The 72,089-nt window shown below is 36.1% G+C and overlaps 4 protein-coding genes and 2 pseudogenes across 4 annotated transcripts; all 6 read left to right on the forward strand.

Annotated features, from left to right (window-relative positions):
* The first annotated feature begins 9,335 nt into the window (after nt 1-9,335).
* LOC115967013 lies at nt 9,336-10,781 on the forward strand. Its single transcript, XM_031086126.1, has one exon. It carries the CDS (start codon nt 9,336-9,338, stop codon nt 10,779-10,781), a length of 1,446 nt encoding a protein of 481 aa, XP_030941986.1.
* Nucleotides 10,782-12,026: 1,245 nt separating this feature from the next.
* LOC115967014 lies at nt 12,027-13,427 on the forward strand. Its single transcript, XM_031086127.1, has one exon. It carries the CDS (start codon nt 12,027-12,029, stop codon nt 13,425-13,427), a length of 1,401 nt encoding a protein of 466 aa, XP_030941987.1.
* A 4,633-nt stretch (nt 13,428-18,060) lies between these two features.
* LOC115967015 (probable amidase At4g34880) lies at nt 18,061-22,220 on the forward strand. Its single transcript, XM_031086128.1, has 4 exons — nt 18,061-18,229; nt 20,126-20,369; nt 21,352-21,428; nt 21,871-22,220. Exons 1-4 carry the CDS (start codon nt 18,061-18,063, stop codon nt 22,218-22,220), a joined length of 840 nt encoding a protein of 279 aa, XP_030941988.1.
* A 4,343-nt stretch (nt 22,221-26,563) lies between these two features.
* On the forward strand, nt 26,564-31,629 carry LOC115967016 (annotated as a pseudogene).
* A 20,605-nt stretch (nt 31,630-52,234) lies between these two features.
* On the forward strand, nt 52,235-57,983 carry LOC115967017 (annotated as a pseudogene).
* Nucleotides 57,984-66,425: 8,442 nt separating this feature from the next.
* Nucleotides 66,426-68,056, forward strand: LOC115967018. Its single transcript, XM_031086129.1, has 2 exons — nt 66,426-66,557; nt 67,268-68,056. Exons 1-2 carry the CDS (start codon nt 66,426-66,428, stop codon nt 68,054-68,056), a joined length of 921 nt encoding a protein of 306 aa, XP_030941989.1.
* Nucleotides 68,057-72,089: the final 4,033 nt, after the last annotated feature.

Raw genomic sequence — 72,089 nt, forward strand, 5'->3', positions numbered from 1 at the left:
TTTTGCTGGACTTTTTAATGACCTTTATGCTTGAAATCTGAACATAAATAGGGCCTTAATGTTGATTCTGCTTGCTGCTTGAATTGGGCCTTCTTTACTTTTCATGGAATGGGCTTTCTTGTGAAATTTTGGCCTTCAACATTAGCCCCCCGAGTTCGTGGGTTACCTGTAACCCACGCACGAGAAAATAAATTGTTTTTGGACACTTTTCTGATTTGTAGAATCAATGTGTAGATCAAATAATTCTTGAGGGAAACTCCAAAGGAATTGCTACACTTCCTTCATGGGATGTACTAACATGTTGCGAAAGATTAGAATTCACCTTCATATTAGTATTAGGCTGTAGATTGGTATTCAATAAATCAACTTTGTCAAACTAACAATAATATATGCAGATATATATGTATAACCAAATTATATTGGTATCGCATTTAATGCTAAAAGTATATTTCTAGCACTAAAGTTTTTTGCTAGCAATTCTAGGATATGCTTTTTTGAAAGTAGCATACAAAAATCATGTTGAATGCATATTAAATCTTAATATAAGATAGCATAGCTTCATCAACAAGATTTTGTTTGTTTTACAAAATAGGTTGAATGAGGGGAGCCCCCATGAACTTTGCCAAAGATATTCTATGCATTGTAGTACATGCTTGCTATGGCTAAGGTGAATAACACCAAGATGTTTGCCCCATGAGATTTTTAGTTCATGAATAGTGACTTACCAATGGGACCATGATATCATAAATCATTGAATCATAAAAACATACTGATTTAGATTCTAATCAAGGTTATCTATTCTTCTCAAAATGTATTAAGAGATAGAAACTTCCCTGAGGACATGACTTAGAAGGCTTAAGAACATCTCCACGCCTTGCTTTAGCTAAAGACCTTGCTCTTTTGGTGGATGCTCTTGATCTTTGCCTCATTCTTTTTCCAAATTGTTAGAGATTGTATAATATTTCAGATTGCAGCAAATTATTCACATACCATGCCACCAATTATATTGTTGTTTGATTTGCTATATTCCATATAGTTCATAAGCCAAAGAAAATAACAGTGGCTGAACTTATGTATAGTAAAGTTTGCACTAGACTTCTTAATTTTCATCAAGTGAAAGATATATCTAAGGAAAATTTTTAATCTTGTCTTAGCCCCCAGTGTATGCATTGGAAAAGCCAATTGCCAAATAAGATATGGCAATAAAATTACTTCATGTATATGAAACCATGTGAGGATCTCAACCACACAAGAATTCCAAATTTGATTTTTGATAATTGGTCAAGTAAGAAGACCAAAATTTTTAGAATTTTTTCGTTTTAATCTATATGAATAAAATATTAGTGCATGGGTGATACCTCTTGCACAACATTTTGCAGTGTTTTGATATATTCAAACATGGTATTAATGAGTGGGCTTATCGAAAGGGTACCTTTCTTTTGTTGAGTCGAAATACCTCCAAGCCTTTGGTGAGTTTGCACCTTGTTGGAGGAGGGAAATGTCGCTAGCTGGTTTGCAATGTCATTGACTAATCTCTTTGTATAGAGACTTGCAAAAGTATCCATGCCTGTGCGGCTTCGAGTGATGTACTCTTAGAATTTTTTTTTTTTAAGTTACGCCTTCATTGCTTCTTTAGGCTCTCTTGAACCAATTCCTTTCAAGGAGGTCAATCTTGTGCACTTTACACACCCACTTTTGGGTTTTCATACCCACTTAAGGCTCTTTCTCTTTGTACCCCTCGTTGGGCTTTGCTTACAATTTGCATCCTTTGCTAGGACATGCTACGGCTTGTACCTATTGCTGGTATGTACTACAGTTTGTACTCAGTGCTAGTACATGCTACAAGTTGTAGCCATGACTGGGATATGCTTACAATCTGCACTTTTACCTATTACTGGTATGTGCTACAGCTTGTACCCATAAACTTTTGCTTTTGACCATTTTCTTGGTCGTACTTGGAAACTTTTGCTCTTGGCAAATTTCTGGGCCATGTATTTAGAAAAATTGTTCTAGGCCAAGTCTTTGGCTAGGTACATGGAAAGTTTGCTCTTACCAAGTCCTAGGCCATGTCACTTGGGAAAATCTATTTTGGTCAAGTCCTGGGCTAGGTACATGGAAAGTTTGCTCTTACCAAGTCCTAGGTCATGCCACTCGGAAAAAATTCTATTTTGATTAAGTCCTAGGCTAGGTACATGGAAAATTTTCCCTTTTCCAAGTCCTAGGCCATGTCACTTGGGAAAGTCTATTTTGGTCAAGTCCTGGGCTAGGTACATGGAAAGTTTGCTCTTACCAAGTCCTAGGCCATGCCACTTGGAAAAAATTCTGTTCTGCTCAAGTTCTGGGCTAGGTACATGGAAAATTTGCCTTTTCCCAAGTCCTAGGCTATGCCACTTGGAAAATTTGTGTTTTGCTCAAGTCCTGGGCTAGGTACATGGAAAATTTTCCTTTTCCCAAGTCCTAGGCAATGCCACTTGGAAAATTTCTATTTTGCTCAAGTCCTGGGCTAGGTACATGGAAAATTTGCCTTTTCCCAAGTTCTAGGCCATGCCACTTGGAAAATTTCTGTTTTGATCAAGTCCTGGGCTAGGTACATGGAAAATTTTCCCTTTCCCAAGTCCTAGGCCATGCCGCTTGGAAAATTTGTTCAAGACCATTGAATTTTTCGATCTTCAGAAAAAGTTCCTTCATAGCCCCTCGTTTTCAAGTGAGCTCACTGAACTGATTTCTTTTCTTTTCTTTAAAGGGTTGAGGATTTGTTTTCTTCTCCGAGGATCTTCTAAAATGTCCTCTCTTAGCTGTGAACAAATCCTTTATGGAAATAATCTTCTTTTATGAGTCATCTAAGATTGCTCTCACTGGTGGACTGATGGCCAGGAGCTCCACCAAGATGATTATGTCATGGTGTTTTCTTCAAGTGGGGGATCTTCGTACGGGGATCCTGGAAGAGGATGACTTCCTCTAGGCATGCTCGTTGAAGGCTGTCTTCACAAACCTCATAGTCTGTTTCTTTACAAGGATCTCTACTGCTACTACTTTTTTAGAGATCTTCTCACTTAATAGGTATTTCTCTTCTTCGGGGAACTGGGTCAGTGAGTTTGTTACAGCTTAGCTCTTGATAGCTCTGGGGATCCTTCAGACCTATGTTGTTTTGGGAAATTAATATTAACCACCTGGCTACTCTTCAAGATTGCAAGGGCTGATCGAGGAGGGTTTTTATTGGATGAGAGCTTGTCACCAACAGGATTTGGTGGGATGAAAAGTAATGATTCAGTTGTTGAGATGCATAACTGCCATACACGCCCTTTCTATGTTGAGATACCTCATTTTAGTGTCCTTCAATGCTTTGTATGCTTGGGATCAAGATCCCAGGTACAACAATAGTGATTTTGCCATGGATAGTACCCATATGGTAGGCAAATGACTCATGATCTGTTGAAGTTTTATGAAAGAAATTTGGTTGCTCAACTCCCCATATGAAAATATTCCCCTTTTTCAACAGTTTGGATAGTCCACTAATGACCAAGGTTGGTCTTGGTGTGAACTTCCTAATGTAAGAAACTCTTTCTAAGAAGCTCTTGAGTTCCCTGATCGTGGTATGCCTCTTCATGGTTGATATTGTTGTTGCCTTAGTTGGATCTATGAGGAGATCGATGTTAGGCAAAGGAAATTTATCCTTTGGACGTGCCTTATTTAATTTGAAGGAGTTCACGCCAATAAATCTTCATATTTTTTCAATAGCTCCACCAGTTGCTCTTTTTTCTGTACTGACTGCTGATTAGGATGGGCCCTGGGTTCCTTGCGTCAGCCCCCAAGTTCACCTCTTCTAGTTTTTCCTTTGGTAGGATTTATGTTTTCCTTTCCATATCTGTAAGTTTCTCCAGGATCTTCGTATACAGTATATTAGCCTTCCTCCTTCTTTCTTTTTTTGTCCAAGGGATCCCTCAAACCATGGGCATTGCTTCCTTCTTCTAGGATGGGAACCCCTCGGGATCCTGGAGATGGGAAATTCTGACTCATCGTATCCCCCGGTTCCTCTAGGATCTCTTCTTGGGATATCATGTAAGATGGTGGTCCGAGATCCTCTTGTAGGCTACATTCAGGTCCCGCGTGCCTTCATAAGCAATATTCTGCTTTCCCTCCAGGTTTCTTCTTCTTCTGCGATAGGAGCCCCCGGGATCCCAGATATGGGAGCCCCTCGGGATCCTAACAATGAGATATTCTTCAGCTGGAGCCGATTCATCATAAAGTATATTTTCCATAAAGTTTACTATGTGCTGGATGAAAGGACTAAGATTGGCAGCGACTTTTATGAGCTTCCCATTCAATCCCTCTTTCACGTACTAGTGATACATTGAGAGGATTAAGCAATAGTTGTGATGTCATGGTTGGCCTTTAGAGCTAGTTGTAGGTGTCTTCCAGTGGTCTCTGTATCTCCTCCAAATCTTGTTATTTCCATAGGTGAGTCCAATTATTGAGCTATAAGAAATGATAGATGTATTGTATAGTTGTTGAGCTTTCAATAATGTTGATTTTGTTACTGACTTGCAATATAGTGTTTCTATTGATTTTCTTCAAAATATATTTAAGGCCCACTGCATAATAGGCTTTAGCCCCCAAGACATGAGGCGGTTGTTGAATCATGCTTGATCTACCTTCTCTTAATGCTATTATGGAACTTCTATCCATTTTCCGGATGCCTCCGTTTTTTTTTTCACAACTATTTTACTTTGCTGGATTCGTGGAAATACTTCGCCTTTGTTGGAACTAACGATCTTTTAGGCTTTGCTGAAATTGAGGGTGTACTTAGCCTTGCTGGAATTAAGGATCTCCTCAACTTTGTTGGGATCAAGGATCTCTCAAGCTTTACTTTCCTGGAGTTAAGGATCTCTTAGACTTTGCTGGAATTAAGGATGTACTCAGCCTTGCTGGAATAAAGGATCTCCTCAGCTTTGTTGGGATCAAGGATCTTCTCAGCTTTGTTGGGATCAAGGATCTCCCCGGCTTTGTTGGGATCAAGGATCTCCCCGGCTTTGTTGGGATCAAGGATCTCCCAAGCTTTGCTTTCCTGGAGTCAAGGATCTCCTAGACTTTGCTGGAATTAAGGATGTGCTCAGCCTTGCTGGAATAAAGGATCTCCTCAGATTTGCTGGAATTAAGGATGTGCTCAGCCTTGTTGGAATAAAGGATCTCCTCAGATTTGTTGGAACCAAGGATTTCTTAGGCTTTGCTGGGATCAAGGATCTCCCAGGCTTTACTTTCCTGGAGTCAAGGATCTCTTAGACTTTGCTAGAATTAAGAATGTACTCAGCCTTGCTGAAATAAAGGATCTCCTCAGCTTTGTTGGAACCAAGGATTTCTTAGGCTTTTCTGGGATCAAGGATCTCTTCAGCCTTGTTGGGATCAAGGATCTCCTCAGCTTTGTTGGGATTAAGGATCTCCCAGGCTTTGCTTTCCTGGAGTCAAGGATCCCCTAGACTTTGCTGGAATTAAGGATGTACTCAGCCTTACTGGAATAAAGGATCTCCTCTGCTTTGTTGGGATTAAGGATCTTTTCAGCCTTGTTGTGATCAAGAATCTCCTCAGCTTTGTTGGGATCAAGGATCTCCCAGGCTTTACTTTCCTGGAGTCAAGGATCTCCTAGACTTTGCTGGAATTAAGGATGTACTCAGCCTTGCTGGAATAAAGGATCTCCTCAGATTTGTTGGGATCAAGGATCTCCTCAGTTTTGTTGGGATCAAGGATCTCCCAGGCTTTACTTTCCTGGAGTCAAGGATCTCTTAGACTTTGCTGGAATTAAGGATGTACTCAGCCTTACTGGAATAAAGGATCTTCTCAGCTTTATTGGGATCAAGGATCTCCCAGACTTTAATTTCCTGGAGTCAAGGATCTCCTAGACTTTGATGAAATTAAGGATGTACTCAGCCTTGCTGGAATAAAGGATCTCCTCAGCTTTATTGGGATCAAGGATCTCCCAGGCTTTACTTTCCTGGAGTCAAGGATCTCCTAGACTTTGCTGGAATTAAGGATGTACTCAGCCTTGCTGGAATAAAGGATCTCCTCAGATTTGTTGGGACCAAGGATTTCTTAGGCTTTGCTGGGATTAAGGATCTCCAAGGCTTTACTGGGATCAAGGATCTCCAAGACTTTGCTGGGATCATGGAACTACTCCATTTTTCTAAACCCGTGGGTGGAGCCAAGGAACTTGTCCATTTTGTTAACCTGCGCCATATGATATTATTATTAAGTTGCTACAAAATTATTTAGCCCCACAACGTGAGGAAATTGCTTTGCTATGCAATTACATTTCATCAAATCTCTTTGATTCACTTACTTCTCTTTCTTCTTTTTCTTTTTAAACAAATGAAACAATATCATGAATTTTTTTTAAAAAAAGAAATAATACATTAGCCCCCAAATGTGAGGCCATTTCTCTATTATGTAGCTCATACAATCTTCATTTCATCAAAATATTTTATTTGTTCACTTCTCCATTTTTCTTTAAAGCAACGAGACAATATTATGATTGTTTAAATATTACTACATGACCCCCTGTTTTTCTTTTAAAAAGCAGGGCAATGATCCATTATGTTCAAATTGTAAAGCAGAGAAAATAATAACGCATAAAACTTATCTTGTGTTGGGAAATTCCCCAAAATTCCATATAGAGTCTCTCGGTAGAACGTTCGTTGGAGGAACCCACACTTTTGGGATCTTGATGTTGAATGCACTAAGAGGAACTTTCCTTCCTCTAGGTGTTTCCTAGTTTTGGAGCCATGCTTGCGAAGGGACTACTTTTTCCCTCTCCTTTTTCCCAGTCCCCAGTGAAGTCGCCAAAATGTGAGAGTGCTTTTTTCTTTAGCACACAGGCCCAAGGATCCTGGGCCAAATAGTTGTATTTTGGTGGACTGGGCTTGGTTCACCGCAGCTAAATGGGGGCTGATTACGAACCAAGTTGTGCGCAAGTCACATAAATCTCCTCAAGGAAAAAAATGCGATTCCTCCTAAGCAATAAAATACCATTATAAGTGTTTTAGTATCATAAAATGACCCTTTACTCTTACAAAATAAGTAAAATAGATGTTCATAATATTCACAATGAGAAAGAGATTGAAATAGAATATTTAAGGCTTATCTTTTATCGTATAAACATTTTAAAGAATTCCTTCACTTGGTACCCCGGGCGTACTGTCGTGGGATCAAGGGACGTACTGTCGTGGGATCCTGGGGCGTATTAGGCCTGTAAGAACCCAGAATCTCTGGTTCTCTGCACTATACAATCTTTCTCCATGCTTGTTATGCAATGGAGTTTTGTCCTTTCCTTTTACCTCTATAGGTCCTACACAAGAACAACTATACAATGCACATATCTTCAAATAATTGTTAGTTTCTTAGATTAGGATATATATATATATATATATATATATATATTAATACATATACATATATATAAATGAATTTCATAAGAATGATTCAGCCACGAGGATCCTGGCCCTAATTCTCACAGACTTAATGCTTTTGCACAAGACTTGTGGGATTTGGAACTCAAGTCTGAGTGGCTTTGCTTGGGCAAAAGACTTAGCTTTACAAGTAAGAATATATGTACTGAGCAGCAAGAAGCAGTAAAGGAAGATAATATGATAAATAAATATGCAAAGTAATTGTTAGAAATCCTCAAATCAATATGAGATATTTCATTATTTTTCTTGATTGTGGATTACAAATGTGCTCACTAAGACGTGATACAAGGTTCAAATAAGCTCAAAAATTACAAATTTCGATGGCTATCCAAGCCTCTAAGACTTGCAAAGTTTGAATCCTTTTGAATCCAAGTATGTGCTATAGTGGCTGTTTCTGGGATACCGGGAGACATTCCTCTGTTTTCCTTAAATTTTACAGAGTTCTAATGACTCTGTTATGATATTCTTCCTACAGAAAAATCCCCCCCCCCTCCCAACATGGGTTTTCTCTTCCTTTTATAGTGTGTTTTCTAGGGCTCCATGGTACTAGTGATTTCTCTCTTTTGCCCCTCAGAGCTCGTGCTGTGACAGTTGCTCAAGGGCTAGTCTCTTCCCTTTTTTCTTATGGTTTTTATCTTTTATTGCTGTTTCTCTAAAAGTCACTTGCTGACTTTCCATTCCAGGGCGTTCTAGCCTTCAATCTCTCTTCTTTCAAGATTTCTCACTTTTCAGACTCAGCTGTCGGTTGTATTTCCTTGCTGTCATTATTCCCAAATAGTTGGAATCTTTTACTACTGGGTTGAAAGTTCTCTTCCAGTCGCTTCTACGAATGATTTTCTCATTCTTGGTTCCTTGTGGTACAGCTCCTTTGTTCATGAATGTTTGCTTTATACTTTTTGATTTTTTGCTGCACCAGTGGGTACTTGAGAAGGACATCTCTGTTCTTCATTTCTTGTATTTCGTGGTACCTTTCTTGAGTTGTCTCAATCCTACAGTAGCTGTCCTGCATTACCTGAGGATCCCGGGCCTCTGGCAGCCTCTGGGTATCCCGGCCTAGTTCTTTCACTAAATTTTGCTGGACTTTTTAATGACCTTTATGCTTGAAATCTGAACATAAATAGGGCTTTAATGTTGATTCTGCTTGATGCTTGAATTGGGCCTGATGGGAATAACGATGCTACATCCCACGGACGAAGATAACATTAATGACGAAGGAAGCATCCTTGACGAAGTTATCAGGAACCACAAAGAAAGCTATCATCACTGACGAAGGCAGGGAGTCATTCAATGCAGTCAATCAATGACCTGAGCAGTTACGAAATCAACCCAGCAGACCGTTGGGAACCTCTTAAAAGTCTCATTATTGGAGCAGGAGCGTTACTTGAGAAAGCATTAACCACCCCAACGGCTAGCCCCCAAGGCCGCAGGTATAAAGCTCTCACACAGTCAATAGAAGGTAATATACACACAGACACATACTGACATTTTGAGAGCATATTCTGATTCTTGATTTCTATTTATCATTCTAACTTTGGCATCGGAGACGTTGTGGCAGGCACCACACTGGTGACCATCATTAAGCATACTCTCTCACGCTACGAAGGGTTCCATCTGCTCACTCTTGCTGACGATCTTGTGCTTCATCAGTTTGGCGCCGTCTATGGAAAAACGATATTCTCAAATTCACATTTAGAAACGTAGTTTTCATTAACCCTCTACATTCAGATGGAACCCAACCCAGATTCAGCAGCCTTGGCCCAGCAAGTCCAAGCCCTTGCAGCCACCATTGAAGAACTCACCAAACAGAACCAGGAAATGAAGCTGCGGCTTTAGCAGGTTCAACAAGCTCAACAGGAAGAGAACTGGTCCAAGGGTAACATGGAGGAAGAAGGGGATAGTCAACGGAGGGAAAACCCCCGAAGACCAACTACTCCGGACGAACAGAATTCAGATCTTCTTCGAGAAATGAGGAAAGAGATGGACGAACTAAAGAGCGCTATCAAAGAGAAGACGGACCGAAGTGTAGACAAAATGATAAGGGCTACGGATTTGCCTTTCACTGCAGCGGTACTTGAATGCCCCGTGCCGTCAAAGTTTCGCTTGCCTCAATTAGAGCCATTCGACGGATTCAAGGACCCTCAGGATCATCTTAATACCTTTAAGATGACTCTGGGTCATCAGCAATCACCTGACGAGATATTGTGTTGTTCCTTTGCTACGACTCTCAAAGGAGCTGCAAGAGAATGGTTTACTAAGTTGCCAAACTCGTCCATAGACAACTTCGATCAGCTAAGTAGCGCCTTCTTGCGCCACTTCATTGGGGGGCAACGTCCAAAGAGGCTAGTAGACTACTTGCTCACCGTAAGACAGGGAGAGAAGGAAACTCTGAGGTCATATGTCAAACGATTCACCCAGGAGACTCTGGAGGTGGACGAAGCTGATGACAAGGTGCAGTTGATGACATTCAAGGCAGGATTAAAGTCCAAAGACCTCGTGGCTTCCCTCGCAAAGAATCCCCCAAAGACGATGGCGGAAATGCTCCTAAAGGTACAGAAGTACATGAATGCGGAAGATACTCTAGTTGCCATAAAAGATACTGAGAGGCCAGGAGACAAGGCCAGGAGGGAAGACGACCGTAGGGGGCAAAAGAGAGACAGACCAGATCGTCGGAAAAATGACGAGAATAGGAGGAAGGACGATAAAAATCCCCGGACTGTAAAATTTACTCCCTTGGTTAAGCCTGTTGACAAGATTTTCATGCAGATCAAGGACGAGCACTATCTCAAATGGCCCAAGCCATTACACTCATCCCCCAACGTACGTGACAAGAACAAGTATTGCCGGTTCCATAGAGACCACGGCCACAACACAGAAGATTGCAGAGACCTGAAGGAGCAAATAGAGGAATTAATACGGAAAGGGAAGTTACAGAAGTATGTAAAGAAAGGAGAATATAGCAAGTTCAGAGACGATAACAAGACCCAGCGTGAATCCTTCCCTCAGGATGACGACCATTCGTCCCAGCCTCAACGCAAGGTGATCGGGGAGATAAACACGATCACAGGAGGACCATTCTCAGGAGGATCATTTAGATCACTCAAAAAGGCATACCATAGACAGGTGAACAGTGTCCATACCATGCCTCCGTCCAAGCACCGACGAACATGCCAGGACGTGTCCTTCAGTGAAGGAGACGCCATAGGAGTAAAGAAGCCCCACAACGATCCCCTGGTCATAATGCTGAATATAGAAGGATTCAATACCAAAAGGATCCTTGTTGATAACGGGAGCTCAGCGGACATCATCTACTTCCCAGCCTTCTAGCAGCTGAGATTAGATCCAAAAAGGCTTCGGCCTTTTGATTCTCAAATCGTCAGCTTCAGTGGAGATAGGGTCTACCCCAGGGGTATAGTGACACTAACGGTGACGGCAGGGACCTACCCATTACAGTTGACCAAACAAGTAGACTTCCTGATGGTAGATTGCCCCTCATCCTACAATGTCATCATTGGGAGGCCCACCCTTAACAAGTGGAAAGTGGCAACGTCAACCTACTGTTTAAAGGTGAAATTCCCGACAAACAACGGCGTGGGTGAAGTGAAAGGTGATCAAGTCCTGACAAGGGAATGCTATCAGGCCGTACTGGCAGGAAAGGAGAACCACACGTGGACGATTGAAGAAAAAGAGGAAAACGGGATGGAGACGTTGGAAACAGTGGAATTAGTAGAAGAAAATACGGACAAGACGACCAAGATAGGGACGACGCTAAGCCCCGAGATGAGATCAAGACTCATAAAGTTCCTTAAAGAGAATCTGGATGTCTTTGCATGGAGTCATGAGGACATGCCGGGCATATCTCCAGAAGTCATCCAGCATAGGCTGAATGTCGACCCCAGCAGGAAGCCCGTTTAGCAACGACGAAGAACCTTCGCCCTAGAGCGAGATCAGGCAGTTGTAGAGGAAGTAACCAAACTCTTGACGGCTGGATTCATCCAGGAAGTATATTATCCTGAATGGTTCGCCAACGTCGTCCTGGTAAATAAAGCGAACGGAAAATGGAGAATGTGTGTAGATTTCACCGATCTGAACAAAGCATGCCCAAAGGACAGCTTCCCTCTACCAAGGATAGACCAACTCGTGGACTCCACCGCTTGACACAAGTTACTGACGTTCATGGACGCCTTCTCAGGGTACAACCAGATAAAGATGGCTGAAGAAGACCAGGAGAAGACAGCCTTCATCACAAGCCAATGACTCTACTGTTACAAGGTGATGCCTTTTGGGCTGAAAAATGCTGGAGCTACGTATCAGAGAATGGTAAACAAATTGTTCAGCCAGCAGATTGGCAGGAACATGGAGGTGTACGTGGACGATATGCTCGTCAAGAGTAGGGAAGAGCTCACACATCTGGACGACTTGGAGGAAACTTTTGCAACCCTCAAAAAACACCAGATGAAGTTGAATCCAAGCAAGTGTGTTTTTGGGGTAGCCTCGGGGAAGTTCTTGGGATTCATGGTGTCCTAGAGAGGAATAAAAGAAAATCCAGAGAAAGTACGAGCTATCGTTGACATGGGCTCACCCAAAACCGTCAAGGATGCACAAAAACTCACAGGAAGGATAGCAGCTTTAAACAGGTTCGTCTCTAGGGCCACAGACAAATGCTTGCCCTTCTTTAAAACCCTGAAGCAGGCTTTTGCTTGGACCGACGAGTGTGAAGCGGCGTTCCAAGAGTTGAAGCAATACCTGAGCAGTCCACCTCTCCTAAGCCCGTCCAAGGAAGGAGAAAACCTATACCTGTACCTGGCGGTGTCAGCCTCGGCAGTAAGTGCAGCTTTGATTAGAGAAGAAGGCAAGAAGCAACTCCCGGTTTACTACGTCAGCCAAGCCTTTCAAGGAGCTGAGTTCATATACCCAAGGATCGAAAAAATTGTGTTTCCACTAATAGTAGCCTCGCGCAAGCTCAGGCAATATTTCCAGTCGAATCCTATCCTTGTGATGACGGATCAACCAATCGAGAAATCAATGAACAAACCAGAAGCAGCAGGGAGAATGGTCCAGTGGGCGATTGAACTTAGCCAATTTGACATCGAGTACCATCCAAGAACAACTATCAAGGCGCAAGCTCTGGCCGACTTCATCGCTGAATTCACTCTTCCAGACGAAGATGGAATTACTGACGGAGTTGATAAATGGACAATACAGACAGATGGTTCGTCAGCCCGAAAGAAGGGGGGAGTAGGGGTCGTCATAACCACCCCCGACGGAGAAGTGATGAAATATGGGGTTCAACTAAAATTTCCAGCCATCAATAACGAAGCCGAGTACGAAGGAATATTGACGGGTCTGAGGCTTGGGAAAGCTCTTGGTGCCAGAAACTTGTTGATCCAGAGTGATTCAAAGCTGGTAATCAGACAGATCAGTGGAGAGTACGAGGCAAAGGAAGAAAGGATGCAGAAATACCTAAAACTGACAAGGCAGTTAACTCAAGAGTTCGACATAGTGGAGTTCGTACAGATCCCAAGAAGCCAGAATATTGGGGCCGACGAAGTATCAAAGCTAGCGTCATCAGAAGAAGGAAGGACGAGCATGGACTTGGCAATAGAGGTCCATAAACATCCTAGTATTGAAGAGGTTGCGGTGTTCACCATCCAGAGCACAGACACCTGGATGACGCCCATAATATCCTTCCTCCAGCATGGGCACCTACCTCAGAACACTGACGAAGCTAGAAAGATCAAGAAGAGAGCAACCAGGTTCACAATCCTGAATGACGTCTTGTATAAGAGAGGCTTCTCTATGCCTTATTTAAAGTGCGTCGACGAGGAAGAGGCCAAATACATCCTAGAAGAAGTACACGGAGGAATCTGTGGCGACCATACCGACTCCAGATCCCTGGTCAACAAGGTGATAAGAGTAGGGTATTTTTGGCCAACCATGCAGGTGGACGCTGCTGATATCGTCAAAAGGTGAGACAAATGCCAGCGGTACGGAAATGTGCAACGGCTTCCAGCGGAGAAAATGACGACCATAACTTCCCCATGGCCATTCGCACAATGGGGAATCGATATCGTCGGTCCTCTGCCCCAAGGTAAAGGTCAGGAAAAATTCCTTCTAGTTGCTATTGATTATTTCACAAAATGGGTTGAAGTAGAGGCCCTAGCAACGATCACTGAGGCTCGGATCCGGAGTTTTGTGTGGAAGAACATAATCTGCAGGTTCGGGATTCCCTTGACGATCATATCTGATAATGGGAGGCAGTTCGATAGCCAAGGCTTCAGAGAATTCTGTTCAGACCTTGGAATCAAGAATCAGTTCTCGTCCCCAGGGCATCCCCAGACAAATGGACAGACGGAAGTGATGAACAGGACTCTGCTCAAAATTATCAAAACCAAGTTGGACGAAGCAAAAGGTGCCTGGCCAGAAGAACTGCCCAGTGTCTTGTGGGCTTACAGAACCACAGCCAGAACCCCGACAGGAGAGACACCCTTCAAGCTTACCTATGGCACAGAAGTAGTAATCCCAGTAAAGGTTGGGGTAACGAGCATCAGACGAGGAACTTTTAGAGAAGGACTCAATGACGACGAATTGCGACTTAACCTTGACTGCCTGGACGAAGTAAGAGACAACGTATCTCGTAGGATGACAAAGTATCAAAAAAAGATGGCTGAGTATTATAACAAGAGGGTCAAACTCAGGCGATTGGACATAGGGGACCTCATCCTGCGCAAGATCACTGCAGCAACTAAAGACCCTACTCAAGGAAAATTGGGCCCTACTTGGGAGGGGCCTTACCGTGTCACTCACTACTCAAGACAAGGAAGTTACCATCTGGAAACCATGGACGGACAAAAACTCCCTCGGCTATGGAACATTGAGCATTTAAAGAAGTACCATGAGTAAATGTAATAGACGAATGCATTCGTTCTTGAAATTAATAAAAGAATTATTCTTCTGATGTCTTTGTGCAGGCAGTACTGGTCAACCATAAGTCCCATAAAAAGTTAAAGTAATAGGATTCCGCCTTGACGGATGTAAGTTACTGACGGCCACACTGAAGGGTATGAAAAAGGACTAAGTAACAAGATTCCGCCTTGACGGATGTAAGTTACTGATGATAACCCCATGAGTATAAAAAGTTAAAGTAACAAGATTCCGCTCTGACGGATGTAAGTTACTGACGACCCACCTATTGGGTATGAATCACTAAGTAACAAGATTCCGCCTTGACAGATGTAAGTTACTGACTACCCACGTAATGGGTATAAATAACTAAGTAACAAGATTCCGCCTTGACGGATGTAAGTTACTGACGATGACCCCATGGGTATAAAAAGTTAAGTGACTATGTTCCGCTTGGACGGACATAAATCACTACACACACAACCCATAGCAAGTACAAGTGACAAAAGCCCTTTTGACAAATTCACATAAAGAGGAAAGAAAAAAAAAAGAAAAAAAAAGGAAAAGCCATAGTTCAAATCAAAACAACACTCAAAATACGTTCAAGATCGTCAAGACAATTAACAAATGGTTGACGAATAAACATAGCACAAGATACTAAGATGTGGGCGAGCGTAAATCAACCAAAACAGCTGCTGAAAAAAGGTAAGTATGCTTCATTTTAACCCATAACCACTGGGTGATTAACATCGTTTTCAAAATAAGTGATTGTTCTGGAATTAGATAATAAAAAAAAAAAAGAAAAAAAAAAGGAGGGCCCAAAACGAGACGGGCATCCTTCAAAAATACAACGAAAGGAAAAATTTTCAAAGTGACAAGGTTAGGCATCAGCAGCAGCGTCCTCATCGGCAGGTGCGTCGGTGGCAGGCTCTGGGGCATCACCATCTGGGGCAGAGGACTGAGCAGCTTCGTCCAGAGCCATCTCCTTATCTACCTCCTCCAGATCCAAGCTCTCCATGTTGACTCCAGAAGGATGCTTGACAAGATACCTCCTGAGAAACTCGAAACCTTTAAAATACCAACTGAAGAGGACAGTATTGTACTCGTCAGTGGTCTGGAAAGCCTCCACCGACCTGGCAGCAATAGTTGCAAGCTTATCCTTGGCTGAAAGAAGCTGCTCATCCTTCTCTTGAGTCAACTTGCATTCAACCCTGAGGTCGTCATCCAATACTTTGACCTTCTCCTTCAATGAGGTTGCCTCGTCCATGGAGGTAATCAGGTTCTTCTTCAGATCAGAGTTCTCTTTCTCCAGAGCCTCCATCCTGGTTGTCAGAGATGCCACCTTGGCCTCTTGAGTGAGATACTCAGTGGTAATATGGAGGCTCTCTCCCAACACCTGGAAGAAGTTATAGAGTCGTCAAAAAAAAAAAAAAAAAAAAAAAAAAAAAGAGGAATTTGGAAGAACTCCGTACCTGGACGAGTTTATGAACATGATGAGAGGCGACATCGTTCAAAGACATGTCGGAAAGAGCCCTTAGGTCTGCTGGAGTGACAACCTCGTGAGCCCTATCCACGGCAACCTTTCGTCATCCCATATTGTGGACGAACGAATATCAGCTTTCTCCTTCTCCTTCCTTTTACTAGCCACGCGCTGCCTTTTGGAGCCAGGAGTAGCAATCTCCTCTATTGACGTAGTTGGAGAGGTAGTTCTCGTCGTCTCAGGAGCTACGGGAGGAATGGTACTAAGGGGAGTAGGAGCAGGGCCCTTCCAGGTCACGCGCACAATCTTCTTCCCTAGATTGGACAGCGGTTCGTCCTTCTTCGATCTCATCTTCGCATACATGTCCTTGTTAAATTTTGTAGTCATCTCTGCAAGAAGAAAACGCTTGTCAAGAATGCTTAAGTGCACATAAGAAGAATCAGCACTGACGAGGATAATACTTACCTTTTTTGCCTTCAATACCAAGTTGACGAAGAACGTAAGGAGACAGGTCGAGACCGAGGTTGTAAAATGCAAGAGACCGGGGGTCAACCAGTTCGTCCCAGCTCTCAATCGTCTCAGCGTACCCGATCGCAGTCTCGATGCATTCCTTATACCAGCTCTTAAGCCCAGGTCGTCTCTTAACTATGCCAAACAAAGGAACAAAGAAGTTAGCAAAACCAGAGCCTCAAAGGTGGCAAAATTAAACGACGGGGAGAAATACTATCGCACCTAAGGTTGGGATTCCCCACCGACGAAGCAACCTTGGGATATCACCCCAATCACTGCTGGATTGAGTCTCGAAGTCGTCCCCAGACACAAAGAAAAAGACGACTTCCAATACCTGAAGGACGAGGGCAAGCCCTTGACAATCCTAGTCTTTCTCTCCCAAGGGACTAACTCGTAATACCCCCACTCCTTGGATTCTTTCAAACGGTACAAGTAGGTTATCTCACCCATCCTGATCATATCCCCGTTGGAGGCCAACCATATTTGCATACAGTTGATCACGATCCTCCACGAGTTAGGCATGAGCTGCCCGGGGGCAATACCAAAGTGATCTAGAAGTTCCATCAGGAACGGGTGGACGGGGAGTCTAAGCCCGCAGGTGAAAGTTGACTCGTAAAAACATACTTCAGCTGGTAAAAAGTGGCAGGCCCTATCTTCTTCCCTAGGTAGACGAACACGAACCCTAGATGAAAACTGAAACCTATCCTTGAACCTATTTACGGTTTCAGCGTCCAGACCACAAACCTCCCTGAGGGCGTAAAAAGCCCTAACCTCCCGAGGGCCAGAGATAGCTGTATCCCCTTCAGCCGGGTCGCTACTAGTTGACAACTCAGTCTCAAGGTCACTAGACCTAACCTCAGACATTGACCCTCTCCTTGCTAAACCCTCGAACCAATTAAGCGATTAACGGAGCAAGGGCAACAAGTCGCCCAAAACCATGCTCAGACAATTGCCCTCAAACACAAAATTTTCTAAAAACGGATAAGTACCCAAAGACCCCCCTAGACGCGCAAAAAGGAAGGAGACCGACGGGCAAGCTATCCTAACCTCCAAACTATCAACCATGGAAATGCAGAAATCAAAGGGCAGAGAAATACGGTACAAACTAAATCCCCAAAAGAAGAACAGAGACCAACAACAGAAGAGAAATAAAAGGAAACAGAGAATTAGAAATTATGCTACAGTAAAAGAAAAAAGAAGGAAGTAAAAGGAAAGAGAAACGCACCTCCAATGGCGGAAACAGCAAAAGCACAGCGCAAGGTGATTTGGAGAAGAAAGGAGGTCTCAAGAGAATGCTTAGAGTATCACTAGGGAATTTTTCTGTCTTTGCTCTCTGAAAAGTAAAAGAAAAATTAAAGAGGAGAAGTTTTAAACTTAGGCCAAAAAACGATTGAAAAACCAGCGGGAAACCCAAGGGTCATACCATTAATTCCACAGATCATCACGCGCCACGTGGCCATGATTGCGTGTAGCGCCGCCACTAAGCATTAAAAGCGGAACAGAACCCCAAGAGTCACAAGAAAAACTTTTCATCTTCTGTGATCGTCATGACACATCACCGACGACCCCAGAACCTAGGGGGCAACTGATGGGAATAACGATGCTACATCCCACGGACGAAGATAACATTAATGACGAAGAAAGCATCCTTGACGAAGTTATCAGGAATCACGAAGAAAGCTATCATCACTGACGAAGGCAGGGAGTCATTCAATGCAGTCAATCAATGACCTGAGCAGTTACGAAATCAACCCAGCAGACCGTTGGGAACCTCTTAAAAGTCTCATTATTGGACTAGAGGCGTTACTTGAGAAAGCATTAACCACCCTAACGGCTAGCCCCCAAAGCCACAGGTATAAAGCTCTCACACAGTCAACAGAAGGTAATATACACACAGACACATACTAACATTTTGAGAGCATATTCTGATTATTGATTTCTATTTATCATTCTAACTTTGGCATCGGAGACGTTGTGGCAGGCACCACACCGGTGACCATCATTAAGCATACTCTCTCGCGCTACGAAGGGTTCCATCTGCTCACTCTTGCTGATGATCTTGTACTTCATCAGGGCCTTCTTTACTTTTCATGGAATGGGCTTTCTTGTGAAATTTTGGCCTTCAACAATGTGTATGTGTGTGTGTGTAAATATAAAATATATAAATTGTTTGCAAAATTTTATCCATGTTTGACAAATCAATATCATAATGTTATAATTGAAGTATCATATGAGTTTTTTTATTTCTTGATAAAATCTTGAGAGTAGGAAATTTCAACCAAATTGCATATATTATCAATGTTGAATGATTTGAACGTATTAATTGGAATTGAAATTGAGCTAAAAATTAGGAGTTCCACACTTCCACTATTTACTCACAAAACTTACTACCTAACTATTTCATTCTATTGCAATTGTATATCAACTCTAAACTCTCTCTTTTTAAGGAAAAATTACTAAATTATTTGATCAATGCTTCCAAATTGCATATATTATCAATGTTGAATGATTTGAACGTATTAATTGAAATTGAAATTGAGCTAAAAATTAGGGGTTCCACACTTCCACCATTTACTCACAAAACTTACTACCTAACTATTTCATTCTATAGCAATTGTATATCAACTCTAAATTCTCTCTTTTTTAGGAAAAATTACTAAATTATTTGATCAATACTTTCTTTTGGGGGGCCAACTTCTATGTTTTTTCATATAACCTTTAAATATTTATAAAATATACGTAAATTGTAAAAAAAAAAATTAAAAATTTTAGAGGGGCCGAGGCCCCCCCCAAGGATACATGTGGCTCTGCCACTGAAACCTATTTGACTATCATTGCCTCATTCATGATCTTTGTTTTCCAATTACCTAGCCCACCGTCTTCCCTAGGTTGGCATAGGGTTTGCCTATCCAATGCAATCTTTTTGAGTTGGTATCATGTCCCCAATAGAAAGCATTCACCAAAGAGTCAATTTTCCTGCAAACTGTGTCGGTCAATCTAAAGCAGTTAAAATTGTGGATAGGTAAAGCTTGTAACACTAATTTTATAAGGGTTAATCTCCCAGCTTAAGAGATCAACTTTACTTTCCAACCCTAAAGTTTTTTTGAGCTACCTTCTCAACAATGTCTTGAAAGCCATTAATTCTTCTACCTCTAAGCTTAAATATGATGCCAAGGTATTTCCCAGGCTCATCCACCAGCTTAACTCCTGATTGTTGGCTTAAATACTCTTTGGTTGATCCAAGAAAATTGGGATTGAGGAATAATTCAGATTTGCCAAATTTACTTGCTACCCCAAAAGTTGACAATAAATAAGGAGAGTTTGTATAATTGTATTGACATCTTTGTCATTTGCTTTAAAGAAAAGGATTGAGTCATTAGCAAAAAGTAAATAAGAGAGTGTAACCCTACTTTTCCCACCCTAAAACCAGTTAGAGCTTTTGAAGACTCAGCTTGAATGAGTTAATAAGAGAGAATATTGGCACACAAAATAAAAAGGTAAGATGAGATAGAGTCACCCTGTCTCAATCCCCTGAAAGGTGTAGAGGGATTATGATTGATTAAAAATTTTTAAAAAACATACTGTCTCCTTTATTTTTTTCTCCATATTTTTCTATATACTTTACAATAATATTGTATCTATTTCTTACATTTTCTAAGATAAAATTAGTTATTTTTTTTTTTTTTTTAAATTTTATAATACTTACACCAATCTTTTGTCAACAAGCATCATCATTGTATTTCACAAATTTGGTTGTAAATTTATTTGGATGGAACAGGCCGGCCCATTTGTAGAATAGTAGCAGATGCCGTTTATGTTCTTGATGCCATTGTAGGCATTGACCACTACGACAATGCAACAATTGAAACATCACGGCACATTCGAAAAGGTGGCTATGCACAATTTCTTAAGATCAACGGGCTCCGCGCGAAGAGAGTGGGGATAGTGAGGAAACCCTTCTACAATTTTGGGATTGATATTATTGCCACTCGAACCATTGAGCAACAGCTAAAAACACCAAGGTAATTACTTCAATGCTTAACCAAATGTATTTTAAAAAGTTACTATCAATTTTATTGCAAATGGTATACAAACTAGCTTGGTAATAAATATGTTTAATTACATCAAAAACATAAAAATTAATTTCTTTTCTTTTAAATCACATTTAAAAGTTGATGCATCAATTTACAAGGCTTTTATTATAAAATTTGTACTAACGGTAGTATCACTTTTTAAAAACTTTATGTGAATACTTCAAGCAAATTTAGGAAACAGGGCACCATTTTGGTAGACAATCTGGAAATAACCAATGTTAATGAAATCTATACGTCGTGCAATGAAGATCAAAGAAATAAGGGAATTCCCATTTATTCAACTAGCATCCGAGGAAGCCTTCAGCTTTACTGACTTCTGGTAGGTCCTCTTCAAATTGTACACAGACCTTCACCTCAGGCCTCGTGATGAGTTGGGAAGGGTCAAACCCTCTTTTCGGATTGTGTACCACCATTGATAAACACCAAAATAAGCGATATTTACTACTCCAAGAGCACACCTCAAACCGCCCCCCACCCCACCCCCCCCCCAAAAAAAAAAAGACTAAAAGCTTCCACAGCTGGTTGACTAGAATGAGGATCCCAAATTGCATGAGCAATAGGCCTTACATGTAAAGGGTCCTATACCCTTGTCTCAAAATTTCCTTACCAAGCTACATGAAACAAATTTTCCGAAGTCCACAGAAAAATTAGCAAACAAAATCAATAAAAGAAGATGCATAGAAAAAATTATTAGATACCATACCCTTGACTTTGGTATCTAATAAGATATATCTACTATTGGATTTGAACAAATGACTCCCGCCGTATGAAAGCAATACTCTAACCACTAAGTTAAGTAGGTCATTTATCATCACAAAGAGGGGGGGGGGGGAAATGGGGCCTATGACATCGATAGATTATAAATGAAATATTAGTCATAGGCAATACCATGTTTGTTTGTATTTATTAGATTCTACCTTCAATTAGATGTTAGTGTAATGAGACTATTGTTCTATACCATTATGGAAGAAGATTCTGGCAATATATGTACTTCCTCGGGAATGAAAAATAATCAATCTATTTTCATTTGGTATTTTGGCTTCAATTTTGCATTGGCGGCTGAGTTTAAAAGATATATTAATGCATACCTAAAGGAGCAACTGGTTTCCCCAGTCCATTCCTTAGCTGATTTGATTGCCTTCGACAAGAAAAACTCAAAATTGGTGAGTACAATAAACTTAGGTTCTCTTGATTTATGTAATGTCTTACATTCACATATAAGATCGACACAAATAACTGAGCAACACTAAGGAAATAATTTTTAGTAAGTTGTGATTGGAGCAACATCATTTTCATGCAAACCTACTACTAAGTACCGACATCATTTTTGTTATGTGCAATTATGGTAGACCACGTTAATAGTTATGAAAAAAAGTGAAAATTTTTGTGTCATGAACTTATTGTTACTAAAAATCATACTCAATGATAGCTAATTATGAACAAGACCTGTTTATAAAAGCTAAAGCAACAAATGGAATTGGAAATGCAGAGAAGGTTAGGCTGTCGAATTTAGCAAAACTAACTAGAGAAGGTTTTGTGAAGTTGATGACAAAGAATAAGCTAGATGCAATAGTTACTCCTGGTAAGTCGTTGTCTCGTGTCCTTGCAATTGGGGGTTTCCCAGGAGTAATTGTTCCTGCTGGATATAACTCTGACGGGGAAGCACTTGGGTTATGCTTTGGAGGACTAGAGGGTTCAGAGCCTAAGCTAATTGAGATCACCTATGGCTTTGAGCAAGCGACAAAGATCAAGAAGCCTCCTAATAAATTGAAAACTTAAGGCTCTATTACATCATTACAGCCTCTGTTCTAATTATGTGACTTGTATTAATATCTAAAAATCGTGAAGCAAGATTTATATGTAAGCTAGTAGCAATATCTATGCTGCAAAAATAAAAATTATGTTAGCCTTTATGTTTATTTTAACTTCATTTATGTTTAGTGTCCCCCCCCCCCCCCCACCGCCCCACCCCTCTTTTCTTTTTTCTTTCTTCTTCTTCTTCTTCTTCTTCTTCTTCTTCTTCTTCTTCTTCTTTTTTTATTTTTTATTTTTTTTATATTTTACGAAATTGCTAATTATACCCTCTAAAAATAGCACAATTTTAATTACATCCCTAAGATTTAATTTTTTTTTTCCATCCTTAACATTTGATACCATTTTGAATGTCATTTGTCCGTCTATTTTCATTAATGACATAGTTCTTAAATGTCAACCAATCCTCAAACCAACCAAAACTACATAATTTTTTTTTTAAATTTTTCTTTTATTTTGTTTTTAATATATTTTTGGGTAAACTGCATATTTTGTCCTTATCTTTTATATTATATTCTAATTTGACCTCTAACCTTTCAATTGTGTTAATTTGGTCTTTAACATTTCAGTATCATGTCAATTTAGTTCTTGTCATTACCTCTTAGTTGGAAATTGCTTGACATGGCACTAAAAAGTTATTAATCAAATTGACACAGTTGAAATGTTAGAGATCAAATTAAAATATAGTATAAAAGATATGAACTAAATATGTAGTTTACCATTTTTTTTTTTTGTTTTTCATATTGTATTGTCACGAATCCAAACAATTCAATTATTGATAGATGTTTATTTAATTATTATTGTTTGGACTGAGTTCCATTTTATGAATCTATATAATCAACATGGACATTTAAATCAATTTATTATTTCATCTTTCAAGAGCTCTACCAAATCAATAGAAAGGCATGTTCCTATGCCGGTCTATGGGACCCATTAACCTATGAGAGACATATTCCATTTCCTTTTATTTCAATGAAAAAAGACTTTATTGAATAGAGAAACAAACTACAAAAAAAAAAAAAAATAGTTTTCTTCCTACAACAGAACAAAACAGGGAGGATGTTCCTTGAGACCCGAGAAGATACCATCTCCTACCAAACACAAACAGACGAAATCCAGAGAACGAGATTCCATTCAAAGTAATGTTAAAACAGTTCTAATCAAATTAATAATTATAATAAGCTTTAGGTTAATGTGTTCATCTAACTTCATAATAATGATATGAACTTTAGGATAATGTCGGCTACTGGCACAAGAAACAGTGGTCTATATCTATTGTGGCTACACCAATTATGAGCTTGTGGACAGGAAGACCACAAAAACAGCCAAAAATTGATCATCTTTCTTGAGAAATGGCTGGTCCAGCCTCAAGGCTAATAATATCTTTCCACACCAATATATATATATATATATATTCCGTATCAATTAAGCTCAACGACACAACTTTTCACGATATATTTTTTTTAATTGTTATTTTTCTTAATTGTTAAGGTGGCATGTTGTTATCAATATTAGTAAAAATAATGTTAATAAACTCATAAGAAAGTAATATTACTCTAATTATAACTTAACACATCAATAATTGTAAAAAAAAAAAAAAAAAAAAAATCTATTCCTAATATTACTTATTTTATATTTGACTCGCATGTCTAATAGTATTGGCATCACCCACATTTCTTAGAGCACTAATTAAATTTTTTAGCATTTGGGACTTTAGAGACTAAAAATCAAACTTCATCACGTGTGTCATATGTCAAAAGTTTTAGTATATAGCTACTATACACTTTTACTAGTAGAAGTCTACTATAGCTACGTACTAAATTTGTTTTAATAATTTCTTTCTCCTCTCTACTAACTCTTTCTCTCCTCTCTTATATACCTCTCTCCTCTCTCTTTATTACTTTTTTTTTTAATAGATAGTGGGCGATATTTTAGGTTATTTTAATTGATGATATGTTAAGGGGAAATGTTAACAAACGCTCTTAGGGTAATTGTTAGCAAACCATTTCAAGAAAGTTTTTATGAGTAAAGGGGGGGAAAAAGAAGCAATTAATGCCCTAAGGGCAGAAGTTAACATGACCCTATATTAAAATAAAATATGTAATACAAGATATATTGTAAAATGATGTGTTAAAAAAAAAAAATAAAAGGTAACTTTTTAGTCTGTCAAAATGACATTTCTTTTAGCACAATTGATGAGGATGCTCTTACAAAACCAGATATCTCAATGCTATATGTTTAGTTGGGTGAATTTTTGAGAGAGAGAGAGAGAGAATAGGAGAGAAAATATTTTTGGTGGGCGTTTGGTTAGAGGGAGGGGAGAAAAGAAAATTGGTGAGGTTTTAGTGTTTTCTCTCTGAACCTACCAAAATGACTTCTCTTTAAAATAGAGAGAAAAATGAAAGGACTTAAAGGAACAAAAATATCAATGTGCAAAGTTCACATGGGTTTCGTTCTTTGCAAGTGCTTTTTTTTTTTCCCTTCGATTTATGTCTCTCTTTTATACTATTTGTCTCATTCTTTTTTTAATCTTCTTTGGTTTTTGTCTTTTCTTATGTTTCTCATTGGGTTTTTCTTTAAAATCTTTTTTTCTTTTTGTTTCGGTCTCTTTGTTTTACTAAGTGTGTCAGTTTTTTTTTTCTTTATTATTTATTCTTTTCGTCTTCTTTGATTTTTTTTTCTTTTCTTATACTGCTTATTTGGCCTTTTCTTTTCTTTTTTCATCTTCCTTTGGCTTGTTTTCTTTATAAAAAATTGTTCATATAATATTTTTTAATTAAAAAAATGCGTCACTTTTTTATTTTATTTAATAAAAATAAAATTATAAATTTATACCAATTTTATTTTTCATAAAATAAATGAGTTTCTCATCATTTCACTTTTTTATTCTCCCAATCAAATACAAATGAGAGAAAATTATACCACTTCTATCTTCCCACTTTTTTATTCATTACTCATTTTCTATTCTCTTGCTTTTTCATTCTTCCAACCAAATCGATCTTAAAAGAGAATATTGATGGAACAACTTCGGAATGATCAGACATCCAAAAGTTGGACAGATCAACACGTGTATGGTTGAGATTAAGCTAGGATATGATTTGCTTTTCAATTTGACCTTTGGCTATAAATTTTGGCGTTTATGTCCATCCAAGATAAAATGAGGAGCCACTTCGAAGTTTTCTCATAAAACCTTAGCAACCCCAACAAACCCGTAAGGCTCTTCATGGGATGCAATAGAGGCTGTTGCAGACCAACTCCTCCGGACCCAGGGTGTGATGGTTTTGCCAAGATTCTGCTATTCTTGGTTGTGATCTTAATCCTCCTTTGCATACCAAAGTTATATATAACTTATGAGCCAGCTGTTGAAGCACCAAAAGAAGCTATAAATTGTGCATGTATAGTTTTGCCATTGGCGTTAATAGCCATTGTGTATTTAGTATTAATAATAGGTCCTGGTAGCGGTTGCAAACCACCGCCATGCAAACGATGCCACCGCTACTCATGCAAAGGATGCTTCCTTGGGGTGTGGCGTAATGATTATTAGAATGTTACATTTTCCTGAGATGGATTGTAACTTGTAAGCAGTTTGTGTTTTACTTTCTAATAAGCACTGTGTGTTTTAATTGATTTATTATGCATATTTCATCGCAAAACATGTTGTAACAACTTGGAACTTTAAAATTTGTTGTAAAAATACTGTGGACATATCACTTCATATTTTTTTTTCCCAGTTTGGTTGTCATGTTTGTGTGCCAAAGAGCTATAATTTGTTTGTATTGGATGTAAAATTGGCAATTATGCCTAATATTATCATTATGTGGTAAATAAAGTGCTGTCTGATACTTTCCAGTTTTGGATTTTCTATTTTTCTTGCTTGATAAATTTTGATCAGGTATGCATGAAATCCAGTGTCTGGATCGGATAGAATCAATCCTGTTCCAATACCTATGCGTTAATTTTAACTTAAGAAAATATTTACAATTAAATGAATTTTCTTTTAATATGAACTACTTTTTTCCTTCTCACAACACTAAGGACTTGCTTGTAGGAATGTCCCTAGTGTCTCTGACATGAACACATCGGGGATTTGGTAGTGTCCGGACACATCCACCAACATTCTACCACTTCTATCATGTGCAAATTTACATATAAATTAAGAAAAATACAAAACTACAAACAAGCACTCCTTGTACATTTTTCAGAAATTGGATCTAGGAAACTGTTGCCAATGCCCTTTCTTTTTTAACCAATTTTGTAATATCTAGGTAATTTTAAGTACAGCAATAAATTCTTCTTAGTCATCTTAATTAATGGAGGTAAAAAATAAGTTTGATCTTATGTTCCATAAGACTGCTTTGCTATGGTGTGCAGAGTCCTTATACAATGGGAGATCCTGGTGGGTCAAGTAGTGGATCAGCAATATCTGTAGCAACAAATATGGCAGCAGTGTCACTAGGTACAGAGACTGATGGCTCTATTTTATGTCCGTCCAGTAATAACTTGGTAGTGGGCATCAAACCAACCGTTGGTATCACTAGTCGAGCTGGTGTCATACCAATCTCACCAAGACAAGATAGCGTGGGGTAGGTTTTCTCCCTCTCTTTTTATCATTGAATAGAAAAAATTTTATTCATAACAAAAGAGCCAAAAAGCACTCATTGTTTCCACCTCCAAAACCTAATGAAACCCAGCACACAAAAGAATCAGAAGGGACCATCTATACATCAAGCCCATGAGTAGCTCTAGCATCCTTGTGGACTCACTCAAAATAACAACTTAAAAAATTTTAGCTACAGTCACAATATCAAACACAATTTTCCAATGGGAGGACTGCTTTGGACAGTTAATGGACTCTACAAAAGTTAAAAAAATCCCCTTCTACTACAGCTTGAGAATAGTTTCGAACTTTGTCAAAATATAAAGACCACTTGCAAGCCTCAGCTTCTGCCATAATTGGATACATGGTAGTGGCTTTGAAAGTTCCCACTGCTATGAGCTTCCCTGCATTATATCTATTAAACACTGCTAGAAAGGAGAAGTTCTTACCTATAGCTACGTCACAATTTACCTTTGTTTTGTGATTTTTTAGTTTAAGCCACCGCAGCTGTTCTGTTTACCTTATGGGCATACTCTGAGGGCACCATAATTTCTGATGCATCTTTACTTCCTAGCAAATTTTCCTTAAAAGCTCCATGCTGTCAAAAAATTTCTTGAAATGCACCATTTGGTTTCTTAACCCCTAGATTTGGTTAAATGTTATAGCTGCAAACAAAACAAAATTTTTTCTACTCTGGCGGTCCTCCTCAAATTGGATAAAATAAGGTTCTACGAGGGTAGATGTAAGTTGCTTAACATGATTAACATGTACATGTTCTACTTCCTTTTTCTTTTATAAAGCAATAGTTGGGGGAGGGAAGATTTGAATCTTAGACATATTTGTTGAATACATCAAGAAGTATCAGTTGAGCTACAAAGCTCTTGGTATATTCTCTACTTCCTTACAATGTACATATCGCAAGAATTTCAATCCATGTCCAATTGTTTGGAATTGCAATGTAAGATGGTAAAATAACATTTACAAGTTTCATAATTTCACTTTTCTGATATCTTCTTAGCCTTGCCATATTAACTATTAGAGATGCCTTGTCAAGTTCTATATGTCTACTCTATAACTCTAGTCTAGGTTCATTGTATTTAATTTACTTGAGTGTAAACAAAGTAATTCCAATCTTATTTGGTGCACAAACATCGTAATCCCAATCCTACTTATAGTGTAAATATTGTGTAAGCCTGTGTTTGTAATTAGCCTAAGATTTAGACTACTGTAATACCTTTCAATGAATTTATTGTAATACATATAGCTTAATAGAAAACATGTAACCATCAAGGGATTTCTGCTATAGACATAGACATCCATGTTAATTTTTGCATTCTCTCTCTTCTCTTTCACTCTATAGGTTCTTCCTAATCTATTCTCCATAATGGTCAGCATAAAAGTTCTCTGTCACCATTGTTGTTAGCTACTTTGCAAGCCCATCCTAATTGTCTATAAAAACTCATATGCATCTTTCTAAAATATGCTATTTTATGACAAGACAATCTTAGTGATTTCAACTGCATTCAATGGGTACAATATCCATCTTCCTTACTTGATCATTGTCTTTCCCTATGATCATGTGTCCTCAACCATCTTGGCCAAGTATTATGGAACACATCGATAGACTTCTCTATTAGATTTTTCTTTTTGATCATGCGTTCTCTATCATCTTCAGGCCACATTACGTAGACCATGCCTTTGATCAATAGCCTTCATTGGCTTTTTTGTTGGTCACACATTTTCAAACATCTTAGCTGAGTATCACTGACCATGTTGATTGGTATCCTCCCATATCAGCTTTTCTTTTGGTCATGCATCTTTATAGGAATCCCCTCCTATTCAACTCCTCTTTTTTAGGATTCCCTTTATGAAGGTTTTTCCATGTGAGTGAGATGATTCTTAATGGAAGTTGAGTTTTCCACAGTGTATTCCGCAACTCAGGTGTTATATCACTTACCTTGTGAATGTGGTTTTGATCTTCCATTTCCTTATACAAAGCTTTATATCCTTGCTTAACACTGTAACTTCCAGATTGAGCATATGGCCATAATAGCTTATCTTTTGCAAGGAGAGACTTGCTAAGAGGGATGTCCAGAACCTCCTTCATTTTATCCCTCTGGTAAAGTTTAGCTAGAAGAGCTGGCTTCCATGTTCTCTGGTCCTCATCTATGAGGTCAGCAACCTTAACGACGTTTGAGTTGTTAGAGAGATTTGTTGGTTCCGCATGTCCTCCATAGTGCTTGTCCTGCCACGGATTCTCTGTATTTGAGAATGCTTCTCCATACCCATGATGCAGAAGCTGAAGACTAACATGAAAGAAAAAAAATGTCTTAGGAAAATATTTAGCTTTGAAAGTTCTTGCCACCAGATCAGTGTTTGGATTTTGAGCAATTCTCCAAACCTGTTTGACTATCATTGCTTCATTCATGATCTTTGTTTTCCAATTACCTAGCCCACCTTCTTCCCTAGGTTGGCATAGGGTTTGCCTATCCAATGCAATCTTTTGAGTTGGTATCACGTCCTCAATAGAAAGCATTCACCAAAGAGTCAGTTTTCCTACAAACTGTGTCAGACAATCTGAAGCAATTAAAATTGTGGATAGGTAAAGCTTGTAACACCAATTTTATAAGGGTTAATCTCCTACCTTGAGAGATCAACTTTGATTTCCAACCATTAAGTTATTTGAGCTACCTTCACAACAATGTCCTCAAAGCCATTAATTCTTCTACCTATTAGCTTAAATATGATGCCAAGGTATTTCCCAAGCTCATCCACCAGCTTAACTACTCTTTGGATGGTCCAGGAATATTGGGGTTGAGGAATAATTCAGATTTACCAAAATTTACTTGCTGCCCCAAAAATTGACAATAGCCAAGGAGAGTTTGTATAATTGTATTGACACCTGTCATTTGCTTTAAAGAAAAGGATTGAGTCATCAGTAAAAAGAAAATAAGAGAGCGTAACCCTACTTCTTCCCACCCTAAAACCAGTTAGAGCTCTTGAAGATTCAGCTTGAATGAGTTAACAAGAGAGAATACTAGCACACAAAAGAAAAAGGTAAGGTGAGATAGGGTCACCCCTGTCTCAATCTCCTAAAAGGTTTGAAAGGTGTTGAGGGACTACCATTGATTAAAAATTTTTAAAAGATACAGTGCCTCCTTTATTTTTTTCTTCATATTTTTTTATATACTTTAAAATAATATCGTAACTATTTCTTACATTTTCTAACATAATATTAGTTACGTTTTATTTATTTGTTTAATATTTACACCAATCTTTTGTCAACAAGCATCATCATTGTATTTCACAAATTTGGTCGTAACTTTATTTGGATGGAACAAGCCCATTTGTAGAACAGTAGCAGATGCTATTTATGTTATTAATGCCATTGTAGGCATTGACCACTACGACAATGCAACAATTGAAACATCACGGTACATTCCTAAAGGTGGCTATGCACAATTTCTTAAGATCAACGGGCTCCGCGCAAAGAGAGTGGGGATAGTGAGGAAACCCAACTACAATTTTGGGATTGATTTTATTGCCACTCGAACTATTGAGCAACATCTTAAAACACTAAGGTAATTACTTTCAATGCTTAACCAAATGTATTTTAAAACGTTAGTATCAATTTTATTGCAAAAGGTATACAAACTAACGTGATAATAAATATGTTTAATCACATCAAAAGCATAAAAATTAATTTCTAATTTTTCTAAAATCGTGTTGAAAAGTTGATGCATCAATTTGTAAGGCTTTTATTATAAATTTTTTACTAACAGTAGTATCACTTTTTAAAAAACTTATGTGAAAACTTCATGCAAATTTAGGAAACAAGCTAGGCACCATTTTGGTAGACAATCTGGAAATAACTACTATACGTCGAGCAATGAGGAAATTGCATTGGCGGCTGAGTTTATAAGATACATTAATGCATACCTAAAGGAGCTAGTGGTTCACCCAGTCCGTTCCTTAGCTGATTTGATTGCCTTCAACAAGAAAAACTCAAAATTGGTGAGTACAATAAAATTAGGTTCTCTTGATTTATGTAATGTCCTACATTCATATATAAGATTGACAAAAATAATTGAGCAATGTTAAGGACGTAATTTTCAATAAGTTATAATTGAAGCAACATCACTTTCACACAAAGCTACTACTAAGTACTTACATCATTTTTATTATATGTAATTATGGTAGACCACATTAATTTTTATGAAAAAAAGTGAAAATTTTTGTGTCATGAACATATTGTTACTAAAAATCATACTCAATGATAGCTAATTATTAATTATTCCATGAGTGCCAATATAGGAGAGGTTAGATTATGGACAAGACCTGTTTATAAAAGCTGAAGCAACAAATGGAATTGGAAATGCAGAGAAGGTTGCATTGGCGAATTTAGCAAAACTAACTAGAGAAGGTTTTGTGAAGTTGATGACAAAGAATAAGCTAGATGCAATAGTTACTCCTGGTAAGTTGTTTTCTCGTGTCCTTGCAATTGGGGGTTTCCCAGGAGTAACTATCCCTGCTGGATATAACTCTGACGGGGAACCATTTGGCTTATGCTTTGGAGGACTAGAGGTTTCAGAGCCTAAGCTGATTGAGATCGCCTATGGCTTTGAGCAAGCGACAAAGATCAGGAAGCCTCCTAAATTGAAAACTTAATATTACATCATTACAGCCTCTGTTCTAATTATGTGACTTGTATTAATATCTAAAAATCATGAAGCAAGATCTGTATTTAAGCTAGTAGCAATATCTATGCTGCAAAAATAAAAATTACGTTTTTTTTTTTTTTTTTAGATTGAAATAAAAATTATGTTAGCCTTACTTTATGTTTATTTTAATTTCACTTATGTTTAGTGTCTTTTTCTTTCCTTTTTTCTTTCCCTTTTTTAATGAAAGTGATAATTATACTCTCTAAATATAGCTCAATTTTAATTACATCCCTAAGATTTAAATTTTTTTCCGTCTTTAACATTTGATACCCTTTTGAATGTCATTCGTCGGGCTATTTTCGTTAATGACATAGTTGTTAAATGTCAACCAAACTCAAACAAGCCAAATTGCAAAAAAAAAAATTTAAAAAATTTCTTTCTTTTATTTTGTTTTGAATTTATTTTTGGGTAAACTACATATTTGGTCTCTATCTTTTATATCATATTTCAATTTGGTCTTTAATTTTTTAATTCTGTCAATTTGGTCCTTAACCTTTCAATATTATGTCAATTTAGTTCTTGCCATTAACATATAAGAACACCACTTAACCCAACAACTTAAGCCTATAGGTTTGAGCCTAATTGTATTATATTAATGCCTCATCTTCTTTACCTTTTTTCCATGTGACTTCCAGTCACACATGTATACCCTTCAGTATGCATATGATTAATTTTTCTTTTCTTTTCTTTTCATATTGTATTGTCACGAATCCAAACAATTCAATTATTGATAGATGTTTATTTAATTATTATTGTTTGGACCGAGTTCCATTCTATGAATCTATATAATCAACATGGACATTTAAATCAATTTATTATTTCATCTTTCAAGAGCTCTACCAAATCCATAGAAAGGCATGTTCCTATGCCGGTCTATGGGACCCTTTAACCTATGAGAGGTATGGTCCTTTTCCTTTTTTTTTCAATGAAAAAAAACTTTATTGAATAGAGAAAAAAACTACAAACAAAAATCCTACAACAGAAGCAAAACAGGGAGGATACATGTTCCTTGAAACCCGTGAAGATACCATCTCCTACCAAACACAAACAGACGAAATCCAGAGAACGAGATTCCATTCATTGTAATATTAAAACAGTTCTAATCAAAATTAATAATTATAATAAGCTTTAGGTTAATGTGTTCATCTAACTTCATAATAATGATATGAACTTTAGGATAATGTCGGCAACTGGTACAAGGAACAGTGGTCTATATCTATTGTGGCTACAACAATTATGAGCTTGTGGAGAGGAAGACCACAAAAACAGCCAAAAATTGATCATCTTCTTGAGAAATGGTTGGTCCAGCCTCAGGCTAACAATGTCTTTCCGCACCAATATATATATTCCATATCGATTAAGCTTAATGACACAACTTTTCATGATATTTATCTTAATTGTTATTTTTCTTAACTGTTAAGGTGGCCTGTTGTCTTTGATATTAGTAAAAATAATGTCAATAAATTCATAAGAAAGTAATATTACTCTAATTACAACTTAACATGTCAATAATTGTAAAAAAATTTCTATTCCTAATATTACTCATTTTATATTTGACTCACATGTCCAATAATATTGGTATCACCCACCATTCTTAGAGCACTAATTAAATTTTTTAGCATTTGGCACCTTAGACACCAAAAATCAAACTTCATCATATGTGTCATATGTCAAAAGTTTTAGTATATAGCTACTATACACTTCTACAAGTAGAAGTGTACAATAGCTATGTACATAATTTGTTTTAATAATTTTTTCTCCTCTCTACTAACTCTTTCTCTCCTCTCTCATATACCTCTCTCCTCTCTCTTTATTAATTATTTTTTGTTTTTGTTTTTGTTTTTTAGTAGATAGTAGGTGATATTTTAGGTTGTAGTTATGTACTAAATTTGTTTTAATAATTTTTTCTCCTCTCTACTAACTCTTTCTCTCCTCTCTCATATACCTCTCTCCTCTCTCTTTTACCTCTCTCCTCTCTCTTTATTATTTTTTTTTGTTTTTTAGTAGATAGTAGGTGATATTTTTAGTACTAAATTTGATTAGTTTTTTAGTAGATAGTAGGTGATATTTTAGGTTATTTTAATTGATGATATGTTAAAGGAAAATGTTAACAAATGACATTAAGACAATTGTTAATAAACTATTTTAGGAAATTATTATGAGGAAAAAAAAAAAAACAAACAAACAATTAATGCCCTAAGGACACAGGTTAACATGACTTTATATTAAAATAAGATATGAGGGTATATTATAAAATAATATATTAAAATAAATAACGTAATTTTTTAGTGTGTCAAAATGACATTTCTTTTAGCACAACTGATGATGATGCTCTTACAACACATGATATCTCAATACTATATGTTTGGTTGGGTGAATTTTAGAAAGGATGGAAAAAAAATATATATATATATATATATATTTTTTTTTGTGAGTGTTTGATTGAAGGGATGGGAGAAAAGAAAATTGGTGAAATTTTGGTATTATCTCGCTCACCAAAATGTCTTATCTCCAAAATAAAAAGAAAATTGGGTGGAAAACGAAAGGACTTAATGGGACGAAAATACCGATGTGCAAAGTGCACATCGTTTTTTTTTTCCCTTTGGTTTGTGTCTCTCTTTTATACTATTTGCCTCATTCTTTTTTTAATCTTCTTTGGTTTTTGCCTTTTCTTATGTTTCTCATTGGGTTTTTTTTTTTTTTTTTTTTTTTTTTTTTTTGTCTCTTCGTTATACTATGTGTGTCAGTTTTTTCTCTGTATTATTTATTCTTTTCATCATCTTTGATTGTATCTTTTCTTATACTTGTCATTCAGCTTTTTCTTTTCTTTTTTTCATCTTCCTTTGGCTTGCTCTCTTTAAAATATATATATAAAAAAAAATTATCCATACACAATTTTTTTAATAAAAAAAATGCATTATTATTTATTTTATTTAATAAGAATAAAATTATAAATTTATACCAATTTTATTTTCCACTAAACAAATGAGGGTCCGTTTGATAGCAATATTTAAATAATGTTGTTTAGTTTTCAGTGTTATGGAAATACGTGCTTGAATGTTATAAAAATACATATCAGAAGTGTTATTGTTATTTAAATACTGAAAAACTGCTTTTAAAAGCCATTACCAAATAACCCTTGAGTTCTCCATCACTTCACTTTTTTATTATCTCAACCAAATACAAATGAGAGAAAATTTTATCTCTTCTATTTTCTCACTCTTTTATCCATTACTCATATTTTATTTTCTCACTTTTCTACTCTTCCAACCAAACTTAGAAGGTGGACACATCAACACATGTATGGTTGAGATTAAACTAGGATATGATTTGCTTTTCAATTTCCCCTTTGGCTATAAATGTTGGCGTTTATGTCCATCCAAGATAGAAAGAAGATCCACTTTGAAGTTGTCTCATAAAAACTTAGCAACCCCAACATACCAGTAAGGCTCTTCATGGGATGCGTTAGAGGCTGCAATAGAGGCTGTTGCAGACCAACTTCTGCAGGCTCAGGGTGTGATGGTTTAACCAAGGTTCTGCTATTCTTGGTTGTGGTCTTAATCCTCCTTTGCACACCAAAGTTATTCATAACTTATGAGCCAGTTGTTGAAGAACCAAAAGAAACTGTTCGTGCACGTATAGTTTGGCCATTGGTGATAATAGCCATTGTGTTTTTACTTGTAATGATAGTTCTTGGCGATTGCAAATCACGACCATGCAAACGATGCCACCGCTACTCTGCCAAAGGATGCTTCTGTGGGGTGTGGCGTAATGATTATAAGAATGTTTCATGTTCCTGAGATGGATTGTAACTTGTAAGCACTTTGTGTTTTACTTTCTAATAAGCACTGTGTGTTTTAATTGATTTATTATGCCTATTTCATCAGCAAAAGCATTTTTTTTTTTTTTTTTTCTAGTTTGGTTGTCATGTTTGTGTGCCAGAGTGCTGTAAGTTGTTTCTATTAGATGTAAAACTGGCAATTATGTCTAATATTATGATTATGTGGTAAATAAAGTGCTGTCTGATACTTTCCAATTTTGGTTTTTTTTCTTTTTCTTGCTTGATAAATTTTGATCGGGTATGCATGAAATTCCATGTCTGGATCAAGTAGAATCAATCCTGTTCCAATACCTATGCGTTAATTTTAACTTTCCAATTAGCACTTTTTTTTCAATAGTTACTAATTAGCACTTTAATAGCAAGGTTCACATATATTTTTTTATTTATGCTCGAAAAGAGGGTCTCATATATGGGTTTTTTATTTTATTTTATTTTATTTTATTTTTATAATGCGCGATATTTATTAAACAGAGAAAAAAAAAATCTTAAACCTATTTGGATAAACAAACTTAGCAAGGGCACGAGCAATACTATTAACATCCCTTTAACCCAACTAAATGCATTGGAATCAAAGCAGCAACTAAGCTCTACAATATTGCTACGCAGAGTAAATAGTCAAATTAATAGACCGCTCAACATTTGTCAAGTCTAAATCCAAAACATCAGAACAATTTTTGGCATCCCCTGCACAAAGTAATAGGGGTTTCATTTTGAGTTGAACTCAAGACATTCATTTAATGATGTAAATACCATTTTGGGGTACAAGAGATTAGAGACAGTACGTAGGCTGTAGCCACTTATATTTTATTTGAATCCAGCTAATGGAAACCAGTACGTATTTTCTTTCTTCTAATGATAGATAAAGAATTTTGCAACATATTTGTTTTAAAAAGATCAATGCTAAAATAAATAAAGCTTATATCCTAGAAGAAAGCTCACTATTAAGTATTAACTTGCTTTAGCGATGATATATATACTACTCCATATTAAAAATAAATAAATAAACGACTATGGTGCTATTGTTACAAGCTAATGTCAATGATCGAGAATGATTCGGTTTGTTAGTGGTGGATTAATTTGTAAATTATTCTCTTCTTTAATATTTTGGTTTTGTTTGGAAAAAATATCAGTTTTTTTTTTTCCTTGCAGAAAATCCAAAGTTTACAAGTTTTTTTCTTTTTTCATTTTTATTTATTTATATATAATTCAATTTTAATAGTTCCATTATAACAATGAGAGAGGGGGAATTTTACCTTGATTCTCCTTGTAAAAGAAAACGATAATACCACTGAATTACAAACTCTTGAATCTTGATAGAGGAGGGGGAATCAACCCTGCTAAAAATGCTATCTAGAAATATCATTTAAGATTAATATGACATATTCCCAACTTTACACCTCAAAAATTAATCAAAATAAACAAGACAATATAGATATAGTAACAGTTCTCATCAAAATTAATAAATATATTATAAAATTTTGGAAACTTTTGATTCAGAGTCACATGCCTTGTAAAGGACACTAACTCAATCAACGCATGATTAATCTTCCACTCTTTGTGTGTTCGTGTGTGTATATATATATATATATATATATATATATTAATTTTGGTTAAAGATAGTATAGCATTAATGTATTATTGAGAAATTAACTTACATTATTTTGTAGCCTTTTTAATTTTTCAATGTTTATATTATAATATGGGCTTATTAGTTTTTAACAATTATGGACTTTTTTTTTTAATTTGACTTTAGAAAATTTTATGAGGTTTTATTTGTAATTATATATATATTGATATTTTTTAAGCAAAATAAATATGACTTACTATTTTTTTGCAACGAAAACTTTTCTTCCGGAAAGGTTTCGTCGCAAATAAAGAATTAGTCAAAGATGTTTAACGTAACACTGTTTGAAAATGGTTTTTAACGGCCAGTGCTTGTCGTAAAAGGTAAGTGGCGACAAAATGCGTTAACAATGACAATAATTCATCGCAAAAGGTATAATAGTCTTCTACTCTTGGTCTTTTTGTTTTTTTTTTTTTTTTTGAGATAGTTTTAACTTATGACGTTCATTCTTAATAATAACTCTTTATCATTAGACCAAGACACCGATCAGTTTTTTATATAAGTGGGGACTGAACCCAGATCTCTAATATTGACTAAAACAAGAGCTACCGACTCAACAATATTATATACTAGCGGGCCAATTTACAATTTACCAACACATGCAAGAACCTAATCTTACTATTTTTTTATTCTATTTTTTGTAATTTTAATACCGTATTAGCTTTTCAAATCATTATTGACTGAGTTTGCCCTCAGAAAACGTCAGTGAGGAACCCTCATTTTATTCAATTTTTTTCCCCAATTTTAATTTAGTGAATAAGCACGTAATAGTAGTTTAGATAAGACAAATGCTTATGATAAAAAATTGTAGTTAAGACAAATAATAAGCTTCTTCAAGTGTCGGTAGTATTGACCTTGTTCGCCCTTTTAGATAACTTTTATTTTAGCAATGTTGATTCCAATTTACAATCTGCAATATATCTATTACAGCCTCACTCCAAAGTTCCAATGTATATTATATAGTTCAATCATTTCCTATCCCAACAGCTTTTTTATCCTCTTTCATTTTTCATTTTTTTTATGATCACCAGTTTTTTCTCTCGATCGACCAATCCCATTTTAATAGTTTTTTTTTTTTTTTTGGAAAGCAATCCCATTTTAATAGTTTAATTAGTTGTTTCAATCTAACATATCACCAAAAACTTTAGGTTTAATTTGGTATGGAGTAATGTTTTCCTGAAAATGTCGAAAAATTCTCATGTTTGATTGCAAATCATACAAGCCAGGGTATCTGGATTCCCTCTCAATACGGAGAATTAATCCTCTTTTTAAAAGGTGGGTATACACATTCTCATGCCTAGATAAAGTTACATTTTGTATAAACTGACAATTTTATTCATTCTCTTGACTTTTTAACCAATAAAAAAAAACTAAAAAAATTATTATTTTAAACTGACAACTTAAATAATTACTTTGTATTATACATATCATTCTAAATATGTTATTACTATAGTTTTATTGAACCTTCCATGATTTATAGTTTATATTTGTTCTCATAATTTATTGGGAGGAAGATTGAAAAAAAGAAAAAGAAAAAAAGACTTGATGTTGTATTTACAAAGCATATGGTATTTTGGGAAAAATTAATAATTCTTATAAGATTTTCTAAAATAAACTAAATATAAACATCTTATATTCTCAGGATTTTGTTTTAGATTCCAAATAAAACCAGACATAGAAATAGTTATATCTTCAAACATCCAAATTGCTAGGCATCACATTCCTAAGAATCTAGATGCCGAAAATAATGTGAATTAATCCACATTATGGTTCGACTTATACCAAACATCATATTATGGTTCAACTTACACCTCTTAATATTTTTAATAAAGACATATTTAGAATTTAAATCTCCACTCCCCCGATTATCAAATCATAATTCTTTATAAATAAATAAAATAAAATAAAAAATCTAACATATCATGCAAAAGAGCTTACACTGAAAACCGTGAAATGACTAAAGTGTCGACGCTGTTAAAAGTCCTTAGGTCAGCAGCCATGGTTGGAACAAGTAGTATTAATATTACAAGTGTACATTCAAAACTTCCAATAATTTATTTTAGAGTGAAACTGTGACTCAAGTTCCAATAATGGGTGTTCACAACATCACGATCAAACATGTGTTTCCACAACTTTTCATCCTCTTTTCTCTTTATGATCGCCAATTTCTTCTCCCTACTAACCCCATTTTACAACTACAAGTGCTATATCCTTCAACTTCACCAGTTTTAGTTATGAAAACACTAACATATCATATGAGAGAGCCTACCCTGAAAACCCAAGTCATCCAATCAACGAGCACAATACTCACAAAACAGTTGGTGGGTCGAGTCACGTATTTTAATTAAACCCATGCACCTGTGTGGGAGTGTGGGACAACTCCTCCGAAAACCTCACAGATTTCACTGTACCCATTTTTCCTTTGCCATTGATTCACCGAATCAAGTAACCTAACTATGTTGATGGGCTGGCCTTCTTCCTCGCACCTAACTATTCCCATATTCGGATATTCCTTTGGAAGCCAATGGTAGCGTTTTGGGTCTTACTACCAAACACTAGGCATTAAACTCAATGGATAGTCCTTTTGTTGCAGTGGAGTTGGATATCTGGAGCAATTAAGAATGGGATTCGCTTGGGGAGCATGTAGGTATTGATATCAACTCCATGAAATCTGTTGCTAATGTGTCAGGGTTGAGTAATATTACTATAAGGGAAGGGAGAAGGAATGAAGCTTGGATTAGTTACAATTCTAGTTCACATAATTTGAGTGTTGTCTTCACTGGTTTTAGCAACAATGTTATAGTAATGCAATCGCTTTCATATTCTGTTGATTTAAGAGATATCCTACCATAATGGATTACTTCTGGATTTTTAGCCTCAACAGGAAATGAAATCTATGCAATACATATTATTTATTCTTGGAATTTTAGTTCAAGTTTGGAAATTGATGATAACATTACCAACCCAAAAGGTCCCAATTTAGACCTTTCCCCTAAGAAAAGGAACACGTCTTGGTTAGCTGTGGAATTCAGTGCGGGTGGGTTTATTTTGGTTGGAGGGCTGTCCATCGTTATGTTTGCCTTGTGGAAGAGGAATAGGAGTGATAAAAAAGATGATCATGCCCTTGATGAAGAGTTTAAAAGGGGAACAAAACCTAGGAGGTTTTCATACAATGAATTGGCTCATGCAACAAATGATTTCAACGACAAGGAAAAGCTAGGACAAGGAAGATTTGGTGGAGTTTATCGAGGATTTTAAAGGGACTTAGATTCGATTGTTACTATTAAAAGGATATCATAAGGGTCTAGACAAGGGACAAGAGAGTATACTTCAAAAGTAAAAATCATTTGTCAATTGTGACACAAGAATTTGGTACAACTGTTTGGTTGGTGCCACAAAAGAAGTAGAGAGCAACTATTACTTGTTTATGATTTCATGTCCAATGGAAGCTCAGATTCATATCTTTTCAGAGAAGATACATTATTAATATGGGAAGTGAGGTACAAAATTGTACAAGACTTGACCTCAGCTTTGCTTTACATGCACGAAGGATGAGAATGTTGTGTGTTGCATAGGGATATAAAATCAAGCAATATTATTCTTGATTCAAATTTCAATGCCAAACTTGGGGATTTTGGATTAGCTAGGCCTGTGGATTATGTTAGGGCATCACAAACTACAAATTTGGCAAGCACTAGGGGGTATACAGGGGTGGCTTAATGCATTTGGGGGTTTAAGGAAAAAATTGAAGTCGAGGCCTTTTATATATTTAAATATGACTTTAAAAAAAATATTATTTAAATTATATTATTTTGTTTTAGATGAAAATTTTTTACTAATTAACGTGAACCACTTAGAATTTCTCTTTTAGAAAGTATATAGACACAAAAAATTTGACAAAATTTTCATACCTATTAATGTGGTAGATTGATAGTGGTAAGTAAAAGAGTGATATTAGTGATGGATTTAGGTGAGAACTAGTAAAAGGTTGCCAACTCAACTATTGTGAAAAATATTGTGAATTTTTGGTGTGTATTGCTCTCTTTTTTATTTTTTGAAAAGTGCTACATTAGCAATATTTTTTACAATAAATCTTAAGTGTTAAGCTGTTAATGGTTCTAATTTGAACCCCCGACTGAAATTATTTTTTTGCCATCATTTACTACCTGTAATATTTTGCTACTTAGGATTTATTGTAAAAATGTTTTGATGAATATTATGGACATAGCATTTCTCACTCTCTTTTTTCTTGTTTTTCATTTGATAAAAAAAAAAAATATATCATTTTATTTGTTGGCTAATATTTGGGCTTAATTAATTAAAGAAATATCATATTAGTTAAAATTTAAAGGCCTTTTTTCTACTTCGGGCCTTAGGCAACCACATCAATTTTGTGTGTGTGTGTGTGTGTGTGTATTAAAGCTGGCACTGGGGGTATATCGACCTTGATTGTGTTGCATGAAAGAGGTTATATAGTTTTGGAATCATTGCATTGGAGTTAGCCTGTGGAAGAAATCTAGTCAACCACGAGCCCCAAGACAATTAGATGGTCATGTTGAACTGGGTTAAAGTGCTCCATGAAAGAGGAAAGGTTCTTAATATAGTTGGGTTGGGTGGACGTTTTGATGAGCAACAAATGAAGTATTTGTTAGTTATATGGCTTTGGTGTGCTCACTCTGAATGCGATCATAGGCCTTTAATAAGAGAAGCAATTCAAGTGCTCAATTTTGAAGCTCCATTGCATCTTCTCCAATTATATACCCCCAGGTCATCATATCATACTCCAACAATGAATGAAGCTACATCTTTGCTTTCAACGGCCAATTTTGCTACTGATTCTAAGAGATGACAAAATACATTTTCAGGCTATAGTTACAACACCAATTCCTCATGGTTTAAACCATTTTATGCTGCTTCTCCACAACATTGCTTTAGTTGTTTTAATTTAATCTTGTTTTGTTTAAGCATTCATAAGAACAAGAGTTTTATTTATTGAGTGAGTATGAAATAAATGTGAGGAACTTATTGAAGTTATGTAATAAATGAATTGGTTTTAAGATTGTATGTTGTAATATCTGTATAAATCAAAATCATATGTTCCACACTCCCTATTCCATCTCATGCTCCACAAATCAAAATGAGCCACATGTCTCTTAATTCCTAATTTTACTTAAAATAAATCAGAAAGAAGGCAAAAAAAAAAAAAAAAAAAATCGAAAACCAAGCACATATTCGTCCCCAACCCCTCCCACCAGCAACCTCCGTCCAACGCCATTGACATGAGCTCTTCAACGCCGTCAACTCCAGTCACAACCACTAGGTCTAGATAGATCTAAATTCAATTTGAATGCCCACCACATCCACCTAATGGCAACACCACGTTATGCTCAGGGTGTTCCTAGGAACACCCTGACTTGAAATTTTTTTTTTATATATATAATAATTAATTTTTTTTTAATTTTTTTACCCTTAAAAACAAAATAGGAACACCCTCAAATTAAAAAATAAAAAAAATAAAAATAAAAAAAACCCAAAAAAAAATTTCAACTAAAATCTAAAAAAATAAAATAAAATTGTAACAGAGCAAAACAACGGAAGGCAAGCCCAATATATTACAGAGGAAGCAAACCCACGAATTCTCATAAAAAAAAAAAAAAAAAAAACACACAAACAAACAAACGAAAACAAAAACAAAAACCAAACCCCAATATAGAGCAAATCAGTAAATCAGTACATCAGAAATCACTAAAGCTAAAGCAAACCTGAAAACAGTGCAACGCCTTCCCATAGAAGTTAGATTAGTCTAGTCGCAGTCCAGACTCCAGAGCACATCGTCACCCCTCATCTGAGATCGGTCCAATCCCAGTCTAGAGCACATCGTTACTCATTGGAGATGGCTTGCACATTGTCGAAGATCAGTCCAGTCCAAAGCACATCATCGCTGGGTCGCTCGTCGTCATCACTCGCCCCTCCTCATCGCAGATCGTAGATCGCTTGGTGCCTCGGCTACTCTAGTGCTCGATGCTCCCTCCCTCAAGGTATTTCTCTCTCTTTTTCTCTCTTACTCTCTCTCAATCTCTCACTGAAATGAAAAGTGAAATCTATGAAAATATGATATGAAATTAATGAATGAGAGTCTAACTCTCTTTATTCTTTAAGAGCATAACTCTCTTTCTTTTGAACTGTGAGTCTATGATTGGCTCATTGGCTGGCCAAATCTTTAGTTTTATTAATATATATATATATATATATATATTTTGCCTGTTTTTTGACTTTTTGAATTTGGCTTTATCTTATCGTTGGTGTGTGTTGGTGTTGATGAGATATTAATTGTCTTTTAGTGTAACGTGTATTGTGATTTGTGATTGTGAAATTTTCTGATTGGCAGCTGGCTCTTGTGATTGGGGGCATCAGGCATGAGGCTTGTAATAATTAATAAATCACTCTTTTTCAGACTTAGACTTAAGCTATAGGGCCTACATATTTTTGTGCAGCACAATTTATTGACTCTTTTTTTTTTTTTTTGTTAAGTAATAGTGTGATATTCCAAGTATCAAACAACAATAGTAATTAGTTGAACTAATTAATTTTTTTTTTGTTTGGGATATTAATTAACCAATAATTAATTAAGGAAATCAACTAATAAAAAATAATTAATAATTTAATTAACCAATACATTATAAAAGACAAACAAATTAAATTATGTTAATTAAGCTAAACAAAAATTAATAATTTTATAATTAATGAAACAACAATATAACAATATATAGTTTATACAAGACAAAAAAATTAATGAAACAACTAAACAACAATACATTTGGGAAAAATCCCTGGAGTCGCCACTGGGGAAAATTATGCTTCTTAAGGAACATTCTGGGAAAAATTCCTAGAGTCGCCACTGCATCCACCATCACTTTTGACTTTGCCTTGTCCCTTATTCGCTCCCAGACCACCACCACTACCTCCACCTACTACTCGTCTTCTTGCGATTAACGCCCCAAGGAGCACAACTTGAACACAATACTAAGAAGATTTTAATTCGGTAAATAGAACATGCTGGTTATGAAATCTGAATTGGAAAAACTATAAATGATTCTATTCATTATTGTTTGAGTACAAAGATATATATACATGTACTAACTTTGCCTCAGAACTAATAAACTGACAGCTATAATCCACTATCTATAAGTTAGCTCCTAAACTAAAATAGCCTGTAGCTTTATAACATCTTTTTTCTTCTTATCCTCTATTTTTGCAATAGCAGCAGTAGCTTCTACAGTGACTTTCTTCTTAACTTTCTTCTGTTTAGGTAAGACTTCCTCACATTCAATTCTATTGCTTTTACACTAGTGGTGATTGTCCCAAGCCCTTATTCTTCTTAATTTTGATTCAAATTTTTGAAATTTCTAACTGTGGGGCCCAATAATTTATGGGCCAGGCCCACTTGCTCGTGGGGAGTCTAAAGGCCCAAGCCGAAAAAAGTAATGGCCCGGAGATACAGCCGAGCACAGTTTCGTCCTCGGCAGACCCAAAGCCCCATTGAGGGTAGGGGTAAAAAAAAATAATAAAGGAATAAATATGGAAGGAGATCTAAAATATCTGGGGAGAATTATCCCTACACTACCCTTCCCAGATAAGGCTCTGCACCTAACAGAGCCGTATTCTTCAGCTTTATCAACCATCCCCCACAATTCTGGGATTAGACTGATGGGACAAATATCGGTCTAATAAAGGTTGGCCCTACACGTGGACGAAGGACAGCGGACGTAAGCTAGTATAAAAGAAAAAGTAAGTGAACCTAGAAGGGGGACTCCATCCCACCTCCAAAAAAGGGAGACGATTTGGGTGAGAACATCTCAACAACACCTGAGATTACAGAAAAAACCCATCGTCGGGTAACCGGGGTAAGACCCTAATGGTTCTCGGATCAAGTCCGAGGAGGCCCATCCCATAGGATGTGACGCCGTAGGGCTTAAATGTTCAAGCCCAAATCCTTTTTCTACACGAATTCCTCTAAAACCAAGACCGGGCATCGCCCCGTGACCAACGGCTAAGCTTTTCAAGCCCACTCTCTACAAATCATATTGTAAGGGATCTTTCATGCGCGAGCCCAACATCCTTATTGGGCCGCCAAAGAATTGTGTCCTTACACTAACTGTGTTTATTCTTCTTAAGAAATATATTAGTTGGAAACCTTCTTAATCATGATTCAAAATTTTGAAATTTTGGAGTTGAACCAGCAAGAGAGAATATAATCATCAATATAAAGAATAAGGGACCAAGACAAAGTCAACAATGATGGTGGTGGTGGCTATTCAAATAGACTACAGTTCTTCCTAGACTTGGTGACGATACAGTAGCTGTGAGTGGAGTTGATGACGTTGGCGAACTTATGTCAGTGGCATTGGGCGGAGGTTGGTGGTGGGATGGTTGGGGACGAATATGTGTTGGGTTTTTTCTTTGTTATTTAATTTATGTAAGCCAAATATAATAGCATAAAATTAGGAATTAAGAGACATGTGTCACTTTTTGATTTGTGAAGCATGGGATGGAGTAGAGAGTGTGAGACATATAATTTTGATTTTTTTTTTTTTTTTTTTTTTTTTTTGTATGTATATGCTAGCACTAGTCGGTCACACCATGTTTGGGAAAGTTCAACGCAAGATATATATATAGCTCTTTCTTTTATTTTTTTTAATATGAAATTTGATAATTATGGTAATTATTAATTAACATTTATTATGATTGTGCTTTTATATATAACTAGTCGCAGACTCACACAATGCGTGGTAAAATTTGATATAATTACCTTTTATTGGAATGTTATTGAATTCATATAATATAGAATGTATATTTTTAGAAAGTCAATATGTTTTATTTGAAATTTTAAAAATCCCACAATATATTGCCCTTTAAATTCATAAATTACATGATTACTTGCATTATATGGTAAAATAAGGCCAACCCATCCATCATGGCATTGTAAAGTCATCTAAATATAATCATATAAAACCACAATTTTGTTGATATTGTCTCATAAACCAAAAGTATCATCTATAGAGTTGACAAGATCTTTAAAATGTAACATATGACAGAGAATTCTAGTAGATTGCCCTCAGCATTGAGATCAAGATATTTTTTTTCTAGGGAGTGTACATGTTCAACCAAGAGGAATTAATCAAGGATTATTTAATCACTGTCAACCATGTGAGTTTTCTCTTTAATTTTCCTAGTTTCTCACTTTTCAGAATGAAGATGACATTGGCATATACAAACTACAACGATTATAAAGTAGTTATGCAAAATAGTTTAATACATTATTGTTCAAAACTTTGTACATATAAATTCAACCTCTTGTTCCCTATGTTGTACATAGTTATGGAATCTCTAAGTTTATTCTCCACTTAGGCTTGCATTACAAATACCAGTGACTTAATCATTGAAACCAACACTATTGAGAAACTTATGTGGTGCAATGCTTTAGCTAATGCTAGATGTTGTAATAGAATTTATGCAATTTCAAAACTTGCAAAGAGACTAAAATGGGAAAATGAAAAAATATATATATATATATATATATATTAATTCAAAAATGTTAAATGAAATAAGCATTGCATATATTAAATATTGAAGTAAATAATGGGATACCATAAAGGATGTCATTACCCAGGCTATCACTTGATGTCTTGAACACCCCCCCCCCCCCCAAAAAAAAAAATCTAAGGGGCTAGATATAAGGATAATTGGAATAATAATAAGTGCCAACAAAAATTTGTAAGCTACAATAACTGATTTAGCTTGATTGTTTCCAACAACAAAACATTTATAAATTAGTTTAAAAGGAACATTGGTTGCTTCAAATCAGATTTTTTTGGTTCTTTTGATGTTGGCAATTGTCCCCCTGTTGTGTTTTTTTTGCTTTTTTCCTTCAATAAAATCTTGCAATTCATCAACAAAAAAAAAAAAATTACTTTTATAGTTTGGTACATACAAACTACAATGATTTTAGAGTAGTTATGCAAAATTGTTTAATACATTATTGTTCAAAAATTTGTACAGATAAATTCAACCTCTTGTTCCATGTGTTGTATATAGTTATGGAATCTCAAAGTTTATTCTCCACTTAGGCTTGCATTACAAATACCAATGACTTAATCATAGAAACCAACACTATTGAGAAGCTTATGTGGTGCAGTTCTTTAGCTAGTGCTAAATGTTGTAATAGAAGTTATGCAATTTCAAAACTTGCAAAGAGACTAAAATGGGAAAATGAAAAACAAAATATTAATTAAAAAATGTTAAATGAAATAAGCATTGCATATATGAAATATTTAAGTAAATAATGGAATACCACAAAGGATGTCATTACTGGTAGGCTATCACTTGAAGTCTTGAACCCCCAAAAATTAATCTAAGGGGCTAGATATAAGGATAATTAGAATAATAATAAGTGCCAACAAAAATTCGTAAGCTTCAATAACTAATTGAGCTTGATTGTTTCCAACAACAAAATATTTATAAATTAGTTTAAAAGGAACATTGGTTGCTACAAATCAGATTTTTTTTTTTGGTTCTTTTGATGTTGGCAATTGTCCCCCTTCTTCTTCTTTTTTTAGCTTTTTTCCTTCAATACTAGAGGTAAGCCAAACCTTACAAAAAGAGAGTGCATATGCAAATGTGATCAATAGAAACAAAAGCAATAGAAAGAAAAATATTAAAATCAAAAGCCTCACCGTAAGGTGCTATAATTCATGCAATATGTAGATAGCATTTATGGACATAAACTTAAGAAATTTCTCCCAACCATTACATGACACAAAAACATTTGAAGCTCAAAAGAGAATAGGGTGCTCTAGTTTAGAAATAGTGTTCAAAAGTATTCTCCCCATTGATTACCTGCTACCGCACATCTAAGAGAAATTTCGACAAGTATATGTCATGCAACAATAACCAAAAAAAAATTATCGATATTCCACATGGGATAAAAAAAAACGAATGGGTGACAATTAAAATGTTTTTATTGACAAAAAGGAGAAATATAATTGACAAAAAATCAGGTCTAAAGATTGATCTCCTTTTCAATGTCTCTTTTGCTTTTACACCGTCTAGTTCTCTGGTTTTCTCAATAGATTAAATTAGATGGAGAAAGGAGGAACCGAGAGCATGAGACAGAAATTAGGAGAGACAAATTGGTTACCTAGTTGATTGAAGAAGAGCAAAAAAGACCATAGCATTACCCAGTCCGATGATGTTTCGACAGCTTCTACAGAAGTGGAGAGGGGGCAACTACAATATATAAAGAAAATAAATCAACAAAGAGAGAATAGGAGTTGATATCAAAGAATTGAAGTAGTGCTAAATTAAGGTTAAAATGGATTTAATAAGATGGTGGAAAAGTGGGGTGATGTTATCCCTTTGTTTGATGGAGAGAGAGACCAAGGAGGATGGTTAATTAAGAATTGGAATAGTTAGCCAATTGGGTTTAATGGAGTAGATGGGGAAGATAAGTGGGTTGCACTTAGTCATTATGGAAAGGATTCTACATATTCTATACAAAATAAATAAATTTAGGAAGTTGAAAAATGGGAAAACATTCAATGGATAGTTGGGGATTTTAAAAAAAGAAAAAAGAAAAAAAAGGTTTGAGTAATAGGAGGAGAGCATAATTTAATGCAAAAAAGTCACGAGAATATGTAAAGTCATGATATATTGTAAAGTCATGAAAATATGTAGCAAAGCAAAAGAATTAAAAATATTTAGAACGTGTAAAGTCATGAGAATATTTTTATGTAAAGTCATCATATATTTTGCATTCTTATAAAAAAAGGTAATAAATTAACCAAAAAGGAAAAAATAAATAAATAAAAAGATGACATGAATGATGACGTAGCTTAACTGGAGTATGGCAACAATAAATGCTACGCTTTAGATTTTGGTAATATGTAGACTAGTCACAGACCCACGTGATGCATGAGAATAAATAATTATTTTTTATTTTAATATAATGTATAATTTTTTCTCTAAATTTTTTTGAAGATAATTTGTTCTCCCTGAAAATTAAACAATTTCAATTCGGTCCAATTAGGTTTACTTTAGTCCCTTTTGTAGGTTGTTTTTTTTTTTTTTTTTTTTTTTTTTTTTTTTTTTTTTTTTTTTTTTTTTTTTTCAAGTTTAGCTCAAAATTCTTTTCTCTTTTTTCTTAATTTTTAAGTTGAAAAGTATAAAATTTTATTATATTTGAGCTAAACTCATTAATTTTAAGTTAAAAAATATAAAGAAAAATACTAAAATGCACATTAGAAATTAGAAATATGAGCCCTAAATATGTAATAAAAATGATAAATATTTAAAAGTCTTATTCAGTCCACATTGGTTCTATTCGGTCCATTCTGTCCTATTTAGTCCATTCTGTCCACTAAAGTTCTATTCAGTCTACATTGGTCTATTCAGTCTTATTCAATCCACATTAGCTCTATTCGGTCTACATTGGTCCTATTATGCCCACTTCAATCCTCTACATTGGTCCTATTATGTCCACTTCAATCCTATTTGGTCCATTCCGTCCACTTTGGTCTTATTTAGTCCATTTTGTCTACTTTGATTCTATTTGGACCTATTTCAATCCAGATTGGGCCTATTCGGTTCATTCTGTCCACTTTAATCCATATTAGTCCAATTCAGGCCATTCAATTTACTTTGGTTCTATTCAATTCATTTTTGTCCACCTTTGGTTCTATTAGTTCAATTTGTTCACGTTGGTCATATTCGGTCCACTTCGGTCCAGTTTGTCTACTTTGGTCCTATTCGATCCAATTTGGTTCTGTTTGGTACATTCTGTCCACTTTGATCTAATTCAATATTTATTCAACTTATTGAATACTATCCCTTAATTTGAATATTATCTAGTTTTTTTTATTCAATTATCACTTATTGTAGTATCTGATAATTCAATAAGAAAAATATCAATTGTAGTATAATATTCAATTGAAAAAAAAAATATCACCAAATTTATTGAATTATCACTTTTGTCTGATTCGGTATTTATTCAATTATTACTTCGGCCCGTTTAGTAAATTAAACCAATATTGAATATTATCCCTTAATTTGAAGAAATATATCCTAACATATATTATTAATTAATTTACTAATTAATTTTTCTTAAAATATTGATAATAGACTTTTACTAGCTAGGAGTAGAATTTAAATTTCTAAAAGTTAGATGATAAAGTTTTATTATTAGTCAAAACGTGGGTTGTGTGTGTGATTTAAGTTTAGAAATATTTTATAATACAATTTTAGTTTGAATAGAATTTAAATTTTTTGAAATATATATAAATGATAAAATTTTACCTAAATTAAATAGTTGTTAAACTTATCCTTTAATTTGAGGGAATATATCCTAACAATTAATATAAAATTAATTTATTAATTAGTGAGAGCAACCACTTAGCGTAACCACGACTTCTAAATCTAACTTTTTTTTTTCTTTTTTGATTGATCTAAGCCAAAGCCTAACTTTTATTATATGATGATGATGATGATGATGGTGATATATATATATGCTATTATTTTTTCCAAAATTCCTTTTTTTGCTTTATATATATATATATATATATATGTATATATATATATATATATATATATTTTTTTTTTTTTATAAAAGCTACTAAACAAATCAATATTATCCACAAAATCTCCTTTTCAACTGTCTTTGAGAAAGAGATTCGGCTTGGGTACGGTGCTCAGTCAGACTTGATAGTTGATAGGACATGGACACATTACCACGAAATTATCCACATGTCCTTATCGTTCCCATCAACTTCAAGTGTACCAAAACACTGTACCCAAGCTTCACCATTTAAAAAAGCATGGCACGAATCTAAATTCTCTACAAGTTGACCATGACTTTCATGGGCACCAAGTATTCACCATTGAGCTTTCATGTCTTGGAGATTCTAGCATTTTACCCTTAATTATTTTTAAAAATTGACAATATGTCTCTGTTTGCAAACTATATAGGAGCGTGCCCCTGTTTCGATACTCGATTACCCTAAAATCAAGTTCAATTAAATACTCGATTCGTAGAAAATTGAGTTATGTCCAATCAAACTTCAAAAAAAAAAAAAAAAAAAAATTGCATGGAACTCGACTTTCAGGAAATCGAGTTCCATGCAAGAAAATTTTTATAAGTGTGATCGCCGCATATTCAGGGAGCCCTATAGTGGCGTTTTCAAGCCCTATAGTGACGTTTTAAAATCCCTATAACGGCGTTTTCATGCAAATTATTTATTAGTGTGATTGCCCCATGTTCAGTGAGCTTTATAGTGGCGTTTTTAAGCCCTATAGTGACGTTTTTAATCCCTATAACAGCATCTTCCTGCAAAATTTTTTTTATAAGTGTGATCGCCCCATATCCAGGTTCAAGGAACCATATAGTGGCGTTTTTAAGCCCTATAGTGACGTTTTAAAGCCATATAGCAGCGTTTTGGAACTCGACTTCCCTAAAATCGAGTTCCATGCAATTTTTTTTTTTTTTTTTTTATAGTTTTATTAGGCATAACTCGATTTTCTAGGAATCGAGTATCGAAATAAGGGCTTATCCCTATATAGTTTCGAAATAGGGACATATTGCTAAATTTTTAAAAAATTAAGGGCAAAAGGCTAGAATTCCCTCCCTGTCTTCTCATTCCTATTTCTAAGAACAAAGTTTTTCTCCAAATTAGTTTGGAGAAAAATCCTTTAAATTCCTCATATATCTTTATATTGAGTGTAAAATTTGAAAATTTAACCGTTGGATTGAATATTTATTATATCCTACATACTTGTAAAATTTTAAGAAGATCAATGATTAATTGCTATGTCATCAAATAAACGTTAAAATTCAAATTTTTGTGATCTAAAATTGTGTATAAAAAATGATCGAATAATAAATATCATTTGAATTGAACAAAATTTGATATGCATGTCAAGAATATAAGAAATATGAAATTTAACAGTTAAATTTTCAAAATTTACATTAAAATATATATATATATATATATATATGAAAAGTTTAAAGAATTTCGAGAAAAACATAACATATGTGATTATGCATCCAAGCAAGGCAACTGTGTACTTTTTTTTTTTTTTTTTAATTGAAATTTTATAAATGATTGATACAATCGGCCAATGAGCTAGCTACTCGATCTGTTGACTTCCATGGGCACCAAATATTCACCACTGACCTTCCCTGTCTTCTCATCTCTGTTCCTGATTCTTCTAGCCATAACATCATCCATTACCCAAGCCATCAAGTCCGTTCATGGCTTCTCATCAATCGAAGAAACCACAGTGCATGATATCCAGCTAGCTTTCAAGCAAAACCAACTCACCTCCAGGAAGCTCGTTGAGTTTTACCTTAAACAAACAAGCAGACTCAACCCAGTTCTTAAGGGTGTCCTAGAAGTGAACCCAGATGCACTGTACCAAGCTGATAAGGCTGACCATGAGCGCAAGTTTAAAGCATCTGGGTCACTCTCTCCATTGCATGGCATTCCCATTTTGCTCAAAGATAACATTGCAACTAAGGATAAGCTGAACACCACGGCTGGCTCATATGCATTGCTTGGCTCAGTTGTGCCACGCGATGCTGGTGTGGTAACCAAGTTGAGAAAAGCTGGGGCTATCATATTGGGGAAGGCCACTTTGAGCGAGTGGTGCCATTTTAGGACCTTTGAATCACCTAATGGCTGGAGCGCCAGAGGTGGCCAGGGCAAGGTGAGTGTCATTGTATTAAAATATTAGTTATACGATTAAATTTATCATTTCTTAATAGTTTATACTTTTCGGACAAATTCATATTTTCTCATGATATCAGTGCAGGAGATTGGCAGGAGATCTTAAGTTCAATGTCATGTATTGGGTCACTTAGCTTGGGTCAAGTAAATGAATGAAATTTATGTTGGAATTGAAATTGAGCAGGAGAGACAACAATGCAACTTGCAAGTTTTTATTTTTGCGACTTCACTTCAATACAAGATTTCAAGCAAAATTTTGCATGAATAAAAAATAACCATTTGATCAATATAATCTAAATTTTAGCTTTTATGCATCGATCTCCGAACAGATAATCCATTTTCTTCTTCTATTTCTTGTCTCAGTGCAAGCACATCAGAGGAGTTGTAGTATACTTATAGTTGGAAAACACATTTTGGATTGCTACTTCTCTTCCTATTTTTTGTTGGATGATTTTTCTGTCTAGATAAACTTGATCTTGTACTCTGATTCAATACACAGTACATACATACATTCACTTTTTTAATTTTTTATTTATTTATTGACATTTTTTTTGCCTTGAGTCCATCTTAGTAAGAAGCACAGACACGGAAATGACACAATATGGGTGGGGGATACCAGATATGGATACGACATGTAACTAATTAGATAATTAATATCTCTAGTCATATTTAATTTAGGGTCAAAATAATTAATTTTAGTCAATTAGATAATAATTAATTTTAAGAAAGTTTTAATACCACTTTTATGGAAAATGAAAAAAGCTGTCAAAATAATTAATTTTTTATCATTTCCCGTAAAAACTTTCTTTAAATGGATTATTAACCAATGTCCTAAGGGCAATCGTTAGCATTTCCCTTTAATTTATTCATAGACATTTTTTCTAGTACATTTTCGAGAAATTGGACAGAGAAATTGGGTCTACCCAACTGTTGCGAAAGCCCATTTTTCCTTTTTAGTCAATTTTGTTATATCTAGTTAATTTTAATTACAGTACCAAACTCCACTTGATCATTCTACAAATGGAGAGAAAACAAATTGGCCTTAAGTTCCATAAGACTGTTTTGCTATGTTGTGCAGAGTCCTTATACAATGGGAGATCCTTGTGGGTCAAGTAGTGGACCAGCAATATCAGTAGCAGCAAATATGGCAGCAGTGTCACTGGGAACCGAGACTGATGCCTCTATTTTATGTCCGTCCAGTTATAACTTGGTAGTGGGCATCAAACCAACTGTTGGTCTCACTAGTCGAGCTGGAGTCATACCAGTCTCACCAAGACAAGATAGTGTGGGGTAGGTTTTCTCCCTCTTTTTTTCCTTGAACTGAGAAAGTTTTATTCATAACATAAGAGACTAACAGCATTCATGATTTCCACCTCCAAAATCTAATGGAACCTAGCCCACAAAAGAATACACATGAGTAGCTCTGTTAGCATCCTTGTGGACTCATCCAAAATTACAACTTACAAAAACTTTAGCTACAAAGCTCAGTGAAGAGTCTTGTAGTTAAACTTGGAGAAAGCAAGAAAAGCTTCTGTGTATTAATGGCAGAAACAGAGAGAAAGAGAGAGTGAAAAACTGAGAATTATATTGCAACACTAACTGAATAATACAAAGAGTAATGCTCTCTATATATAGAGCCAGAAATAAGCTTAAAGCCTAATCTAACCAACTAACAATAATTCCGTAAAGATAGGAGTTAGTTACATTGAATTTACACATGTGATTAATGTGCAATTTACAGGAAAAATATCTAACTCCCATAGCTTTGAGCAACACTGAACGGTGTCGTGTTGCTCTATCTCCAGTATTTATCTTTTAACAAAACGTCACTGTATTCATTAATGATATACGGTGTCGTTTTCTGTAAAATTATGACTGTTAGAAAACTAGTCGTTATCTTCCGTTTCTTCTACTATGCTTCTATCAAAACTGACATCTTCTAGTGTAAACTCCATGGTTAAAATTTCCTCTCCCCAACTATGAATTATTTAAAATAAAAATAAAAAAAGCCAGAGTCACATTATCAAACACAATTTCCCAATAGGAGGGCTGCCTTGGACATTTAATGGACTCCACGCGATATAAAACCCCCTTCTACTATAACTTGAGAATAGTTTAGAGCTTTGGCAAAATTCTTAGACCACATACAACCTCAGCTATTGCTATAATTGGATCCATGACAGTGCTTTTAAAGGTTGCCGCCTCGCTATGCTTCCCTGCACTATCTCTGGCAATCACTACTAGAAAGGAGCAGTTCTTGACTATCACTACGTCACAATTTACATTTATTTCGTATTTTTTCAGTATAAGCCACCGCACATGTTTTGTTTATCTTGACTAATGCATCTCTACTTCCTTTCAATTTTTCCTTGAAACCTTCATGTTGTCAAAAGATTTCTCCAGGTGCACCATTTGGCTTCTTGCCCACCAGATTTTGTCAAAAGTTACAGCTGCGACAAAACAAAAAGGTTTCTGCTCTCGCTGTCCCCAATCGGATAAAATTAGGTTCTAGGAGGGCAGATATAAGTTGCCCAACATCAGTAGCTTGTATATTCTCTACTTCATTACCATGTACAGATCATAAGAATTTCAATCCATGTCCAAAGTGTTTTGATATTGCAATGTCAAAATGGTGAAACGACAGTTAACAGGTTTTGTAATTTCAATTTATGATAACTTCTAAGTCTTGCCATGTTAACTGTTGGGAATGCCTAGTCAAGTTCTAAGTCTGTTATATAACTCTAGTCTAGTTATAATCCCAATCTTAAAAATTTACTTGGAGTGCAAAAAAAATAATCCCAATCATATGTGGAGCACAAACCACGTAATCTTAATCCTATTTGTAGTGAAAAATATTGTAAGTCTACCTTAATTTATAGTTAGTTTAAGATTTAGACTGCTATAATACCCTTCAATGGATTTATTGTAATGCACAAAGCTTGATCGAAAAAATGTAGCCATCAAAAGCTTTCCAATACAAATGTAGACATCCAAGTTAATTTTATCTCTTTCTTTTTCACATATTCTTCCAAATTAATTCCCTATAATGGGCAGAATCAAGGTTCTCTCTCACCACTATTGTTAGAACATTGCAGAATCAAAGGTCTTTCTCATCACTATTGTTAGCACATTTGCACTATGTTGAGCATTCAAACCTCAAACAGAACGAGCATCTTGCCTTCCCTTCAACTTGTCATATGTGCTTCATTTAATACACTCCTAGTTGGTCCATCTCCTTTATTTTCTTCTTTATATTTTATTACATACTTTATCATGATATCATAACTATGTCATACATTTTCGAACCTAATTCCAGAGTGATGTTTTATTTTGTCTAATATTAACACAACTTTCGTCAACAAGCATCATTAAATAGGTCGTGACTTTATTAGGATGGAACAGGCCCATTTGTAGAACAATAGCAGATGTCGTTTATGTTCTTGATGCCATTGTAGGCATTGACCACTATGACAATGCAACAATTGGAATATCACGGTACATTCCAAAAGGTGGCTATGCTCAATTTCTTAAGGCTGATGGACTCCGTGCAAAGAGACTGGGGATAGTGAGGAATCCCTTCTACAATTTTGGGAATGATACTATTGCCACTCAAACTGTTGAGCAACATTTTAAAACACTAATGTAACAAAACATGATCCCATGTGTTACCTTAAATGCTGAAAAAATACTAAAGTTGCTACAAATTTTACTGCAAAATGTTTACCGACTAACGTGAGAATGAATTTGATTAGTACTACATCAAAAACATAATAAGTAAAATACTGAAACACTTTTTCTTTTAAAAATTTCATGTTTTAAAAATTGATGCATCAAATTTCTAAGGCTTTTGTTATTAAATTTGTAATAACTGTTGTATCACCCATTAAAAAATTGATACAAATACTTCATGCAAATTCAGGAAACAAGGCACAATTCTGGTAGACAATTTGGAAATAGCCAATATTGATGAAATCTATAGCCCCACGAGCGGTGAAGGAACTGTATTGGCAACTGAGTTTAAAATATCCATCAATGCATATCTAAATGAGCTAGTGACTTCCCCAGTCCGTTCTTTAGCTGATTTGATTGACTTCAACAAGAAAAACTCAAAATTGGTGAGTATAATAAAGTTAGGTTCTTTTGATTTATGTGATGTCCTACATTCATACATAAGATTGACACAAATAATTGAGCAATGCCAGGAATATAAATTTTTTCACAACTTGTTAGAGTATTTGCATCACTCTGTTTAAAAGTTTCTGTCAATTTTGACATAAAAAGCTACTTTTTCTATTTTACACTAATTTTTCAAAAACACCCTCTTCTTCTTGGGTTTGATGACTCATATGGATTTATATATGGGTTTATGAGTTTGAGATCTATATTTGAGGATTTGTATATGGGTTTGATGGTTTGAGATCTATATTTGATGAATTTTATGATTAGTATGGATTTGATGAATTTGCAAAGCATTTTGCTAGGATTAAAGTTGAAATAGAGACAGAAGAGAGTAAGAGGGAAGGTTTGGGGCTTAAATGTATAAATTTCATATCTTTTTCTAGTATACATCAATTGGTGCAGATGCTCTTAAAGTGGTTGTGATTTGAGCAACATCACTTTTACATAAACTTACTACTAAGTACTAACTTTACTTTTTATTATAAGCAATCGCATTAGGCCGCATCAACAATTATGAAAAAAAATTGTGAACATTTTTGCATAAACCTATTGTTACTAAAAATTAAATTCAATGATGACGAATTATTGAATATTCCATGAATGCCAATACAGGAGAAGTTAGAATATGGACAAGACCAGTTTGTAAAAGCTGAAGCAACAAGTGGAATTGGAAATGCAGAGAAGGCTGCGTTGGCAAATTTAGCAAAACTGACTAGAGAAGGTTTTGTGGAGTTGATGACAAAGAATAAGCTAGATGCAATAGTGACTCCTGGTGTTAGTGTTTCTACTATCCTTGCAATCGGGGGTTTCCCAGGAGTAATTGTCCCTGCAGGATATGAGTCTAACGAGAAACCATTTGGCTTATGCTTTGGAGGACTAAAGGGTTCAGAGCCTAAGCTGATTGGGATCGCCTATGGCTTGGAGCAAGCACAAAGATCAGGAAGCCTCCTAAATTTATTTTTAAAGGCTCTACTGCATCATTACAATCATGAAAAAATATTTGTATGGAAGCTAATAGCAACATATATGCTGCAAAAATAAAAATAATTGTAGCCTTTTTTTTTCATATATAATAAAGAAATTCTACTCTAACATAATCTAAATGTATGTGTGTAAAACTCCATCATGAAAACGTGAACCCCGGTCCTTGCCTCCTACATCCCATAAACACTTATATTTGTGGAGTGGCCATCGTACCAAGGATGTATGGTAATAAAATAAGTATTGCCTTAACTTCACTTAGGTTTATTATTATTATCATTATCTTGACCAAAGTGCAAATTATACCTTTTATATTTAGCTCAATTTCAATTTACGTACCTAAATTTTTGAAATTAAAAAAAAATAAATAAATAAAAAATTGGCATCCCTTTTTATTGTCAAAAGATTCAAAACTAGTTTGTCATTTTGTGCACGCCAACCAAAAAAAAATCTGTTTCCTTTTTCTTCTTTCTTTTTTTTTTCCCTATTTTATTTGCTTTTTTTTTCTTTTCATTTCTTATTTTATTTTATTTATCCCTTTCCCCTTTTCTCTCCAATGTTCACCAAATGGTCCCCTCTCTAATAATTGCCTCAACAACAAAGCACAACCATTGAACCAAACCTTGGAGCAACCGATTTCTGCAACCTACTTGTTACAAAACCGACCTACATCCATGCTATCGGCCAATCTATTTACGGCCAATTTGGATCGAGGGGGAGTAAGAGAGAGTAGAATAGAGTTTCTACTCCCTTCCTTCCTTCTCCATCCAAATTGGTCATTAGAAACAATTTCAACCAATCTTTATCAAATCACCATCACACTTTCAACCAACTTTCAAGCCTCAATAACAAAAACCCATTTTCAGCTTTCATGCCTCAATAATAGAATAAACATCACGCCATCACAAATGAACCCATATTCAACTTTCAAGCCTACATAAGAAAAATCGATTTCGAAAAAACCAAATCATAGCACCTCACTCCTTTAAGCTGAATATGGGATCAAAACAAATGGAACGTAAATATCATGGTTTAAAAACATCATATCGTGACCTGTACTTTTTCTCCAAAGCCAATCAAATTCCCTAACTTAAAAAAGGCAAAAATGCACTTTTGGTCCCTACATTTTGGGTCACTTATCAATTTGGTCCCTAAATTGATTTTGCTCCTAGGTCAGTCCCTGATTTTTTTAAATCGTTTTTAAACTGGTTCCTACCGTCATCCAAGTTACGGAACCCTATTACGTGGCAGACGAAGTGCCCTGGTTGCTGACATGGTGCTGACGTGGCACTGACATGGCATTAAAATATTATTAAAAGAAATTATTTGGCATTTTTCAATGCCAGGTCAGCATTTTAAAATTTTTTTTTTTTAATTTCTGATAAAAAATTTTCAATTTAAACTGAAAAAATTCAAAATTCAAAATTCAAAAAAAAAAAAAAAAACCTTTACAGTTTTAAAGATCAAGGAAATTTTTTTAGAGCAACTAACACTATTCACGCTCTATGTTGGCGTTTTTGTGTTTGTGTTTGTATTTGTATCTATTTCATTTTCTTCTTTCTTTTAAGATACACCAAAAATGTAAGATATCCCAAACCACGGCTAAGAAAAAGAAGAGGCAAGAAGATCAGCCTAGAAGAATTAGAAGAGGAGATCAGCCTGAGAAAAAAGAAGAAGAAGAGGCAGAGGAGATCAGCAACATGGGCACGGCATGCTGTCTCCGACTTTTGCTTGTTTGTGTTGTTTGTGTTTGTATCGTTCTTTTGCTTCTTTCTTTGTCAATCTCCGACTTTTTTCTCTCTCTAAACCCGAATCCCTCTTCCTTTCTCTATTGATTCATGGGTTCATGGGTTTGATTTTTCATGGGTTCGATTCATGGGTTTGATTTTTCATGGGTTTGATTCATGGGTTCATGGGTTCGATTCATGGGTTTGATTTTTCATGGGTTTGATTCATGGGTTCATGGGTTTGATTATTTGCTAAGAAAATCAATAAAAGAAAAGAAAATATTGATTATTTTAATTTTCTGGGCAAGTTTTCATCTTCTTTTCTGTAGAACATGAAGAACAGTTATGGGTTCACCTACACTGTTCTGGGTTTGCATTTGTTCTGGGTTTGTTCTTGATTCTGGGTTTTATTTCTTGTTTTTCTAGATTTGATGGAGATTAGATTTGGTTGCTGGATTTGGATTTGGGTTTGCCAGAGATTGGATTGGTTGCCGGGTTTATTTCTTGAATTTGGGAAGAACATGAAGAACAGGTTGGTATGTTCTTACGGAAAAAAATAATGAAAGTAAAAATAATAATAATAATAATAATAATAATAATAATAATAGATTTAAGGCCAAAAAATAATAATAATAATAATATGAAAGTAAAAATTTAAAATGCTGACCTGGCATTGAAAAATGCCAAATAATTTCTTTTAATAATATTTTAATGCCATGTCAGTGCCACGTCAGCACCATGTTAGCAACTAGGGCACTCCGTCTGTCATGTAATAGGGTTCCGTAACTTGGATGACGGTAGGGACCAGTTTAAAAACGATTTTAAAAAATCAGGGACTGACCTAGGAGCAAAATCAATTTAGGGACCAAATTGATAAATGACCCAAAATGTAGGGACCAAAAGTGTATTTTCACCTTTAAAAAACACCGCCAAGGAATGTTGCTTTTTGCCACCTAACTATTCATCAAAAAAAAAAAAAAAAAAAAACTTAATTACAAATGACACCTTCAATTTTTTACTTGTTTAGTTGTTTTCAATTTCATCTTTACATTTTTTTTTTTTTTTTCATTTCAAACCTTTAAATTGCATCTATCGCCAATATACTCCTTCCATCTGTGTATATATATATATATATGAGTCCATCAAATCCCATATATGGCATAATTTGCTATGGGTGAGGTTGCGTTACAGAAGGCGACAGAGAGTGAAAGGCAGTCTAGGACAGATCTCATTTTGAAAATTAACATGGACATTTTTGTACATTTGGGTATAACTAATATAAGCTTAAAAAATCCTCCAATTTACAGCAATGAAATATTTTGTAATTTTTTTTAGTCGAATGAATAATTTCACCAACAAAAATGTATTAATCTTTTTTTTTTTTTTTTTGGGAGAAGATATTAAGCCTTAAACATTAAAAATGCGTTGTATTGAAAATATGTTGGAACCTTAAGTTACGCAGCATAATTGGAAAACAAAGTAACTTGTTTAAATTAAGTAACATATATTTGCTAAAGATTATGAGGGGCAAACTGAACTATTTTGAACATATAGAGGAAGATTAAAAAGAAAAAGTGAAAAAGTTATGAATTTTTTTTAAGAAAATCAAAAATTCATTCTCTATCACAATGTTGAAATTCAATCAAAGGCCTAGACTTTGTAAGAAATCTGCTTTGTTCTATGTTAAACCTTATGATCTCTAATTTCCAAAGGATTGTGATCAACCTTAATCCATCTGTAATCATGTTCAACTCCCAAAATCTCTAATTTCCAAACAGTAGAGAAGGAGCTTCCTACACCTCTACTTTTCTAATGTGAGTTTGGTTCAGCTTTTTGATACTGTGCTTTTTGAAAAAGTGGCGGTTTCAAAAAGTGTAATATGAAACTAGGCTTTTTTAAAAAGCTAAGCGTAAGTTATTAAAAAGTGGTTTTTGAAAAAGCTAAGGGCACATTTAGTACACTATAATGATTATTACATGGAAATATGAATAAGTATTACAAAGAATACATTAAGTTAGAATGTAATAAGTATTACTATTCATTAGTCTGGTGACCATTTAGGAATAAAATTCTGAATATGCATCCACAATTTAGTAGAGTATAAAAAGAATGTGTAATTAAATCATTTTGAAGTCAAATTTCCTAAAATACACTTATTTTTAGGGTGTTCAAAATGGAGCTAATAATTAACAATAAGGAAAATTTATTTTCTTTCCTTTTGAAGATGTGGCAACTAATGGCTTTTTAGGAAAAAATTTTAAAAAGTTATTACATAAGGTAAAGGAATAGATATTCAGTACTTTTGATAAAGAATAGTTATTTCTCATTTTGAAGAATAGCTATTCATAAGGAATAACTATTCATTGTAATAAAAATATAACCAAACAACCAAATATTTATGCCATAAGAATAGCTATTACATTACAGTGTCTATTACAGTTTACCAAACATGCCCTAAGTGTTTGGCTAGCACTTATAAAAGTGGCAATTTGAGTTGAAAATTACCAAAAATGACAATGTATATATAAGAAAGTCTATTTCATACTTAAATCAACTACTTTATAATAATAATAATAATAACTAGTCGCTAACCCGTGTGATGCATGGGAGAGCTATTGACTACGAAAAAAAAATCCAATAATGAGTAAAGAATTTAAATTTACAACTTTTTGCCACAACTTTGACGTGATAGTGATAGAATGTTGCTTATGCACTAAAAATGATTTATAATAAAATCTAAGAAATTTAGAAATAGAAAATTGGGTTAGTAATATGCATATTATAGACATTTTGCTAGTTAGTATTTTTTTTTTAAAAAAATGAAGAAATACTTAACTTCTATGCTTTTCTCAATCCTACTTAGTCGTAGTGATAGCAATATAGACAATTCAAATATTAAAATTATAACACCTAATTCCATTATCTTTTATGTTGAATCCAAACAAATAATCAATCAACCAAAAATTGTAGCTTTAATTAAGAAAACAAAAAATCACATGAACCCAAATAAAAGTATTTAAGGTAAAGAATTAAGATCAACTTACTGAGATGTAAATACCAAAAACCCCAAGACTTAAAACTTCCAAATTTATAGAATCCCCAAATTCTACTTCAAAACCAAATAAAACCCTTCAAATTCAACAAATTTATATATAACATACCAAATAAAAATTTATCCCTTGGCTGAAAGACATAGGTTGTAGTTTTGATTTTTCTCCAAAAATATAGAGATGTTTCATATGCCATATACAATATAAAATAATTCGTAGAAATTTCAAACCAAAAACCAAACCCACGTAAACAATGTCAATATAAATATGGAGATTAACCCAAATACTCAAAAGAAAATCAATTCTAAACATAACAAAAGAATAAGATAGAAAGAAAAACTCAGGCACATACGAAAGCAAATAAAAAATTCAACATAAAAGATAAAATTTATTAATAACAATATAAACAAATATCCACATATGTTGAATTGAAATTCATTAATAATAACAATATAAACAAATTTGAAACACATACCCACGATGGTAGACTTGGCTTGGCAGCAGGCTGAGGGACTGTAGTGGCCTGAGGGTTTGTTTTCTCCATAACTATTCCATTGAAACCACAACAGTACACTCACAGTATAATTCACAACCAAACATGGTCAACCAATAAATAAAGTTTACGAACAAACAAACTTTCATGAAATCTCTTTGCATAAAAAAATTCATATATATATATATATATATATATACATACATACCAGTTTACGGACCCCCAGCCCTAAAGAACCCAGGGAAGCAAACCCATCTCAAATCTGAGTCTGAGCCCACCATATCATCATCCACCTCCTTGTTCTTTATTATCTTATTATTTTCTTGAACCAGCTCATCAAACTGCTCTCTTAGCCTCTCGTGACTTGCCTCCAAACTCTGGAACCGATCCACCAGAGCTTGGTACAGAGCAGTTTCTGATTTATCTCCAGCCATGGAGGTCCCTTGGACATGTTAAGTTTGGAGTTTGGACTAAGGGTTTGTTTTCTCCATCTGGTTTATGTGGTCGGGTTGTTGAAGGGTACTTAAGGTTTGTTTTCTCCGTCTAGTTTATATATATATATATATATATGATAATGATGAGTTTGAGTTTAAGTCGGACTAGTTACAGAGATAGAGTTTTACTCCTTGTTAAACAAAAATAATTTGATTTTAAAAAAATAATAATGATTTATTTTTTAAATATTGTGCTGACGTGGAAAATTGTGGGAGTTTCAGAGGCTTCGGTTATATATATATATATATATAAATAATAATAATAATAATAATAATAATAATAATAATAATAATAATAATAAATATATTATTGGATTCATTTTAATAATGTTTATGTTTTTTTTAGTGTCATAATTATTTGTTATTACTATTAATCACTTCTTATCAATATCAATTAAATCTCAAAAAATTTCATCATCATGGTGCCCAAAATAATAATGAAAAAAGGTGATAAAATACATACCAATAATTAAAAAAAAAAAAAAAAAAAAAAAAAAAAAAAAAAAACTACTAATTATTGTCCCCAAATGGAATTAGCAAAGGAATCATGAAGAAACACCATCTCAAGGTCTGTTAAAGATCTCGTGTTTTGCTTATAACTACTGCTTCCTTCACTATTACGTTGTCCTCTAGTAATTGAATCTTGATTGGCACTCATTTCAAAAAGGACAAGAGATTGAAGTAGAGGAAATTATATTTTAGACCGAATCATATCAGAAAAGAAGCGAGAAAATTTTAGGTTGAGCAACTTCTCTAATGTTACCATTGGTTGAGTAACTTCCTTACAAGTTTACAACATAGTAAATTATAAATTTTTGAGTAAACTACATGTTTAGTCCCTAACATTTAGGCCGGATGTCAATTTGATCCTTAACATTTCAAATTTGTCAATTTGGTCCTTAGCCTTTTGGTATCGTGTCAAAATAGTCTCTACCGTTAATTGATGGATGGAAAATGTTGATATGACTAGCCATCAAAATAATTTTTTTATGCTAAATATACTACCACGTGTACTACCGCATGAATTTTTTTTTTTAAAAATAAGAAAATTAATTTAAAGAATTTGTTGTAATATCAAATATAATTTAAATGAAAAAAACTCAACCAAACTAAAATCTAACGAGTACAAATATTCTTATATATATATAAAACACATAAATATAATAGTAGCATTCCTTAGCAAAGGGTTTGAAAGTCAAAAGAAGCATAACATTATTTTTTGTTTCATCTCATCCTATATCATCATCCATCAGTAACAATATGCAATATCATCTTCCTCACTTGCCACTCTTTCCATCCTCCGCTACCACCGCAAGCTCCTTTGCAAGAGAAAAAAGAAGAAGCACTATATGGTACCATTGTTTTGCACAACAACGACTGATATTGATGTGATGAATATAGTAAGGGTGGTGGGCTATAATAATGATGTAGAAGAGAAGGACATGGATCCAGAAATAATATAAAAAAGCAATGGAAATGCTGGGCATAAAGGGTTGGAAGCCTTTGCAAAACAGTTGCTTGCCTCATTGTACTGGGTGGTATACTTTGATTTGAACAAAGTATGGGAAATCGAGAAAGATAATTGTGGGGGCCTGTCAATCAACAGACCCATTAAGGTCAGGACCGTTGGGCCTATGGCCCATCCGAGGATGCATATCCGTCCGAGGAGGCCATGTCAGGTCACAAGGCAATTGTCGAAGGGGGGTGGTAATCAATATCATGAGGGTAGAGTTCTGTATCCGTCCGAGGACGCCATACTCCTCGGCAGTATGCGTCCGAGGACGATCAGGACGCGGTCTTGTTGCAACCAGACCTCAGAACTAGGTCACCACTAAAGATAGAATAACTGACCAAGGGTGAAAGAGATAAGATAAACAAATATCTATAACTACAACTGCCTCCGCATTAATGACCTCTTAGCCAACTCTCTGACCGCATTAATATGGAGGTGATACCTGAATAGTAAGGAAGCAGCCTTACAGCTGCCCATAGGAAGTTCCAGGAGGTGCTAGATGGGATAGAAAGAAATCCTCCGAACCCAACCTACACGTATGCGGTGAGGATGGAACACAAAGGGTGGTATATAAACTGAAAGAAGAACATGCCAAAAGGGGGGGATCGAAACAAAAAAGAAAAGAAAGAAAAACACAGACAAAAGAAGAAGAACAAAAAGAGAGAAAAAGAACTATATCGATTACCAAAGAAAACGATCGTTGTGCCAACTCTAGACTTTCAATATACGTGAGGGAGAATCTTTTTATTATACAAAAGTTAACCTAATTCTTTACACCCATGCTCTACAAATCGTATTGTTTGGGCCCATTTACGTGCGAGCCCAGTATCGTGTTGGGTCGTTACAAATCGTGTCCTTACAATTGGCGCCGTCTGTGGGGAGAGCTTGTGTTAGCTTAGAGGACTTCTAGTGCAACGTTTCTGATGGAGGAAGTGGGTCCACATCACCCCGCGGCGAGACCGCATCAGGAGGATGTCAACCTGCACCAGGCAGAGTCAAGGGGCTCTCAACATGGTGGTCCTCGAAGGAGTCCCGAATGGAGAGAAGGCCATGAAGGGAGTGTACGTACAACTCATACAACCAGGAGCCACTCTCGGGGGAAGAGTCACGTCTCCCACGCGAAGCATGATGGGAATCTGCAACGTGAGATTGCAGATTTGAAGAGAGAGTTGCGCCATGCACGGCGGGAGCATTCCCCACCTTGCTCCGATCCATCATTTGAGGAGTCGGATGGAACTAGTTATAGGCGAAGATCGAGAACTCCGCCAAGCGAGACTTTCTCCTATGAAGAGGAGCACCGCCATCGACGTAAGCGTAGAAGTCCAACTAGCAGGGGCTTGGAAAACGATGCCATGAACAAAGCCTTGAGTCAAATTTCCAAGTCGCCCTTTACGAGAAACATAGACGATGCTACTCATCCTTGGCGGTTCCATCAGCCTACGTTCTCTCTGTATGATGGCCATTCAGATCCGGTGGAACATGTAAGCTATTACAGCCAGAAGATGGCTATTTACTCCAGGAACGAGGCTTTGATGTGCAAAGTTTTTCCATCGAGCTTGGGTCCAACGGCGATGAGGTGGTTCAACGGCTTAAGGGCCAATTCTGTTAGATCCTTCAAAACACTGACTCGAGCTTTTGGTGCTCGCTTTATTACATGCAGCAGGACTCCACGGCATTTAGGATCCTTGCTGGCTTTGTCTATGCGAGAGGGCGAGACTCTCAAGAATTACTCGGATAGGTACTGGGAAATGTTTAACGAAATAGAGGGAAAGAACGATCCTATGGCTATAACCACTTTCAAAGCTGGTCTCCCAGCTGATCACGATTTGAGGAAATCTCTGACGGGTAAACCTGTCACTAGTGTGCGCCAACTGATGGATAGAATAGATAAGTACAGAAGGGTAGAAGAATATCAACTTCAGGGGAAAGGAAAGGCCAAGGTGATCCCTCAGGAGAGGAGGGATTTCAGGTCAGACCATTATAATAACAGCCGACCACGGAGGGATTTTGGTGGGCAGTCGGGTTCGGCGGACGCCCAAGTTGTTAATGCAGTATTCCGAGAGCCAGTGCAGCAGGTTTTTGAGAAGATAAAGAGCGAGCCATTCTTCAAATGGCCTAACAAGATGGCGGGAGAGCCTAGGAAACGCAACCCAAGTTTGTACTGCCATTATCATCAGGATCATGGGCACACGACGGATAACTGCAGGAATTTGTGGGACCACTTGAAACAGTTGGTCCGTGAAGGGAAATTAAAGCAACTCTTACATCACTCCAGTGGAAGGGCGAGCCAAGCAGGTTCAGTGGTGCGTGGGGACACTTCATCAAGGCTCCCCCTAGGTATGATTAACGTTATCTTTGCGGCCTCGGGAAGGACTAGATCTTGCCCCTCCAGAGTATTGTCGGTGTCCCGATCCCCAACCGAGGATCATTCCCGAGCATTGAAAAGGGCCAAGGTGCGTATCCCCCTGATTCTAGGCTTTTCAGTTGAGGATATGATTGGGACCATACAGCCCCATGAAGATGCTTTGGTGGTAACGCTGAGAATTGGCGGGTACGATGTCAGGAGAGTGATGGTTGATCAGGGTAGAGCTGTGGATGTGATGTATCCAGACTTGTACAAAGGGCTAGGTTTGAAGCCAGAGGACTTAACGACCTATAACTCTCCTCTAGTAAGTTTTGAGGGAAGGTTAGTCACTCCCAAAGGACTAATCAGGCTGCCCGTGCAGTCAGGTACGGATGTGGTGGAGGTGGACTTTATTGTCGTAGATGTTTTTTCTCCATACACGGCTATTATAGGTAGACCTTAGCTTCACACCCTTAAAGCGGTCTCGTCTACTCTACACCAGAAAGTGAAGTACCCATCCGGAGATCAAGTGTTGGAAATAATAGGGAGTCAAGCGGCTGCTCGGCAATGCCTAGTAGCGGCTATACAGCATCAGCCAGAGGCGGAAACCTCGGCTACGGCCGACAATGAGTTATAGCAATTAAAGTCCCTAGTATCAGGCTTAGACGTGCCCGCCAATGGGATAGAGTGTGAAGATCTGGAGAAGGTAGTTGTTGCTGATGATCCAGAAAAATTCTTCCAAGTTGGGGCCAAATTGCCTTTGTAAGAGAAAGCGAGTTTGCTGGAATTCCTCCGATCCAATGTGGATGTTTTTGCATGGGACCCGTATGAAGCCCGAGGGGTGGACCCGAATTTCATTTGTCACCGACTCAACGTGAACCCTGCCGTTGTGCCCAGGAGACAACCTCCTCGACGACCATCGAAGGAACATGCCGAGGCAGTTAGAAGCGAAGTTGCCAAGCTCAAACAGGCTGGGGCTATCAAGGAAGTTTTTTACCCTCAGTGGTTGGCCAATACGGTGGTAGTAAAAAAGAAGACTGGAAAATGGCGGGTGTGCGTGGACTTCACGGATCTTAATAAGACCTGCCCCAAGGATCCATTTCCTATGCCGAAAATCGACTAGTTGGTGGATGCGACCGTGGGTCACCACAGGATGAGTTTCTTGGATGCCTTCCAAGGGTATCACCAAATACCGCTGGCCGCCGACGATCAGGAAAAGACTGCTTTTGTGACCCCGATTGGGAATTACCATTACAAGGTGATGTCATTCGGCTTGAAAAACGTTGGATCTACCTACCAACGCATAATGACGAAAATGTTTGAACCTCAACTGGGTAGAAGTATTGAAGTTTATATCGATGATATGGTTGTGAAAAGTAAAGTGATGTTCGAACACGTGGAGGACCTCACAAGTATCTTCGGGATACTGAGAAAACACAAGTTGTGCTTGAATGCTTCGAAGTGTTCCTTTGGTGTAGGTTCTGAGAAATTCTTGGGGTACATGGTGACCCATAGAGGAATTGAGGTGAATCCAGACCAGATTAGGGCCATTAACGATTTGCAAGCACCTCGGAATCCAAAAGAAGTGTAGAAACTGACTAGGATGACTACTGCGTTGAATTGGTTCATCTCCAAGTCGGCTGAGAGGTGTCGTCCTTTTTTCCGCCTATTACATAAGTGAGGATTTGAATGGACCGCAGAGTGTGCTGAAGCGTTCCAACAGTTGAAAGAGTACTTGTCTAGGCCGCCTATTATGTCTAGCCCTGAGGTGGATGAGGTGTTGTATGCTTATTTGGCGGTAGCCCCTCATGCAGTTAGTTTCGTCTTGATACGAGAAGACAATGGCGTCCAAAGGCCAGTTTATTATGTAAGTAAATCCCTCCATGAAGCCGAGGTGAGATATCTGTCATTAGAAAATGCCATACTGGCGGTGGTCCATGCAACACGCAAACTTCCGCACTATTTTCAAGCCCACACTGTGGTTATCTTGACCCAACTGCCTCTCAAGTCCATACTCAGAAGTGCTGACTACACCGGAAGAATTGCCAAGTGGGGCACGATTCTGGGTGGTTTTGATATCAAATACATGTCTCGTACCTCTGTAAAAGGTCAAGTCCTTGCGGATCTGGTGGCTGAATTCGTCGAGTGCCCATAGGAAGTTAATATGAATCAAGATCACATGGATGAAAAATCGGTTGGCCTAATATCCGCACAAGGAGAGTCTTTTTGGAAAGTGTACGTGGATGGGGCCGCAAACCAACGGGGAGCAGGATTGGGATTGGTGTTGATATCCCCCGAAGGGGTCATCATCGAGAAGTCGTTAAGACTAGGGTTCTCGGCTACTAACAATGAATCAGAATACGAAGTTTTGATAATGGGAATAAGTATGGTCCATAAAATGGGTGGAAAGACAGTGAAGTTATTCTCAGACTCGAGATTGGTAGTCGACCAGGTGAGAGGAGAGTTGGAGGCTCGAGACCCAAGGATGCAAGGGTATCTGGACCGGGTTAGGCGTCTACGAACGAAGTTTAAGTCTTTCGACTTGTTGCATATTCCTCGAGGTGAAAATACCCACGCTGATTCCTTGGCGACCCTTGCCACCTCCTCAATACGAAATTTTCCTCGGGTGATTATCGTCGAAGACCTGTGTACCCCCACTTCACCAGAAAAGGAGGTTTGCCAAATCAGTCAAACCAATCCGTCGTCAAGCTGGATGGATCCCATATTAAAATTTCTTGAAAGTGACATATTGCCCGAAGATAAGGTGGAAGCTGAGAAAATACGAAGGAGAGCTCCTCGGTATTGGTTATTTGAGAATAAAAAGTTATACAAACGGTCCTTCTCTGGGCCATACCTGCTCTGTGTGCCTCCTGAGACAGCAGAGTCAATCCTGGAAGAATTGCATGAGGGTATTTGTGGAAGCCATACAGGAGGAAGGTCTCTATCATGTCGAGCCCTCACACAAGGATATTGGTGGCCAAATATGCGGAAGGAAGCGCAGGAGTACGTAAAGAAATCCGATCAATGTCAAAGGTATGCTCCAAATATCCACCAACCGGGAGGAGTTCTTAACCCTCTCTCTAGCCCTTGGCCTTTTGCCCAGTGGGGGCTGGATATCGACGGCCCTTTTCCTAAAGCCATAGGAAACAAGAAGTACCTATTGGTCAGCACAAACTACTTCACTAAATGGGTTAAAACTGAGCCATTGGCGAACATCAGGGACGTAGATGTGAAGAAGTTTGTTTGGAGGAACATTGTTACACGATTTGGAATTCCCTGCACTCTTGTCTCAGATAATGGACTCCAATTTGATAGCAATGCCTTCAGGGAATATTGTTCAGAACTGGGAATAAGAAACAGATATTCCACTCCCGCTTATCCACAAGGCAATGGGCAGGCTGAAGCTGTTAACAAAGTAATAGTCAATGGGCTTAAAAAGAGACTGGATGACGCGAAAGGAAAGTGGGTGGAAGAATTGCCACATGTACTTTGGACGTATCGGACAACACCCCGACGTTCAACGGGGGAAACTCCCTTTTACATGACCTATGGGGCCGAAGCTGTCATTCCATTGGAAACTGGATTCCCAACGTTAAGGACAAGTACATTCTCTTCGGATAGTAATGATGCGATACTGGAGAAAAGTTTGGACCTAATTGAAGAACGAAGGGAGAGCGTGATGGTTCAACTAGCTTACTACCAACATAAACTCAAGCAGGGCTATGATAGCAATGTGAGGATGAGGCCGTTAGCCATAGGAGATTTGGTGCTGAGGAAAGTCCTGGGGGCCACTAAGAATCCAAATTGGGGAAAACTGAGACCTAATTGGGAGGGGCCATATCGAATCACTTCTGTAGTGGGAATAGGAGCCTATTATCTGGAAGATCTAGATGAAAAAGCTGTACTTCATCCTTGGAATGTAAATAATCTCAAGAGGTATTATTATTAATAAAAGTGTTTCAATTCAAATATTTCTTTTAATTTACGTCAACCATACATCCTGTACTCCTGCGTCCTATGATGTATATTGAAATATTAAACAGAAACTAAGTTATGCCAGGTCCTCGGATCGCAAACTCAGTGAAAATTAACATCCTATAATGTATATTGAAATGTTGAACAGAAACTAAGTTATGCCAGGTCCTCGGATCGCAAACTTAGTGGAAATTAACATCCTATAATGTATATTGAAATGTTGAACAAAAACTAAGTTATGCTAGGTCCTCGGATCGCAAATTTAGTGGAAATTAACATCCTATAATGTATATTGAAATGTTGAACAGAAACTAAGTTAGGCCAGTTCCTCAGATCGCAAACTCAGTGGAAATTAACATCCTATAATGTATATTGAAATGTTGAACAGAAACTAAGTTATGCCAGGTCCTCGGATCGCAAACTTAGTGGAAATTAACATCCTATAATGTATATTGAAATGTTGAACAGAAACTAAGTTATGCCAGGTCCTTGGATCGCAAATTTAGTGGAAATTAACATCC

The sequence above is a fragment of the Quercus lobata genome, chromosome 11, assembly GCF_001633185.2.
Source record: "Quercus lobata isolate SW786 chromosome 11, ValleyOak3.0 Primary Assembly, whole genome shotgun sequence".
Lineage (NCBI taxonomy): Eukaryota > Viridiplantae > Streptophyta > Magnoliopsida > Fagales > Fagaceae > Quercus > Quercus lobata.

Bases quoted from the DNA above. Each gene is read 5' to 3' on its own strand.
- LOC115967018 (XM_031086129.1), top strand. From the start codon at position 66,426: ATGCACGGCGGGAGCATTCCCCACCTTGCTCCGATCCATCATTTGAGG. The intron at 66,558-67,267 runs GTAAGCGTAGAA...TTTGGTGGGCAG, and splicing joins AGAGGAGCACCGCCATCGAC to TCGGGTTCGGCGGACGCCCA.
- LOC115967014 (XM_031086127.1), top strand. From the start codon at position 12,027: ATGGGCTCACCCAAAACCGTCAAGGATGCACAAAAACTCACAGGAAGG.
- LOC115967013 (XM_031086126.1), top strand. From the start codon at position 9,336: ATGGAGGAAGAAGGGGATAGTCAACGGAGGGAAAACCCCCGAAGACCA.
- LOC115967015 (XM_031086128.1), top strand. From the start codon at position 18,061: ATGCAGTCAATCAATGACCTGAGCAGTTACGAAATCAACCCAGCAGAC. The intron at 18,230-20,125 runs GTAATATACACA...TGGATGGAACAG, and splicing joins TCTCACACAGTCAACAGAAG to GCCGGCCCATTTGTAGAATA. The intron at 20,370-21,351 runs GTAATTACTTCA...TGTATTTATTAG, and splicing joins CAACAGCTAAAAACACCAAG to ATTCTACCTTCAATTAGATG.